Here is a 72089-nt window from a genome sequence, read left to right as displayed (position 1 = left end):
CAACCACTGGGACCTCATGAAATTCCAAAGCTTTTGTACAGAAAAAGACATTGTGAATAGAGCAAAGAGGCAACCTACAGAATGGGAGAGAACCTTTGCCAGCTCTACATCTGACAGAGGACTAATATCCAGAATACACAAAGAATTCAAAAAAATCAAATAATAAGAAATCAAACAACCCAATTAAAAATGAGCTATGGAGCTAAATAGAGAGTTCTCAAAAGAACTGTCTCTCGGCTCTGTATCTCTCTCTCCCTCTCTCTCTCCACTTGTAAATAAATAAGTAAAATATTTTTTAAATAATCTATGGGCTAGAGAGATGGCTTAATAGTTAAAGTGTTTGCCTGCAAAGCTAAAGGATCCCAGTTCAACTCTCTAGGACCCACATAAGCCAGATGCACAAGGGGGTGCATGTGTCTGGAGTTCATTTGCAGTGGCTGGAGGCCCTGGTTCACCCATCTTTTATCTCTCTCTCTTTCTCAAAATAAATAAATATAAATAATAATCTATACTTGAGTGTTACTCTGGCAGCTGATGACTAGGGGTTACAGAGAACCGGGGCCAGATCTGAAGAGAAATTGTCTCCAGCGGAACAGCTCCCTCGTGGAAAGGTCAGAAGAATACCTACAACAGATGGATAACCAATGCCCAAGAGCAGTTCTTGACTTGAGAGCTCAGACTAAATGTTCTGGAGGATTTGCAATCCCGAGACATCTCTTGGGGTGACTGCAAAACTTATATAACCACTCCCCCCATCTGTCAGCCCTCCTCAATGTGCCCAGCTAAGCCACAGTGGTTAACTCTATACTCTGTTCACATGATGAACTGGTTCAGGTGGCAACAACTGACCCAACAAGGATGCACTAGAAAGTCTACAAAGATGACCATCATCAAGTCCTTTGTTCTTCTATGTGTATGTTACTCCTCAAATCAAGCTTCTCCTACCTCTCTTTCCTTGTGTTATCATCTACCATCGGTGCCTTTCTGACCCTCAATGATTTCCCAAGGGAAGCATCCCACCCAGAGGTAGTGATGCTGGGAGAAACCAATATTCTAAACATTCTTTCTCCTCTCCTTCAAGTTCCCTTTCCTAAACACACCCTTTTCCAGTCCCAAACCCTTCTTCCCAGATCTCGCCAGTCTGTTGCCTCACCACTCTTTCCACAGCATTCACAGGAAATCACTGATGACTGTCCTTCATATTCCACTTCTGCAATTTCACAGGGACCTCCTAGAAGTGATCCAAGGAGACCAGCCACAAAGCTTCATCCACACTGGCAGTGATGGGAAGTTTTTACATTCTCCTCTCTCTAGCAGACATACTTCGATGCCCAAAGGAAGATCCTATACTGGGTACCTGAGAAGAATCAGATACTGAGAAGCAGAGAGTAATTCATCACCTAAGTATAAATGATAATCTGGATTTTAGAATAAAATGGTCTTCCCTGTAATTTGGTATCTATTCTTCTTCTGTGTAAATTAATACTTGGTTTTTTATCTAGCAAACAAAACTACCACCAAAATTAAATTGAAAATGATGTTATCCTTTCATATGGTTTCCAGCCATTTCTGGGGCATATTTGGGGAGGTAGTTTATATACAAGACACATTATAATCCTTGGCGTTGGCTCATTGTAGAAAAATTATTAGGTCAGCCTATCTGGCCAAAGCTGTTTTCTTAATAATCCCACCTTGATACTTGAGATAAAAAGAAATCTAGCCTAGAAATCAGAAGGCCTGAATTTGAACCAGGTTCTGCTTCTAACCATGGGGTCTTGACCATAGCAGGAAAATGAGAACCTTAAAATTTCTCTCCACACTAAAAGAACTAGGAGTCCAAGGTTGAATCTCTGTTAAAAATACAAACAAGTTCTCCTGCAGGAATGAAACATTAATTGACTATTACTCACTGCTCCTTGGCTCAAATATCCGACCAGATTCATTCGCCCAACTTCTCACAAAAGGCTAAAAGTTTAAGTGGGGTAATTGAGAAGGAAAAGATAGGATCTCTTGAGGGAGTGGAGGAATCCATAAGACCAACCTGGACCTTATGAAGCACAAGGCTGTGGAGCCCCAGTTTGAAGGCACCAAAAGCAAAGAGAAAGGGTCAGAGAGCCAGGTGCACTCCTGTGATCCAAGTACTTGGGAGGCTTAGGCAGGAGAATCTGCAGTTTGAGGTCTGACTCGGCATTGTTAAAGAGATGAAGAAGGAGAGATGGAAGGGAGAGAAAAGAGAGAAAGAGAAGAGAGGAAGGGAAAGGAGGAGAAGAGAGGAAAGGAGAGGAGGAATGGACAAGATCCGGTACATGTATGTTTCCTGTTTCCTACTTTTCCTGGGCTGGGTCTTAATGAAAGCTGTATGAGGGTCTGGCCTGATAGGAGCTTTCCAGACCTTTATGGATATTCAGTACTTGTTAAATTGTTGCAGTTACAAGGACCCTAAGGCACTCTGACCTCTGACATTAATTAACACAGCTACTTTCTTTCCTGTTCGAAACATTATACGCATAGATGTAAGGCCAGGAGAAGGTAGGAGGGAGAAAAAGAAGCAAAACTAACAGACACCTCTCCCCAGTGCCTGCTGTGAGCTAGGTGCTGTTTGGGGTGCATGTATAGGGGTTCTTGTTGGTTTCTTATGAGAGATTATAAAGACATTAACCACTCCCAATTATAGATGGAAGACGTTGAGATTTGAAGCACTTGCTCAACACACTCAGCCAGTGATGGTTTTAAATCCACCATGGATGACATCGATCCCATCCTCTTAACATAACATAACAGCCACCATTTCACTTCAGTGATAAGCAAAGTAAAGAATAATAGTTAAGGGCTGGGGGGGATGGCTTTGGTAAAGCCAAAGGACCCAGGTTCGATTCCCCAGGACCCACGTTAGCCAGATGCATAAGGGGGCGCATGCATCTGGACTTTGTTTGCAGTGGCTGGAGGCCCTGGTGCGTCCATTCTCTCCCTCCCTCTCTCCCTCTCCCCCCCCCCTTTCCCTCTCTCTCTCTCCCTCCATCTGCCTCTTTCTCTGTCAAATAAATCAAAATAGATGTCATAATAAAAAAGAATAATGGGGAGGGGATAAGATGGAGAATGGAATTTCAAAGGGGAAAGTATGGGGGGGAAGGGAGGGTATTACCATGGGATATTTTTTATAATCATGGAAAATGTTAATAAAATTGAGAAAAAAAAGAATAATAGTTAACATTCAGTGATGGGTTCTAACTTGTCATCCACTGCGCTAACTGCTAGCATTGATTGTGATATTTGATCCTCACTCCAACTCTATAAACAGCTCCTATTGTCCTCATTTCACTGCTGAGGAGGCTGAAGTTAAGCAATTTGCTCAGGGACGTGTGGTGAGATAGCAAAGACTTAAGCCAGACAATCTGACACCAAACATCAGAATCTTAACCTCCGCACATCGCAAACTTATTTTAGTTCAGTCATCCATAAATAAAAACTTGTTACTGCCCAGCGTATTCAGAGATATGAAGAGAGAGAGGATGGGAGTTATAATCCAGGCTGTTGATGGACACAGGACTTACTCTGGCAGCAGCCTAAGGTGACTGAGAGGTGAATGTTTCCAACAGGGCACACCAGCCTCCAGTTTGTTTTTTTTTTTTTAATGGCAAGTTCCTTCCCTGGCCCAAAAATGCAACCAATACTCAAGGACAGCACTTGTCAATCACTGTGCCCAAACTTTCTCCGAGTCTCTAAGGTTCTGAAAGAACACAGACTTGTTTTAATCCTTCCACAACACATGACGGTCACAGTACTTTCTCCTTGCAGTGTCTGAAAAATGTTTTTGGCATCTTTGTAGAGATGAGAAACTATAGCAGAGAGAAGCTGAGACAAGAGGAAAGGAGGGGAAAACCCCAATGTTTGTGGACAAAAAAAAAAAAAAAAAACCCAACACAGAGTGAGACTGAGCTCATGAAAGAAGATAATTCCAAAGTTGGAATCGAAGCATATTTTATACTCGCGTGTACTTGGGAAGGCTTAGCTGCTAAGGGCATGACTGTGGGTACCGTTCTCTGCTTACAAGCTTGCCCTGTGCCCTGCATGTGGACGTGACTTGCTGTGACCTCGGTGAGAGTCAGTTATCTTGTTACCTGGGCTGCAGAAACCCAAACAATTCCCAGAGTCTCTAGGACAAGACTTAAGAAACAAAGCACTGTCTGTGGACACATTTTGATTCTGATCAGATTGTGTGTTTATGTATACATGTTAGGGGGGTCCCCACAACAAATTGTTTGCTTATACTTTTCAAAAGCTAACATCAGGCCTGTAGAGATGCTTCGGCAATTAAAGGTGTTTCCTTTCAAAGCCTGCTGACTGGGGTTCAATGGGGTCCTCAGTACCCATATAAAGCCCAATACCTCAAGTGGCCCATACATTTGGAGTTTGTTTGCAGTGGCAAGAGGCCCTGGCATGCCCATTCTCACTTTTTTTTTTCTTTCTGCCTCTCCCCTTCTCTCTCAAATAAATACATAAAATATTTTTGAATAATGTTAATATCATGAGTTCAAGGACAGCCTAGGCTATACTGAGTTCCAGGAAGGACAGCCTAGGTGACAGTGTGGGACCCTGTCTCAAAAAATAAATGGCCATCATAAGGGCCCACCACAACCTGACAAGCTATTGGCAATAATAGTTGCTGGATGAGGAGGAGACATTTTCTTCTGTGGTATAGCCATGGGCAAGTTGCCTCTGCTTCGGTACAACTCATGCAAGTCACCCTAATTACAATTAGTGAGTAGGGCTGGAGAAATGGATTAGTGGTTAAGGTGCTTGCCTGTGAAGCCAAAGGACCCAGGTTCGATTCCCCAGTACCCACATAAAGCCAGATGCACAAGATGGCACATGTGCCTGGAGTTTGTTTGCAGTGACTGGAGGCCCTGGCATGCCCATTCTTTCTCTCTATTTGCCTCTCCATCTATCTCTGAAAGAAAGAAAGAGAGAGAGAGAGAGAGAGGAAGGAAGGAGGGAAGGAAGGAAGGAAGAAAGGAAGGAAGGAAAGAAAGAAAGAAGGGAGGGAGGGAAGAGGAGGGAAGGAAGGAAGGAAGGGAGGGAGGGAAGGAGGGAGGGAGGGAGGGAGGGAGGGAGGGAGGGAGGGAGGGAGGGAGGGAGGGAGGCAGAGGGAGGGAAGGAAGAAAATGTTAAAAAATATTAGTCACTGAAAAAAAATCTGAATGTAATAGGGGCCTAATTGAGAAGAAGGTTTAGTGGGACTAGAAGGGGAATAAGAGAAGGTAATGAGACTTGTATGATCAAAATACATTATATGCATGTAGAAAAAAATTTAAAATAAATAATTTTTAAAGTAAAGAAAAAAAGACAAAAGTGTTAATATCATGAAATTAAACAAAGGCAGAGGAGGAACCATTCCAGACTAAAGGAGATGAAAGAGGTGTGACCGGTGCACGCTGGTCCTCCACTGCACTGGGGCCGAGAAGGAAGGAAGGGAAAATGACAAACAGGATTTGACTGGGACAAGTAGCAAAATTGAATATGAAGTACGGTCAAGTCATACATAAAAATGAAAACTGAGGGCTGGAGAGATGGCTTAGTGGTTAAGCGCTTGCCTGTGAAGCCTAAGGACCCCGGTTCGAGGCTCAGTTCCCCAGGTCCCACGTTAGCCAGATGCACAAGGGGGCGCACGTGTCTGGAGTTCGTTTGCAGAGGCTGGAAGCCCTGGCGCGCCCATTCTCTCTCTCCCTCTATCTGTCTTTCTGTCTGTGTCTGTCGCTCTCAAATAAATTAATAAATAAATTTTTTTAAAAAATGAAAACTAAACCCACAACTTGCAATAGTCTGCCCAGAAAACCAGCTCCTTATTTATGACAACAGCCCAAGAGGTCAGCCTGGCATCATTCAAACTTGTAACGAGCCACGCTGCCATCTCTGATGACAACCCAGGAAGTGAAGCAATTACTCCTATAATCATAAACGCCAAAATGACCAAGGCACGAAGAACAACTGAGTGCATTCCTAAGTTCGAGCCCTGTCTTAATTTAGGATCAACCACAGAAAGGCAGACATGAACCCTCACCAACCACACATGGTGCCCAGCTTGCCACCTTCAGCTTCCCTAGGGCAACCGCCTCCAGCGAGGGTACACCTGAGCACGGCCCTCTTCCGCCAGGAAGCCTTGCCAGTCCCTTGTTGACTCTGAGTCTGCAGAAATGATGGTGTTTGAGTTCTTCCCTGCAGAAACTCAAAATAAATGCCCTTTCTTTTTCTCATTGACTGGTGTTCACAGCACCATAATTATATGAATGTCCCTGACAATTGGAAATATATATATATAAAGTATTTAGTTGTAAAGGATTTTCCCTTGCTCCCCAAATGATTCATAAACTACATATATATATATATATACACATATGTGCAAATATATATGTGTACATGTAGTGGCAATGAATTAACATAGGCTAAGGTGAATTGTACATGTAAAATTATTCCAGAATAATTTTTTTTGTTTGTTTTTGTTTTTGTTTTTGTTTTTTGGAGGTAGGGTCTCACTCTAGCCCAGGCTGACCTGGAATTCACTCTGTAGTCTCAGGGTGGCCTCGAACTCATGGCGATCCTCCTACCTCTGCCTCCCGCGGGCTGGGATTAAAGGCGTACGCCACCACGCCCAGCCAGAATAAGTTTTTTTCATATTTATTTACTTATTAGCATGAAAGAAGCAGAGAGAGAGAATACAAATGGGCACACCAGGGCTTCCAGCCACTGTAAACGAACTCCAGACACATGCACCCCCTTGTGCATCTGGCTTATATGGGTCCTGGGGAATCAAACCAAGGTCCTTTGGCTTTGCAGGTAAACGCCTTAACTGCTAAGCCATCTCTCCAACCCCAACTTTGTTTTTCACTTTAGAGAGAGAGAAGGAGAATATGGGTGCACCAGGGCCTTCAGCCACTGCAAACAAAGTCCAGATGCATGCACCCCATTGTGGTGCATGTGTGACATTGTGCCCTTGCATCTGGCTACGTGGGACCTGGAGATTTGCACATGAGTTCTTAGGCTTCACAGGCAAGTACCTTAACTGCTAAGCCATCTCTCCCGCCCCAGAATGAAAAGGTTTTAAGGCAGCTGACTGCTCACATACTGACTTGATGAACAACCCACACCTGTTTACCTAAGCTTTTGGGTGATGGCATGGTCTTCTGCGTTGACTTATCAGCGGAAGCATCGGGGTCTGCTCTCGTTATCAGCCTGTGTGTATAACCTGGTTCATGAGCTGAGGACTGTGAGGTTGTCTGGAGGTTGGCCATTGGCTTAAGGTTCAGCTGAGTTCTTGGAACAGGCTGGCTTGTCACACTCCAAAGCTGCTGCCTGGTACTAATCCCTAACCTCGCCTTCAGACCCTCCCTACTTCCTTGTATCATATTAGGGTACTCTCTTATCTTTAAGCCTCTCTTATCCCTTACCACAGCAGTTCTTAACCTTGGCTGTATGTGCAGATCATCTAAGAAGCTTGAAAAGATACCCATGCTAGGTCCCATGCCCCAGACACTTAATTGTTCCAAGGTACAGCCTAGGACTTCATGTTTGTTTTTTAGTTTTAGTTTCTTGAAAGATTCTATGTGCAAGTTGATTCTACTGGGTGAAAACAAGATTGAAAAACATGACCTTAAGCTGTGAGTGTTGGCGCACACCTTTAATCCCAGCACTCGGGAGGCTGAGGTAGGAGGATCGCCGTGAGTTCAAGGCCACCCTGAGACTCTATAGTTAATTCCAGATCAGCCTGGGCCAGAGTGAGACCCTACCTCAAAAAAAAGAAAAAATGAAAAGAAAGGAAAACATGACCTTAACACATTGTTTATAGGAGATATATATTTTTTTTTCTGGAGTCTTTACGGATAAAGGGGTAGATGTCTGTCCTTAACCCCTATATGATTCATATATTCATATCTATAGAATGAGGGAGGGAGGGACGGAGGGAAGGAAGGAGGATAGAGCATGTGTCCAGGGAGCTCTTCCCCACCCAGATTTTCCGTGTTCTTAATGTTTCTGAGGTATTTCTGATCACTCCCTCCAGGTCCAATCTCACAGAAGCCCTGACATAGAGACAACTGTTCTGAAGTGGTTAGGACTTACTTGGCCTTTACGACAGTGATTTATTTGGGAGTTATGCCCGACAACAAATTAAGGAAATGAGAGCCATGGGACAACTTGCTGTGGTCAATAACAATCAAAGGTAACCATTTCAATTTCTATAAATAAGCTCACCCGGCCTATACTTACAAGACACAGCCCCCAGGAACATCTCCTTGTGACTGTGCAAGTTGCCACAAGGAAGAAAACAACAGACTGTTCACCCAGATGTAGTTATGAGATTCTGCAAGTACACGGGGCAAAGATGATGCAAGCCAGCAGATTTACAGCAACAGGTGGTGGCCTGTGAGCGACATGGATGGGGTCATCTGGCCTCTCAGACACACGAAAGACAGAACAAGAAGACCCAGCCGAAGAAGGCTGCTGAAAGATCTGTGGCTAGCATTCAAAGTGAGGGGGGAACACAGCAATGCGGGACAAGCATGCCTCGCTCCTGCCAGGTCCTGGTCCAAATACTCCTGATCATCACAAGGGAGGATTCTAAACATCCCTCCTCTATCTTCAACCCCAAGCCTGGCCCAGTTAAACCAGTGACTTTAGATACCAGGTTTGTTGGTGTTTTTTTTTTTTTAATCTCCCCAGACTAGCGCACTGCCTGCCTGACTTTGAATATGACCTCCACAGAGAATTAATTCTCTTAGCCCCCCACACAGGCTGGACCCCGAGTTCTCGTGCCTTCGGAAGCAGGCCCTGAAGCTACGTCCCTACCACCCACCCCTTAACTTTTCTTTCTTCTTGTATCCATACAGAGCCGAGGCTAGCCTTGAACTCCTGATCCTTATAACACACGTATACATACATACTCACATCCACATGCTCTCTTACACTCTCTCACACACAGAGAAAAAACAACCCTCCCATGAGCCCATCTGAGTTGCTGGAGTTGCTTACACATGAGTCATTTTCCTTATCACACTGTGAATTCTGGGGAGCAAGTCCACTCGCCATAGTTAGATCTGAATCCTGGCTTCAACAGTTACATGCCACATTGTCTCTTTATTTGCTGTTTTGTTTCTGGTTTGTTCTGAGATGGGCTCTCATGTAGCCCATGTTGTTCTGGGACTTGTTATGTGGCCAAGGCTGGCCTTGAACTCTTAATCCCCCTGCCTCCACCTCCCACGTGCTGGGATTATAGGCATGTGCTGCCATTCTTGCCTCATATAAACCATTTGACTTTAAATAACTGAATAAACCTTTTCTCTGGGCCTCAGTTTCTTTACCAACCAAACAGGAATAATGTTAATATCCAACTCATAAAACCATTAAATAATATAGGACAAGCTCTCTGAAAATCAAAGTGCCCACAGACAGTGCACGTTCAGTCAGCAGCAGCCATTTCACTAGATACATCTACAGGCCAAAGTTTGCTTTGTCTGAAATGTCCCCTAAAATCCAACTTGATCATCTTTTTATTATTTTTTTTACTTTTTTATTTTTTTGGTTTTTCGAGGTAGGGTTTCACTCTAGCTCAGACTGACCTGGACTTATACTATGTAATCTCAGGGTGGCCTTGAACCCACAGTGATCCTCATACCTCTGCCTCCCAAGTGCTGGGATTAAAGGCGTGCACCACCACACCTGGCTTCCAACTTGATCATCTTTAACATTTTCTAAACAATGACCATGATTAGCAAAAAATAGTCTCCAGGGCTTTAAAGGAACTTGCATGCAAAGCCTGATGGCTCGGGTTCAATTCCCCAGTTCCCATGTAAAGCCAGATGCACAAAGTGCATCTGGAGTTTGTTTATAGTGGCAAGAAACCCTTATATGTCCATTATTTCTCTCTTCCTCTCTCTCTCTCTTTCTCTCCGCCTCCCTCTCTCTCTTTCCCTCCTTCTCTCCCTCTTCTCTTTTTCTCTCTTCTTGCAAATAATTAAATAATGTTTTAAAAATGGTCTCCAAAAGCCTAGGCATGGTGATGCATGCCTTTAATTCCAGCACTCAGGAGGCAGATGTAGGAGGATGACAGTGAGTTCAAAGCCCCCCTGAGACTACATAGTGAATTTCAGGTCAGCCTGAGCTAGAGTCAGACCCTACTTTGAAAGAAAAAGAAGATGAAGAAGAAGGAGAAGGAGAAGAAGAAGAGGAGGAAGAAGAGGAAAAAGAGGAAGAAGAAGAAGGAGAAGAATTCATCTTGGGCTGGGCATAGTGGTGCACGCCTTTAATCCCAGCACTTAGGAGGCAGAGGTAGGAGGATCCCTGTGAGTTCAAGGCCACCCTGAGAGTACGTAGTGACTTCCAGGTCAGCCTGAGCTAGAGTGAGACCCTATCTCAAAAAAAAAAAAAAAAAAAAAAAAAAAGGTCTCCAGATAGGACAGTACCCACCACTCTGTGGCTTCCTACTAAGATACCAGGATTCTATCTGGGTGACTGTGCAGCTCCAATTCTGAATTGGCTCATCTGTTGTAGTCTCCCCTTATAAAAGGAGCCAGAGGGCTGGAGAGATGGCGTAGTGGTTAAGTGCTTGCCTGTGAAGCCTTCGAGGCTCGATTCCCCAGGACCCACGTTAGCCAGATGCACAAGGGGACGCACGCGTCTGGATTTGTTTGCAGTGGTTGGAAGCCCCGGCGCACCCATTCTCTCTCTCTCTCTCTCTCTCTCTCTGTGCCTCTTTCTCTCTGTCTGTAGCTCTCAAATAAATAAATAAAATAAACAAAAAAAATTAAAAAAAAAAAAGGAGCCAGAGCAGTTGGCAAAAGTATTGAGATCAATTCTAGAAAGAAGACCAATTGCCAGTCTCTGCAGATTTTGGATTCCCCTACTGTCTTTGAGATGCCCATTGGCCATCCTGGAAGGGTTTTTTTTAATATTTTACTTATTTATTATTTATTTATTTATTTGACAGAGAGAAAGATCAAGGAGAGAGAGGGACAGAGGGAGAAAGAGAGGGAGAGAATGGGCAAGCCAGGGCCTCCAGTCACTGTAAATGGAACTGCAGAAGCATGTGCTACCTTGTGCATCTGGCTTACGTGGGTCATGGGGAATCCAACCTGGGTCCTTTGGCTTTGCAGGCAAGTTCCTTAACCACTAAGCCATCCCTCCAGCCCCCTGGAAGGTTTTAAGGCATGAATGACCTATGACATCTGCTGAGCTTGCCACAGAGGCAAACTGATTCCACAGATCCGGTCTGTGAGTCTTCTTAACAAGTAGCCGGGGAGTTGTAAAAGCATTTCTGGAGAAATGCTGTTCTTATAGGATGATAAATTCAGTAAGCACTAAGCAGCAGCATGGGGCTATAGAAGGAATGTGGCTTCTGGCATCAGACATAGCTTGAGTCTGAATCAGTGACTTCACCTCAGTTAGCTTTAGTTGCATCATTCACAAACCATGAGTCTCATTGCTTATAGAACAAGAATAGCAATACCCATTTCACATACCATTTTAAAAGATGGTATATGGGCCAGAGAGAGGGCTTAGCAGTTAAGGCACTTGCCTGTGAAGCCTAAGGACCCAGGTTCCATTCTCCAGGTCCCATGTAAGCCAGATGCACAAGGTGGCGCATGCATCTGAGTTCATTTGCAGCAGCTAGAGGCCCTGCCGTGCCCATTCTTTCACTCTCTCAATCTGTCTCGCCCTCCCCCTCTCTGTTTTTAATAAATAAATAATTTTTTTAAAAGATGGTATGCAAAAATATCTGAAATGCCCTCAATACAGTACCCAGTACAGTACAAATTTATGCACAATGGAAACGCACATCATAAAAGTGAGTTGACCTTCTAGCCTGGGATATCAAGAGATGGTGATGCTCTTGACCAAGTAGATATGGGAGGTCCCAGCCTTATTTGAGTTGCTTGAATGCTTTTTTTTTTTTAATTTGAGAGAAAGAAAGAGGCAGAGAGAGAGAAAAAAAAAATGGGCACACCAGGACTTTCAGCCGCTGCTAAAGAACTCCAGATGCATGTGCCACCTTGTGTATCTGTCTTACGTGGGACCTTGAGAATCGAACCTGGATCCTTAGGCTTCACAGGCATGCTCCTTAACCACTAAGCCATCTCTCCAGCCCAATTACCTTTGATTCTAACTGATGAAATGAGTTGTTCATCCTAAGATATATATTGACTATATATATGCACACTTATAACTATCTTCTTATTTTCTTCATTAGATTCATGCACCCAGCTAGATATGGTGTGTCTCCATCTGAGCCCCCAAAGCAAGGTAATTCAAACCTCCCTCCTTCTCTCCCCCTTTCTTCCTTTTCTCCTGTCTTCCTCTTTAGCCATCTCCCTCTGTTCTCTTTCTCTCAAATAAATTTTATATTTTGGAACATTTTTAGGTATATAGCAAAGTTGCAAAGGTAGGAAAGGATTTGCATATCTTGCTTGTTCATTTGTTTTGTCAGTGTTATCTTTCATTGCTGTGGTGGTTTTTCAGGCTTGAGGAATTAGGACCCTGCACAAGGACTATATTCTTTCTGGGGCATTTAGAAGCTGTGTTTGCTGAAAAGCACTTGGGTCTATAACGTAACGATGCTAGGATAGGACCTTGATATTTGGCCTGCATTTTGGATCTATTTTTGTGTTGGGACACACTCTGCTTAACTCTTCATGTAGGCATATAATCCCTCAAGGAGTTTCTGTCTAAACACTGGTGAGACCTTCCCCATGGCAACCCTCTTCCAGGCTGACAGCACAGAGATAAGAGTAATGGGCATTTTCCCATCACCTTTTACAATGTCCTGTTACAGAGCCCCCAGAGGCATCTGAAAGTCTTCCAGTTACTGTCTTAAACCTGCAACCATGGGCTGGAGAGATGGCTTAGCAGTTAAGGCACTTGCCAAAGGACCCAGGTTCGATTCCCCAGTACCCACATGAGCCAGATGCACAAGGTGGTGCATGTGTCTGGAGTTCATTTGCAGTGGCTGGAAGCTCTGGCACATGCATTCTCTCTCTCTCTCTCTCTCTCTCCCTCCCTCCCTCCCTCCCTCCCTCCCTCCCTCCCTCTTTCCTTCTCTCAAATAAATAAAAATAAAAATATTTTTAAAAGCCTGCAATGTCCTTGGATTCCCAGAACAACAGAGCTCCACGGACATCTCTCACTATGATGAGATCACACACCCCAAACAGGAGCAGTTACCTCATAGCAACAAGGCTTCTGCCCACCTTGCAGGCTAGAACAGACCACACCTTGACCATGCTTAATTATGCATACCTCTTGCCCACTGTCCCAAATACTTCTTTATTAAATGTAAAGCTGGGTTGGGGAGATTGCTCAGTGGTTATAGTTGCTTGCTTGCAAAAGCCTGACTACCTGGGCTCGATTCCCCAGTGCCCGTGTAAAGCCAGATGCACAATGTGGCACATGCATCTAGAGTACTTTTGCAGTGGCAGGCCCTGGCATGCCCTCTTCCCGTACATACACACTCTATCTCTCTTTGTTTTTCTCTCTTTATCTGCCTCGTTCTTAGTCTGTCTCTCTCAAATAAATAAAAACCCTAAAGCTCATATCAATTCCCCAAAGAAATGTTAACTTTCTGTCTTCTCTATAGCATAGCTATGTTGATGAAAATCTTTTCCTGGGCTGGAGAGATGGTTTAGCGGTTAAGCGCTTGCTTGTGAAGCCTAAGGACCCCGGTTCGAGGCTCGGTTCCCCAGGACCCACGTTAGCCAGATGCACAAGGGGGCGCACGCGTCTGGAGTTCGTTTGCAGAGGCTGGAAGCCCTGGCGCGCCCATTCTCTCTCTCTCCCTCTATCTGTCTTTCTCTCTGTGTCTGTCGCTCTCAAATAAATAAATAAATAAATAAATAAATAAATAAGAGAAAATCTTTTCCTGCTTTTTCATGATTACTCATGTTTGCTTTCTTTGGGGGAAGTGGCTGGACCTGATACACTAGAAGCTCTGGATTGGGCCTTTGGCACAGGACTCTGGTCCACCTCAGAGAACAATGGGGTGGAAGGTGTTTTATGTTGATAGTACACGTGCCTGGGCCTGTACGGCGGCTCATAAGGCCAATATTCTAAGAGACTGAGAGCAGGCGGAACTGAGCAATAGAATGGAGGTGGAGGAACCTACATTCTAAATTCTTGGTGCAAAGGCTAAGAGTTGGTATTGAAAGGAAGCAGGTCTTTGAATCCAGCAGGAAACATGTGTCTCAAAAAGTTTCTCCTCCTGTTTTTTGACCCAAAGAGAGTGTGGCTGTGTGACAGAGCCGGAGATAAACTCTGTCAGAAACAGATGAACATGCTTGTGCCTTTCCACAACGTCAGAATTTATTGCATAACAATAAATTCCCAAGGTACCAGTGGTTTCAATGAAGGCAATTTGCCAGATACTCCCACTTTCCTTGATGGCCCTGCTTGATGCAAACAAGGTTATTTTATTTCAATCGTAATCACTACCATTAACTCTCAAGTCACACATCACATAGTAAATCAATCTCTCTCTCTCTCTCTCTCTCTCTGCACACATATAGGTTACAGAGTGACTACAAAGGGTTAAAAAGGCAAAGAGTCTCAAGGAGGCCGAGGGACCAGAGCTGCGAAACTGAAAAAGTTGCCAAAGAGTCCTTATTGATAAGGAAACTTGCTGCGAGAGAGGCCGGAGGAGCTGCCAGGGCTGCAGAGGGTCAGAGCTTGGCTATGGGAGCCAGGTGAAGTGAAGGGCAAGACTGGGTCCAGACGAATGGACAGACACATGGATGGTAAGAACAGATGGACAGGGCTGGAGAGATGGCTTAGCGGTTAAGCGCTCGCCTGTGAAGCCTAAGGACCCCGGTTCGAGGCTCGGTTCCCCAGGTCCCACGTTAGCCAGATGCACAAGGGGGCGCACGCGTCTGGAGTTCGTTTGCAGAGGCTGGAAGCCCTGGCGTGCCCATTCTCTCTCTCCCTCTCCCTCTATCTGTCTTTCTCTCTGTGTCTGTCGCTCTCAAATAAATAAATGAATGAACAAAAAAATATTAACAAAAAAAAGAACAGATGGACAAACATGCATACAAGTGGATGACACTTGGGTAGACTGTGTTAACAGCAGGGACCACGCTGAGCTGAAGACCCTGGAACAGCTGGGGAGTTCCTTGGTATGCCTACATCAGGGTGGTCAGGTGACAGATTGCAAGGGGCTGTCACCATGGCTGTGCTGGGTGTTCACTTCTTGATGGTGTGCAGGTGAGGGAGTTCCACTCTTCGCTCGGCCTGGTGTGTCCAGTAATTTCTTGGGCAGTTTTTCTCATATGACTTTAATGACCTCATGTGCTCCAATAGTCCTTTCTCACCCTGATAAATTGACAGGGTGGCGCCCTTTCTAGTCCCAGGAATGTCATCATCAGTCTATGTCACGTGGGTGATGCTGGACGGATGGCCCTTTTCCAAAGTCCACCTGGGAGCAGAGTTATCTCCACCCTCAAAATGAAGCCAAAGGTGCTTGTAAAAGGAGTCCCTTGGGGCAAGGCACAGTCTGAAAAGCCACTGTTGTTTGACACAGAACATAGGGAGGAATTGAGAGCAGGGCACAGGGGGCCACGGGAACAAAGGACTAGTGAAGAGGGGCTGGCGTGAGGAGAGGGGTCACACACCTGAGACGGCGCAGCCCAGGGACACGGTGGCCTGAGTAGGGAGCCTGGCCAACTTGTTTCTGCATGGAGCAGAGCTCGGGAGCCATGGACATGAGGAGGAGGAGACAGTCTGTGTGAGCAAGAGCCCAAATGACAACATGCCAAGCACGTGACCATCTTCCTGGGACAGCCTGGGGAAAAGCTGAGTGGAGGAGGTACCATGAGAGGTCATGAGTTGCCCCTGAGTCCTGTGTTATTTCTGTTGTTAGGACCTTGTTGTATCCTCATGGTAGGTATGCTTGGGTAAATATGAATGACACTTGCGTATTGGGCCCTGGATACCCAATGAATATTACCTAGGCCTTGGGCCAAGCTTGCTTGGCTCTATATTATCTCCAAGTCTGGTCTAGCACTTCCCCCAACCAACTGTGTAAAGCCCAGGTTCAAATTAGGTTCCCATTTCCCAGAGGTGACTTCATTTCATGGGCCCTTACCTGGCATGTATGAGGCCCTAGGTTCAATCCCCAGTATAGGAAGGTGGGGAGGGAGGGAGAAGAGAGGGAAGGAAAGAAGGAAGGAAGGGAGGGAGGGAAAGAGGAAGGGAGAGAGGGAGGGGGGGGAAGGAAGGAGGCAGGGAAGAAAGAAAGAAAGAAAGAAAGAAAGAAAGAAAGAAAGAAAGAAAGAAAGAAGGGAGGGAGGGAGGGAGGGAGGGAGGGAGGGAGGGAGGGAGGAAGGAAGGAAGGAAGGAAAGAAAGAAGAAAGGAAGGAAAGACAGAAAGAAAGAAAGAAAGAAAGAAAGAAAGAAAGAAAGAAAGAAAGGAAGGAAGGAAGGAAGGAAGGAAGGAAGGAAGGAAGGAAGGAAGGAAGGAAGGAAGAACTAGCTACCTGGTCTAGGCAAACAGTCAAGGCCAGGTGAGGGATGTACTGGCCAGAGAGAGGCTTCACTGCCCCCTTTGGCCTGGTGCCTGGGCATAGTATACAAAATGCACTTGAGGTGCCCCTGGCCTTAAAGGATGAGGAGTAGAATAGAGAATGAGGGAAAGTCCCTACAGAAGGGAAAAGGTATTCCGTGCAGAGGGACTGAACCAAGAGCTGAGGCAGAATTTGATCCAAGACTTCCAAACCTCCTGTCTAGGCAAACTGCAGGCAGTCTATAATTGTAAGGGTAAAGCAACTGCTATTGAGAGGGAGAGCAGTTAGGGTGACTGGACCCCTGAAAGTAAGAAAGGCAGGGAAGTCTACACTTGGTAAAAATCAAAGATGATCTGACTTTTTTTCCATAAACAACCAGGACCCCTCCGGGGAGGGCGGTCCTTCCTAGGATTTAAACATTGTAGTTGGTCAAGTTTAGCCCCTGAAACTTGCTGAAACTAGCCTCTTCCTGAGGCAGCCCCTAGCCCTCACCAGCCAGCTGTCCCTCCGGTTCACCTGAGCCGGAAGACAGCCCACCACTGTATAATAAATATGGGCTGGAGAGATGGCTTAGCGGTTAAGCGCTTGCCTGTGAAGCCTAAGGACCCCGGTTCGAGGCTCAGTTCCCCAGGTCCCACGTTAGCCAGATGCACAAGGGGGCGCACGCGTCTGGAGCTCGTTTGCAGAGGCTGGAAGCCCTGGTGTGCCCATTCTCTCTCTCTCCCTCTATCTGTCTTTCTCTCTGTGTCTGTCGCTCTCAAATAAATAAATAAAAAATGAACAAAAAAAATATTTTAAATAAATAAATATAATTTATAATAAATTATAAATACCTCTGCATGGGAAGGGCAGGCACTCTGACCACTTGGGAACTTCCAACTGTGGGTGAGTTTTCCCTCATATGGGATCTCTAGCCATGTGAGTGCCTTTCCTGGGCTCTGTACTTCCCTCAATAAATATAATGATTTAATAATTCTCCTTCTCAGTCTTTTTTTTTTAATTCAATTCTTTGATTAAAATTAGAAATGAGCTAGATGTGGCGGTGCATGCCTTTAATCCCAGCACTCGGGAGGCAGAGGTAGGAGGATCGCTGTGAGTTCGAGGCCACCCTGAGACTGCATAGTGAATTCCAGGTCAGCCTGGGCTAGAGCGAGACCCTACCTCGAAAAAAAAAAAAGAAAAGAAAATTAGAAACGAATCTAAGGTTTGGGGTTTAAGGAGTTTCCTAGGCCCTGAGCACCCCATTGCACTATTAAATAGAGAGCACAGGAAAATGGTAACCTTCTGTGGGCGACAGGGTGACAGACACAGTCTTCAGTGAGCTTCCAAACTGTAGAGACCAGGGCTGGGGCAACAGCTCAGCCTCAAGCCTGCGGGACTGAGTTTAGATCTCACTCAAAAGCCCAGAGCAGGGCTGGAGAGATGGCTTAGCGGTTAAGCGCTTGCCTATGAAGCCTAAGGACCCCGGTTCGAGGCTCGATTCCCCAGGACCCACGTTAGCCAGATGCACAAGGGGGCATACACATCTAGAGTTTGCAGTGGCTGGAAGCCCTGGTGTGCCCATTCTCTCTCTCTCTCTCTCTCTCTCTCTCTCTCTCTCTCTCTCTCTCTCTCCCTCTTTCTCTGTCTGTCGCTCTCAAATAAATAAATAAAAATAAACCAAAAAAAATTTTTTTTAAAGACCAGAGTAGCAACATGTAATTCTAGCCCCAGGGAGGCTGGACTGGAGGATCCCTGGAGGTCACTGGCTAGTCTTGCTGAATTGGTGAACTCTAGATTCAGTGAAAAAAATAAGGTGAAGAGATATTGGGGAAGACACCTGACATGGACCATCTGACCTGCACAAACACACATGAACATGTAAACATGCCCCTGCACATCCGTACACATATGAACACAAATATGTACACACATAACACATGCAGAAAATAATTAAAACGTGGAAACCACCTGTGACTTATTCATCCGATTAAAAAAAAAATCTTTTTTCCTCTAATCTAAGATTCAGAGACTGAATCTCCCAAAAATAATTGTTCTTAGCTCTTCATTTCCCTTTGTGAGTTTGAAAAGGAACAAATGACTTCCTTGGCTGGACCTGACTTTGTCTGCGGTAGATATGCCCTGCCCCCCACCCAGGATGAGTCAAGGGGAAGAACACTTTATTCGGACCACCACCATCCAGACAATTCAGGGAGATAAAACACATGTGAGCCTGACTTTTAAAGCCAGTTCTTTGTGAAATAGACTGGGTCCTTAGCTTACTCTAGTTTTCCCAGGATTCACCAAGCAAAAATGTGGAGGAGGCCACCACACGCAACCGCGATCAGTGGTGTGATTTGAGGGCAGCAACCAGATTCCTCTCTGAACCTCAAAGCAGCCCCTCTCTCCAAGCTTAGCGTGCGTGGTATGTTCAAAATGCCTTTGAAAATAGCATTGTTAGACAGGTGTAGTAGCTGGTGCCTAAAATCCCAGCGCTAAGGAGGCTGAGGTAGGAGGATTAGCCATGAGTTCAAGACCAGCCTTAGCTAGAGCAAGACCCAACCACAAAAAAAATAAAAATAAAAAGGAAATAAGGAAGGAAGGAGGGAATGAAGGGAGGGAGGGAAGGAAGAAGGGGAATCTAGATTTCAGGTTTTCTCCTCTCACAATGAGTCTGTGTTTGCCTCTTAGTCTTACTTTAAATAAACTGTTGCTTGAGAAAGAAAGAAAGAAAGAAAGAAAGAAAGAAAGAAAGAAAGAAAGAAAGAAGAAGAAACGAAGGAAGGAAGGAAGGAAGGAAGGAAGGAAGGAAGGAAGGAAGGAAAGAAGGAAGAAGGAAAGAAGGAAAGAAAAAAAGAAAGAGGAAAGGGAAATAAAAAGAAGAAAAGAATAGAAAAAATAAGAAAGAAAATAGCATGTCTCCTCTCAGTATCTACTTGATAAGACCTGTGTACAAGCAGCCAGGACCCCTTCCTCTCCTCATGGTACCCAGTTTCCAGGGCCCCTCATATATGTGCTACAGGAAGCCAGGCCCAAGCCCAGCTCCAGCAGCCGAGTCAAGCTGGTCCAGGCAGGGCGTGAGAGCCTCACTCCCTTTGCAGGCTGAGTTTACAGTGGACATTTGATGCAATCTAGCTAATAAGGAGAAGCCTGCTGAGAAGGGAATGTCTTGTAGAAAAATCTTTTAGTTCTTTGAAAGACCAGGGTTACCCAGTGCATTTCTGCCTCTGCCATTGCTATGGATGCATGTGTTCTTTGGAACTGATGTCTATTTTGGGGGGGCCTGGCTGGCAGACAGATTGAGCAACATACAGAGTGGCAGAGCCAAAGGTCTATGATGACATATGTGAAATTTTCTTATTTCAAGACTTTTGCTACGTGAGGATTCTTTTGTTTTTTAAGGTAATATTTTGCTCTAGTCCAGACTGACCTGGAATTCACTATGTAGTCTAAGGTGACCTTGAACTCACAGTGATCCTCCTACCTCTGCCTCCGAAGTGCTGGGATTAAAGGCATGTGCCACCACGCCCAGCCAGGATTCTTATTGTAAAGACATTTAAAATTGAGTTTTCCACGCTAGAGAGATGGCTTAGCAGTTAAACGCTTGCCTGTGAAGCCTAAGGACCCCGGTTCAAGGCTCAGTTCCCAAGGACCCACGTTGGCCAGATGCACAAGGGGGCGCACACATCTGGAGTATGTTTGCAGTGGCCTGAGACCCTGGCGCACCCATTCTCTCTCTCTCTCTCTGCCTCTTTCTCTCTCTGTCTGTTGCTCTCAAATAAATAAGTAAAATAACAACAAAAAAAAAATTGAGTTTTCCACTACTTGTAGTCAAAAGAAATCCTGATACAGAAGTTTTATGTCTTCACTACCTTGACAATTATTTACCCCTAAACATGACCATAATCTGGACTCTACATGTACCAAACCCTTACAAAGGTGGCCTCCCCACAATTCCCAGTGGCCTCCTAAACATGAGAGCTGCTGGCCATCCTTCAGCCTTGTCTTAACCTCTCTCCCATGTTGGACTCTTACCCATTGTCTCCTTCTAGAACCTCTCTATCCCTCAGTCCTCATGACACTGAAATCTCCTAGCTCTCTTTCTACCTGTCTGAACACAGCATCTTTGCCTGTTTTGCAGAATTCTCTTCCTCCAATTATGTACACTGTATCTGGCCAAAAGATATATTTTGTTTGGCCTACACAGGATACCTGTTTTAAATCCACTGCCAACTTTAAAAGCAGAACATTTCACACAAACATTGGCTGTCCAGTTTGTTCATTAACTGGAGGAATGGGCAGCTCTGATCTGGCATGCCCACAAGGGGGGCCAGTGAGTTGGGAGCCCAGGTGACTTCCGGCTTCACCCACTGCTTCTTCAGTTTGGATGACCTGCTGGCCCTCGGTCTGCGGTGTGCTGGCGGGCTCTGAGGCTCGATGGGCAGGTCTGATGCCATCTGGCCTCTTCTGCCCTTGCAGCCTCACCTCTTGCCTTAACAGCCTGCCTCAAAGTGCACAGCACAGCCGCCCCAGTCTGCTTCAGTAGCTCCTAACTTCTGAAGTCCCAGGCCTGTGGTCCACCTCCCTGAATCCACCACTCAGTCCACCCTGACGTCTTTTAAGCCTGAGTCCTCTAGGAAAGTTTCCGTGATCCCCACTTCTCCAGACAAAATGTCCTGTGAGCATGCCTCCATCACAGCATTTATCACATGGACATAGATGCTAATACACACACACACACATGCACATTTGTGGGTCTGGTCCCCATTAGACCAACTATGTCCTTCTGTCTTTCTTGCAGGGCCTGTGTCTTGTTCATTGTGTTACAGCTAGCACATAAGGTTGAAGCTAGATCATTGACAGGTATCAATTAAATCTTATAAACAATTGAATGAATAAAACTGATATGGTATATGAAGGAAAGGACACAGAACTGAGAAGATTTTCATTTCTTTTTCTTTTTGTTTGTTTGTTTTGCTTTTTTAAGCTACAGTCTCTCGGGGCTGGAGAGATGGCTTAGTGGTTAAGTGCTTGCCTATGAAGCCTAAGGATCCCGGTTCAAGGCTCGATTCCCCAGGACCCACGTAAGCCAGATGCATAAGGGGGCGCATGCAACTGGGGTTCGTTTGCAGTGTCTAGAGGCCCTGATGCGCCCATTCTCTCTCTCTCTCTTTCTCTCTCTGTCTGTTTCTTTCTGTCTGTGTCTGTCTCTCTCAAATAAATAAATAAAAATAAACAACAACAACAAAAAAAGATAAAGTCTCTCTTCAGCCCATGCTGACCTGGAATTCACTTTGTAGTCTAAGGGTGGCCTCGAACTCACAGGGACCCTTCTACCTCGGCCTCCTGAGAGCTGGGATTAAAAGGCGTGCACCACCATGCTCAGCTCCAGATCTCATGTTGCAGTTTTGCTTTTTGCTTTTTTTTTTCTTTTTTCTTTTTATTTCTCTTTTTTTTTTTTTTTTTTTTTTTTGAGACAGGCTATTAAGTAGCCCAGTCTGGGCTCAAACTTACAGATATAGCTAAAGATAACCTTGAGCTCCAGATCTCCTGTTTCTGCCTGCAGAGCGCTAGGAATACACACATACGCCACCAGGCTTGGCAAGAACTGGGAAGTTTTGCTAGAAGGAAAAAAATAATCAATAAAAGACATCGGAGCTTTTGCTTAGCAACGTGTTTAAACTCTTAGTCAAGGTCGCTCCAAGGTTTAGTCAAGCCAGGCATAAGGCTGAGCGCCTTGCATGTGCAGTCTTGAGTAGCAGATGTTAAACACGTTACCTAAGATCACACCGTGATAAAGGTAGAATGACATAAAAAAAAAAAAGTCCAGTTCTGTCTGCCTTCAAGACCCAAAATTTTTACCACAGTCCAAGCTGTATCAGTTACCTGTGTGTCACTGTGACCACAATACCTAACAAAAACAACACAAGGGAGAAAGGATTGACGTTGGCTCGTGGTGTCAGAGGGATATGTCCATCACGACAGGGAAGCATGGCAGAACAGCTCAGTTATTGGCAGCAGGAAAGTGCAGCAAGGGCTGTTTCCCTCACATCAGACTAGGATGAGGAGATGAGGTTGCTCAGCACACAGGTGCAGACTGGACAGGAGCCACAGGGCAAGGTGGACGAGGGGGGAAGGCAAGAGCGCAGGAACGTTCACAGGGAAGGCTGTGGACTTGGTAGTAGAAACCAAAGGAAGTTCTCTTCTGACTTTTCTACCTTCTCAATGAGACTGAGCATAAGGGAAGAAAGAGCTGGAAGGACAGAAGAAATGAAATAAGGGGGCTCGAGAGATGGCTTAGCAGTTAAGGCACTCGCCTGAGAAACCTAAGGACCCAGATTGCATTCTCCAGAACTCACGTATGCCAGATGCACAAGGTGGCACATGTGTTTGGAGTTCATTTGCTGTGGCTGGAGGTCCTGACATGCCCATCCTCTCTCTCTCTCTCACACACACACACAAATAAACAAAGTATTTTTTTTAAAGAAGTAAAATAAGCTTCTAGGAAAGTGTAAGTAGTAAGAAATTGATTAGTGAAATGCACTATGCTTGACTGAGTGTCCTGGTATTAATCAGTGCCGCCTAAAAATACTGAATCAATAGGAGATAGATACAAAGCAATGGATGATGGATGGATGGATGGATGGATGGATGGATGGATGGATGGATGGATGGATGGATAGATAGATAGATAGATAGATAGATAGATAGATAGATAGATAGATAGAGATGATAAATGTACACACCTGTACAATAGTGGCATGCAGGCTATGAAGGTAGCAAACTGTCTCTGATTGGCTGAGGCCCACTCAGAGGGAGGGACTTCATACTTGGCCCTGAAAACTAGGTCAGAATGCTATGGCTTGAAAGATCATAGACCCAAAAAAATGAGAGGATACGCCCATCAAAAAGTATTCTAAATGCCTATGCTTATCTCCTCTGCTATTTAACTTCATTTTTTAATGTCCATAAAGATATGAAAGTCCTTGGGGAATTTGAACTTTTTGACTTTTTTAATATGGATGTCCAAATAAGCTTCTGGGTGTTTTCTTCTTCGTCTTTTTTTTTTTTTTTTTTGGACAAGCCAACTGATAAGACTCAAGAAATCCTGGGAATCATGGCCTGTGCAATTTTCACCCAAGAAAGGATATATTTCAGAGGATCCACAAGCTCTGCTGATTGTCAACATGGGCCAATGCAAGAGACACATCCAACTACCAACCCCATCTCCACCACTGACTGGTCTCATCCAGGATTCTCAGCCTCATTAACCTTAGTCTTCTCATCCTATGTAGTGTGGCAACAGTAGCCTCTGCCTCCTGGAGAAAATTCATGCAAGCCAGGCATGGTGGTGCCCACGTTTAATCCCAGCTCTCGGGAGGCAGAGGTAGGAGGATCATCGTGAGTTCGAGGCCACCCTGAGACTACATAGTGAATTCCAGGTCAGCTTGGGCTAGAGAAAAAAGAAGAAGAAGGAGGAAGAGGAGGAGGAGGAGGAGGAGGGAAGGAAGGAAGAAAAAGAGAAAAGAAAAAAATTCACACAAAATACATAACAAAGGTGCTAGGTACATATAAATAGCCAATAAAACCTAGCTGCAGTCTGGGGCTGGGCAGTGGCTCAGCAGGTAAGAGCACTCAGCATACAAGCAGGAAGACCTGAGTTCAATGCCCAGCACCCACATAAAAAGCTAGGCACGCCTGTAACCCTAGTCCTGACAGGAGCAAGACCATGAAGTGGCAAGTATGAAGGCAGGTAGTAAAAGATAAAGGGAAAGAAGCAGAAATGAAGAGTGGTTCTGGACTCTTGAGAAGCCTGGAGTTCAGGAACTACCTCAGGGTTCCCAAGAGTGTGCATGACTGACTGTCTAAGCCCTGTCCGTTAGGCCTCTGGATTCAATGACTCAATAGTGTCATCTATTGTTACCATTCACTCCACTCTCCCATCACTCCTTCCATGACCTGTAGCATGAAACCACACTACACCCACAAAAGAGCATTTCTGTGGGGCAGGGAGGTGTTCAATGTTCAAGGTAGGGTCTCACTCTATCCCAGGCCGGCCTAGAATTCACTCTGTAGTCTCAGGCTGGTCTCCAACTCTCAGTGATCCTCCCGCCTCTGCCTCCTGAGTGCTGAGATTAAAGGCATGTGCCACCAAGCCCAACAGAGAGAGAAAGAGAATGGGCACACCACCAGGTCCTTGAGCCACAGCAAATGAGCTACAGATGCATGCACCACTTTGTGCATCTGGTTTTCCACGGTTACTGGGTAATTAAGCTCAGGTCATTAGGCTTTATGGATAAGTACCTTAACTGCTGAGCCATCTCTCCAACTCCAAAAGAGTATTTTAAGGGTTATTATATGAACCTTGTTATACATGGTAAAGTCAAGTCCTTAGGTTATTTTCTATAAAGTTCTTTTGTACAGAGGACCCCAACAAAATAAGCCAACCACTCACAAAATGCTCCTCAGAGATTCTTCTAGAAAGACCACCACATCTGCAGCTTTCTTGGTCAATCCTACACCCTAACACATCTCATGTGTTATGTGAACAGCATTCTGGGAGAGGCCTGGGCATTCCACTCTGCCCTTGGTTTCCCATGAATAACAGATCACTGAAGACTTCACATGCATGGGCAACAAGATCACTGAAATATCAGGCTGGTGCTGAGCTGTAAACCTTCTCTGTGTAGACCAGCCAACTGTAAGCTGGAAAAAGCAGCACTGCATGCAGCCCTATGGGAGACAGAAGTCATCAGTGGTGAAAACAATGGACACTGGAAGCCTCAAGTTTGGCCAAACAGGCCAAATGACCAAATGGATGCAATAGTGGCATGTCTGCTCTGGGGGAAACCAACTGCTCTCTAATTGGACTGGAGGCCTGTCCTATGGGAGGGAATACATACCTGGTACTGAAAACATAATCAAAAGCCTATGGCAGGGAAAGTCATGAGCCTTAGCAGTATTAAGCCTGTTCTTGTCTGGCTAAAAACATATATTATTCTGCCCTGAAAGCACTACACTTAATGTTCATATTCATATATTAATGCTACTCTCACTTTCGGTTAGAGAAGCTTCTCTTTTCAGATGGCGGAGACTGCTGGGATGACCCAAAAGGCAACATAGTGCTGAGAAGTGACAGAGGAGAGCTCAGCACCGAAACATCTCTATCACATCCGCCAAGGCTCAGGGTCCATTGTGGAAGAGGTGGCGGAATTATGTAAGAGCCAAAGGAAGGGTACCACTCCTTACATACAACTGTCCGGACAGAAATTGGCCTCAATATCCATGATCTTGCAATGCCTAGCAATACCTTCACAAGGCCCTCATAATAGGAGAAAAAGAGGATGACATCAAAATAAAAGAGAGACTAATGAAGGGAGGGAAGAAGGGAGAGGAAATGATGGAGAGCAGAGTTGTGAAGGGGAAAATGGGGGAGGGGTGGGAAATGCCATGGTTTATTGTCTATAAGTACAGAAGTTGTCGATAAAATTTTTAATTAAAAAAATTAAAGTAAAAATAAAAAGAAATTTAAAAAGAAATAACTCCTTAAAAAGGTGGGGGTGGAGAGATGGTGTTGCAATTAATGTGCTTGCCTGTGAAGTCTAAGAATGCATGTTCGAATCTCCAAGTCCCATGTAGCCAGACACACAGTGACAAGCAAGCAATGTTGCACAAGGGGTCGCCCATATCTGGAGTTTGTCCACAGTGGCTAAAAGCCCCTGGCGTACCCATTATCTCTCTCTCTCTCTCTCTGTCTCTTTCTCTCTTTTCCCCCTTTCTTCCTCTCTCTCTCTCTCTAAAATAATAATAAAATAAAAAGCCAATTTGTTGGGCATGCCTCAAAAAAAAAAAAAGAAGGCAGTCTTGGGCTGGAGAGATGGCTTAGCAATTTAAGGTGACTGCCTGCGACGCCTAAGGACCCAGGTTCAATTCCCCAGAACCCACTTAAGCCAGATGCTCAAGGTAGTGCATGCACCTGGATTTCATTTGCAGTGGCTGGAGGCCCTGGTGCATCCATTCTATCTCTCTCATAAATAAATAAGTAAATATATATATATAAAGTCAGCCTCATGCATCTGAAGAGTGCTGTGGTAGGATCCACCTGCCTGGGTTGGTTGGGTCTCTGTCTCTGGGGAGCTTCTCAGTGGACAAGAGAGTACAGAGAACAAGGGGCAGCAGCCAGAAGACCTCCGTCTCCATCTCCCACCCCACTGAATGGCCACACAGCTCCATGGGGGTCATTAAGGCTCCCCAGACTCCATTTCCCTACCTGCCAAGTGGAGAGGTCTGGGATGATTAACTTCATGTCAACTTGGCAGGGTCATAGCACCCAGACAGGTTGTCCACTAAGATGCTGGATGTTTCCATGAAGGTGTTTTGTGGGTGAAATTTACTTTTAATTTCAGAATATGTATGTGTGTGGTATGCATGCATGTGCTTATGCATGTAGGCACACGTATGTTGTGGGTTCATGTACACATGCGTGTGCATGCGGAGACTAGAGGTTGACACTAGAATCTTCCTCAATCACTCTCCTCTTTATTTGCTGGAGCAGACTCTCACTCGAACCCGTGCCTCACCAATTCAGCTAATCTAGCTAGCCAGCTTGCCCTGGGGATGCCATGTCTCTGTCCCCAAATTGCTAGAAGGACTAGAGGTCGGTCACTATGCCTGGCCAACGTTGACGTGGGTTCTGGGCATCCAAACTCCTGTCCTCGAAGCATGAAGAACCTCATCCACTGAGCCATTTCCTCAGGCCTGGGGTTTACTTATAAATTGCCAAATTCAAGGAAAGCAAATGGGCCTATATAGGGAAGGTCTGAATTCAGCAAAGAATGACCTCTCTAAGCAAGAAGAAATTATGAAGCAAAAAGTCTTTGGAGTGGAGTTGAACTTGAGCTCTTCCCTGAACCTCCAATCTGCTGGCGTAGTCTACAGATGTTAGATGCTTTAAGCCACATTGATTTGTGTGTGTGTGTGTGTGTGTGTGTGTGTGTGTGTGTGTGTGTGTGTGTTTTCTCTACAAATCCCATGAGATCTGTTTCCCCCAGAGAATCCCAAAAACCCCCAACACCTTAGCACTTTTGAGCTGCAAGGAGTGTGATTCATGGCGGATGGGAAGGGGAGACCCGTTCCTCAGGTCTGCAGCTCCTCAGGGGTAGAGATGCGAAAGGGAGAAAGACAATATCCTCTCTCAGGAGGACTTGTGCAATGGGCCTCTTCAGCACAGCAATAAATACCAGCAGTTCCAGGGCTGGTACACCCAGTACTGTGGGGGTATGCAGTGAGATAAACTGGCACGAACGCAGCCAAGAAGAAATCCAAACGAGGAGGTGGTGAGACAGTTTTGCCTTCCGCCCAGTTTGCCGGGATGTTGGGGGGATCTCCCCAGCACCTTGCTCATGATGGAGGCAGGAAGTGGGGCTTTGGCTGCTGTTGATGGCACACTACTCCAGATCAGAGTGGCTGCCACAAAGGTGACAAAGACCCAATGTGGGCAGGGTGGGCAAAGAGGGAGTGCAGGGAACAGCCCGAAGTTCAAATCCACTCAAGAAGAGTGGGCTTCACCCCAGCTATTCCTTAGATGCCCCAGGCCCTCCACATGCCTCCCTTTGATTCATTATGTTGACTGTGAACATGAAAAGACCTAGAATTATCTAGGAAACTACCCTCTGGGCATGCCTGGGGGGTGTGTGGATTAGGTCAGTCTCTGTGATGAATTATCTTCATTAGGTTCTGAAGTGGGTAGACCCACCTTAACTATAGGCTAAATCATTCCATGGCCTGGAGGCTAGGACTGTATAAAAAGGGCAAAGGGAGCTGAAGAGCTTGCTCAGTATTCAAAGGCACTTGGCATGTAAAGCCTGGGACTTGATTCCCCAGAACCCACTTAAAACCAGATGCACAAAGAGCTGCATGTGTCTAGAATTCATTTGCAGCAACAGGATGCCCTGGTTCACCCATCCCCCCCTCCCCAGACACACAGAGAGAGAAAGAGAGAGAATGGGTGGGACAGGGCCTCCAGCCACTGCAAACGAACTCCAGACGCGTGCGCCCCCTTGTGTATCTGGCTAACGTGGGTCCTGGGGAACTGAGCCTCGAATCGAGGTTCTTAGGCTGCACAGGCAAGTGCTTAACCGCTAAGCCATCATCTCTCCAGCCCACTTGCCTTTAATCCAGCACTTGGGAGGCAGAGGTAGGAGGATCACCAGGCTTTCAAGGGCACCCTGCGACTACATAGTGAATTCCCAGTCAGACTGGGTCAGCGTGAAACCCTACCTCACAAAACCAAAACTAAAAAGTATAAACGGAGAAGGGAGCTCCGGAGTGGCACTCATCTTCCATGGCTGCCACAGTATGGGCGGAATGTGCCCAGCTGCCACAAGCCCCCGCCTCCACGCCCTCCCCTCCACCATGGACTGTGACCTCAAACTGTAAGCCGAAATGAACTCTTCCTTCCTTAAGTTGCTTCTTGTCAGGTGTTTGGTCGCAGCAACAAAAAAGTAACTAGTACCATTCCAAGCATAACTCAGCCAGATCTCCAGAACCAGAGAGGCCACCGCTGGGAAATGGTAGCTCATGCTAAGGCTTCTTGGCTGGCTTTTTTTTTTTTCCTCATTAAATTCTGCCGAGGCCCCTCTGCTCTTCCCCTTCCCTTTCACAGTCTTCCCAAGCACATGCCAGGCTTTCAGGTCCAGCCCTGCATCCGATGAGTCCCCCAATCTCAACGTCACCTCTGATGTTCTCTTGTGTGCCTGGTCTGAGCACCCCAGCACAGAAGCTGTCTGAGGAAGGGAGTGGTCACTTCTCAGTCTCCTCCACGCCGAGGCCTCCTCCTGTACTCCCCGCCTCCCTTTGCTCACTTCCTCCTGCTCACCTCCTTCTCTGTTCTGAAATCTGCGTGCTCCCTCTATGTCCGCTCTCCATCCTCTCGGACCTTCAAGGAGTCTCTGTTGACTTTCCTGTTTCTGCCACCAAACAATGAATCATGGGACAGATGAGACCTGAGGCGGTGACATTTGCCCATGAGGAGTGGCAGAAGGAGCCCCCTACAATCTAAATAGCCCTTCCTTCTTTGGGGGGAAGATTCCTTAGTGAGTGAAGTTGGAGAGGGGCAGAGCTTCCCCTTCCCCTACAAAAGCCTTGTCAGCCCAAAATTCCCTCCCCTACAGCCAAAAGACATGAGTTGTTGCCAAACATCCAATCACAGCTTCCACCCAGAATCTGAAAGCTGAGGGACAAAGTCAAGAGGCAGGTTCTGTAAAAGCCTGAGCAAATCCAGAGCTGCCTTCTAGACAGCCTGACATCCTGAACTCCTGCCCCAATGGCTTCTTCAGCCTACCGTCAACTTGAGGAATGACTGCCATCCTTTCATGAATGCATACGAGAACGCTTTCCGGGGCTGGAGAGATGGCTTAGCAGTTAAGCGCTTGCCCGAGAAGCCTAAGGACCCCGGTTCGAGGCTCGATTCCCCAGGACCCACATTAGCCAGATGCACAAGGGGGCGCACGCATCTGGAGTTCCTCTGCAGTGGCTGGTGTCCCTGGTGTGCCCATTCTCTCTCTCTCTCTGTCTCTATCTGCCTCTTTCTCTCTCAGTCTGTCATTCTCAAATAAATTTTAAAAAAATTTAAAAAAAAGAAAGCTTTTTGGACTTGGAACCAAAAATCTAAACTGGGGCTGGAGAGATGGCTTGGTGGTTCAGGTGCTTGCCTGTGAAGCCTAAGGACCCAGGTTCAACTCCTCAGAACCCACGTAAGCCAGACGCACAAGGGACACATGTGCACAAGGCAGCACATGCAAATGGAGTTCAATTGCAGTGGCTAAAGGCCCTGGCACACGAATTCTCTCTCCCTCCCTCTCTCTCTCTCTCTCATAAGAAAATAAAAATTAAATTTAAAAAAGTCTAAACTGATAATTCCTGTCTCTCAACCATAGCATCTGTCAGGGTGCCTGGTATCTAATAAGCAGTCAGGGTGTGGGTGAAGAATGAATGAAGAGAGGATGGAAGGGAGAGAAGGAGACACTTTCAAGCAACCAGAAATACAGGCAGGGATTTACATACAAAATAGTTATGCTAATGTTACTGATCAGCAAAAAGTAATAATAAAATAAAATTGAAAGCACTTAGACATCTAACAGTAATGAAATGGTTGGGTAAAGCATGTCTTAGCAATACAACAGACGATCAAGCAGCGGTGGAAAACACACCCACAAAAAAGCTTCGGGGAAACGCGGTGACACATTGTTATGTTGGAAAGACAAGCCGTGGTGCTGGAGAGATCACTTGGTGAAGTGCTTGCGTCACAAGCATGAGGATCTGAATTCAAGCCTCAGCTCCCATGTAAATGCCAGGCATGGTAGGATACGCCTGTAATCCCAGCACGGGGGAGGCAGAGACAGGTGGGTCTCTGGAGTCCATTGGCCATCCAGTCTAGCCTAATCAGTAAGCTCCAGGCCAATAAAGAGACTCTCAAAGGGAGGTAGCTCCGTGGTTAGAGGTGGTTACTCTGCAAACACGCTGACCCCAGCTTGTATCCCCTGCACCAAGTAAATCCACATGCAAAGTGACACGCATGTCTATTATCCCAGTGAGATTCCAGAGAGGGAGGCAGAGCCAGGAGAATCCGGAGGCTCACAGGACAGATAGACTAGCTTTTTCAGTGGCAAAAAGACAACAAGAGAGACCCTGACTCAAAGGAAAAAAAAAAAAGTGGAAAGAGGAGACCAACACTCTGAGGGTGTCCTCTGACTTCCACATGCACACTGTGGTATGCATGTACACACACACACACACACACACGCACGCACGCACGCACGCACGCATAAAGGAAACTTAAACAAAAAATGGTGGACAGCATATCTGAGGATAATGTCTGTAGCAGACAGCTTCAGGTTCACTGAGATGAACTTCCAGACCAGCACAGTTATGGAGAAAGGGATTTATTGAAGTTTACAGATCCAGGGGAAGCTCCATAAATGGCAGAAGAAGCTGGCCTGCCTTCACAGGACCAGACACAGACACAGAAGCACAATCCAAAAAGCCAAAAGCCACACAGCACAGCACACTTCAGGAACTCCAGCTAGGTGCACTTTGCATATCTTTAGATTGAAATCTGAAACCTGCCACCACACCTTAAGATCCGCCCAGTGACACCACCTCCAGCCAGGTGGCTGCAGATGCAAACTACAAACTAATAAAACATTGAATATATTGGGAGCGGTCTATTCAAACTACCACAACATCGGAGATTGTTCTCTGGCCTCCACATACCCACACATGCATGCACAAACACATACTCACACATATAAACATAAACACACACATGCAAAAAAAAAAAAAAGACAAGCTATATGAAAAACCATGTATGCTTGATCTCAAACAAAAAAAAATGTCTGCATTAGAACAATTATTGCTATTATCTACAACTATTGGAAACTATTGATCTTCAGAGAGGGGCTGTCTTTTCCTGGTGAAACTATGAACATTTTGTCTTAAGAAACTTTTCTATACTTTTTGGCTTTGGGGGTGAGTTTTGTTGTTATTGTTGTTTTGGGTTTTGGCTTTTGGTTTTTTGTTGTTGTTGTTTTGGTTTTTTGAGGTAGGGTCTCGATCTATCCCAAATTGACACAGAATTCACTCTGTAATCTGAAGCTGGCCTCAAACTAACAGAAATCCTCCTACCTCTGCCTCCCAAGTGGGCTTAAAGGTGTGCGCCACCACACCGAGCTTTCCCTATAGTTTTCTATACTGAGTCAAAATTATTTTGTTGATGAAGACAAAGAAAATATAAGATTAAGATGCAAGTGCAGGGCTGGAGAGATGGCTTAGCGGTTAAACGCTTGCCTGTGAAGCCTAAGGACCCCGGTTCGAGGCTCGGTTCCCCAGGTCCCACGTTAGCCCGATGCACAAGGGGGCACACGCGTCTGAAGTTCGTTTGCAGAGGCTGGAAGCCCTGGCGCGCCCATTCTCTCTCTCCCTCTATCTGTCCTTCTCTCTGTGTCTGTCACTCTCAAATAAATAAAAAAAAAAAAAAATTAAAAAAAAAAAAAGATGCAAGTGCAAAAATTAAAACCGGGATACCAATGCCAACACACGTAAGGAGTCATCCTTTGGGTCTGAACCCTCAGGGTTCTTGGTTGATCCTGGGAGAAGCTTCCCTTTCTACCTCAGCCATTTTGTCCTTTCTCTTTCCACCTCAGGGAAACTGAGGCTGAGACTCTGCCACTCTCTAGTCTCACACGCTTTATGTCCCCTTTTACCCATGGTGCCAGTCCCTTTCTCTCACCCTGGCCTGGCCACCAGTCTTCCAGCACCCTAGCCTGAGTCTGTCCTCTGTGACCCATGGACATGACTTCCAAGGAGCTAGTCTCTCAGGAAGGTGTGTCACCTGAACAGATGTCACAAGTGAATTCATAGTCTTCCCAAATAGGATGTCCCGGATGTGATTGGACCACCCACCCCTTGAAGACTCTGGGATGATAATTCCAGATAATTACCAAGACCCTCTCTCTTCACCCAGACTCCGTCTGAACTCTGAAGAGTTCCTTCAGGTAGGCGTGTTTGTTAATAGATCCAGCATTTTAGCATGGGCAACACAGAAAAGCAGGTACGTACCTCCTGATGCTGAATTAGCTTCCTAACCAAATATAGCGCTGTTCTTTACTCAGTAAATAATGCGACCTTTTTATGAATCCTGGTTTCTTCTTGCAACAACATAATAAATGTTAAGACAAATCTCACGCAACTTAACTACTCTTGTCACTAAACAGTTATCCGGCCAAATTCAACTAATCCTTAGTTCTGCTCCAGCTGGTTTTGAGTTGTACAGAAGAGACTGGTGTTAAATGCTTCAATAAGAAGATTTATAACCATCATGGTTCAGTATGCACCAAGCACCATACTAAATTCATTATTTCCTTTCATACTCACAAGAGCCTCTGCAGAAACAAACCAAGATGCACTGAAGGCTAAATGCTTTTTAACTCAGAACTCACAACTAAGAATGGTAAAGCCCGTCTTGGAGCCCGCTGCATATTGCCTCTGTGTCTTGCGCTGTGTAGCTCATAGCTTCAGCTAGGATAGCAGAGAGCCATAGCTCTCAACATTCCCCACGAGGTACCACTCACACTTCTAAGATTCTGTTCTGTGACTCATAAAAGGAATTTCTCCAAAAACCTTAAACTTTTCTATACCTGATCTCAATGCTGCTATTTTAATATTTTATATTTGTTTATTTATGAAAGAGAGAGAGAGAATGAAAATGAGAATAGGCATACCAGGGCGACTAGCCTCTGCAAACAAACTCCAGACACATGCACCACCATGTGCATCTGGCTTATGCAGGTACTGGGGAGTCAAACCTGAGTCCTTAGGCTTTGCGGGCAACTGCCTTAACCGCTAAGCCATCTCTTCAGCCGTCAATGCCGATTTTTATCAGCCAGCATATCTGTCCCATTGCCTAATACGAACCTTCGTTATTATTTTTACAGTCTTTTAGAAATTTTCAAAGTGCCAAGTCTCCTTCCCTAAAAATATTTTTAATGGGCCTCCCTGGAATGAAGTCATCTCTAGAAGCTAAGTAATGATCAAGAAAAAGATATTATTTTAATAAAGGGAAATTTTAGTCATGCATGCCTACTAGTAGAAATTTTTATTGGCAATAGCCAGATGAAGATATTTTGGATTAGACTGCGTCTGGAAGGAAGCACAAACAACAACCACATGGACAGTCCCTGTCACTTTTTCAGAGCTGAGAACTGGAAGCCCGTTGAAATGTCTAATAACCTGGCCTGCCAAGAATTTGTGTGGCTTGGGGACGGAGAAGGTGGTGACCACCTAGAAACAGCACTGAGAACTCCAGTGGAAGCTCCTTCCAGTGTATATGAAAAGAGAGAAATTTCCCTGTTTTCTTCATTGAATATCAGCACCTCCAAGATCTCACCATAAGCCTTAGCAAGGTGCCGGAATGCGTAACTCCAGAGCTTCTGGTTAAGATAGAGGCAAAATGCAAGTTGCTGTATATATTACAATGCACACACAATAAGTGACATCAAGGAAAAATTCACAAGGCTGACGACCTGAGATCGGGTCCTCGGAAACCACATAAAGCCAGAACTGTAGTGCTTGTCTGGAGTCCCAGGGCGTCTAGCATGAGAAGGGGGCAGAGACGAGAGACCTGCGAACCTGCCAGCCCGACAAAGACGGTGTTGACCAAGAGACCTGCCTCAAACAAAGTGGACACTGAGGACTGAGAGCCGAAGTTGTTCTTCAACCTCCACACACGCATCACGGCACACAGATGCCCACATTCATACGCACATGCACCAACTAAAGCAGATTGAATTAAAAAAAGAGGGGGGAGGAGGGAGGAAAGAAGAAAGAAGAAGGGAGGGAGAGAGAGAGGGAGGAAGGAAGGAAGGGGAAGGGAAGGGAAGGGAAGGGAAGGGAAGGGAAGGGAAGGGAAGGGAAGGGAAGGGAAGGGAAGGGAAGGGAAGGGAAGGGAAGGGAGGGGAAGGGAGGGGAAGGGAGGGGAAGGGAAGGGGAGGGAAGGGGAGGGAAGGGGAGGGAAGGGAAGGGAAGGGAAGGGAAGGGAAGGGAAGGGAAGGGAAGGGAAGGGAAGGGAAGGGAAGGGAGGGGAAGGGAGGGGAAGGGAGGGGAAGGGAAGGGGAGGGAAGGGGAGGGAAGGGGAGGGAAGGGGAGGGAAGGGGAGGGAAGGGGAGGGAAGGGGAGGGAAGGGGAGGGAAGGGGAGGGAAGGGGAGGGAAGGGGAGGGAAGGGGAGGGAAAGGGAGGGAAAGGGAGGGAAAGGGAGGGAAAGGGAGGGAAAGGGAGGGAAAGGGAGGGAAAGGGAGGGAAAGGAAGGGAAAGGAAGAGAGAGGAGAGAAATAGAGAGAGAGAAAAAAAGGAAGGAAGGAAGGAAAGAAGGAAGGAAGGAAGGAAGGAAGGAAGGAAGGAAGGAAGGAAGGAAGGAGAGAAGGAAGGAAGGAGGGAAAAATACACGCAAGCACAGGGCTGGGGAGGTGGCTTACTCATAAAGCACTTACAATGTGTTGCAGTCCGGTTCGCGTTGCTGGTAGAAATCACCCAACCAAGAGCAGCTTTTGGGAAAAAGAGATTTATTTTGGCTTACAGGCTCGAGGGGAAGCTCCACGATGGCAGGGGAAAACGATGGCATGAGCAGAAGGTGGACATCACCCTCTGGCCAACATAAGGTGGACCACAGCAACAGGAGGGTATGCCAAACACTGGCAAGGGGAAACTGGCTATAAAGCCCATAAGCCCGCCCCAATAATACACTGCCTCCAGGAGGCATTAATTCCCAAATCTCCATCAGCTGGGAACCTAGCATTCACAACACCTAAGTTTATGGGGGACACCTGAATCAAGCCACCACACCATGTAACTCTAAATTCAGATCCCCAGACCCCAGATAAAAGCCAGAAACTGTGGCAGATTACTGTAATCCCAGCAATTTTAGAACAAGATGAGAGGCTAATACAGGAGAATTTCCCATAAGCTCTCAGAACAGCTAGTCTATAGGACTGTGTAGGCCATGAGCAAGAGACCCTACCTCAAAGGAGCTGACAGGCAAGGACTGACCTTAAGGTTGTCCCCTGACATCCACATGCACACACCATGGTTCACACACACACTAATAAATAAATGAACAGGTCTTTTTTTTTAAGAGAAAAACACAAATGGAAGTTATAATCTCTTCCTTTGCAAGATTAATTTGAGGTCTGGAAGGCACAGAATTTGAGGTTTCTTCCTTTTATCCAAAGGGTTGGGACTGATACGATGCCCCTCAGTCCTATCCTTCTAAGATCCCTCTCCAGCCAAATCAAGACAGAGCTGTGAAAAACCTAGGGGTCCAAACCCAAGGAGAAGCCCATGCCTGTCTGTTTTACTTACCTCTGCATTATTTGAAGAGGCAGAAGATTAGAGAACGGTTCTAGTGAGTCCTATTCTTTCTCAAATGCTAATAACTGAGAATGGGTTTTTGAAAACAAGAGGAGAGCAAGTGGCCGTAAGTATATAAGAATTAAAGAAATGTCTCTGTTGACCGGTAGAATGACAATATTGTATGTCTATTGTTTTACTTCATCAGACTAACAGCATTGTTAAAGCCTGAGGCAACCCATTGTTAAGGATGTGAGTCAGCCGGGCATGGTGGCACACGCCTTTAATCCCAGCACTCAGGAGGCAGAGGTAGGAGGATCGCCATGAGTTCAAGGCCACCCTGAGACACCATAGTGAATTCCAGGTCAGCCTGGGCTAGAGTGAGACCCTACCTCGAAAAAGAAAAGAAAAAAAAAAAAAAAGGATGTGAGTCTATGTACAGTCAATCACTGCTGGTTGGAGTATAAAATGGCTCTCCTCTTGAAAGGGCAGCAGGAAGTATCTAGAAGAATTCAAATCCTTTAGTCCACAACTCCCCCTTGGGAACACAGTAGCATGCATATGCAAGAACACGGAGACAGAGATGCTCTTGCGTGTGTCTGCAATAGCGGGTAATCATAGATAGCCCAAAGGCTATCTCTAAAGAGACTCTCAGATCAACATCAGCACATCAGCATGAGGGAAAGCTATGGGCAGAGCGTGACAAGAGTGGGGCAAATGTATTCGCTTTGTCGTGGGTATATTAATGGGAATGCAAGTATCTTAATAACACAGGCTATGGACTTGTTTATGTTTGTTTGCTTATTTATTTATGTATTGGAGAGAGAGAGAGAGGCAGAGAGAGAGAGAATGGAGAATGGGTGTGTCAGGGTTTCCAGCCACTGCAAACAAACTCCAGACACGTGTGCCACCTTATGCATCTGGCTTCAGTGGGTCTTGGAGAGTTGAACCTGAGTCCTTTGGCTTTGCAGACAAGCTCCATGACCACCAAGCCATCTCTCAGTCCTGTATTTATTTTTTATTTGAGTGAGAGGGGATTATGGCCATCCCAGGGCCTCTTGCCGCTGCTTTGTACATCTGGCTTTGGTGAATCCTGGGGAAACTGGCCCCCAGCTGGCATACTTTGCAATGTTTTTATGTGTGGGCGAATGCAAATAAGAGAGTTGTTATTTGTCTTTTATTATCTAAAACTTTAGAACATGTGTTTGTTTCACTTACTGAATTTATTTAAGCAAAAAAAAAAAATCAAAGCATCTTTAAAAATAGCTGGGAATTTGAAAGAATTTTCAAGTCAAGGGGAGAAACTGGCTACCACACAGAGCTCGTATGTGCAGATTAAGCATGGTCGTCAATGTCTTCACTCCAATGGACTGAAACTGGATTACATCACACCCAAAAGTAGTTTAGTCTCTCAGCAGCACATCCAAACTAACTGAACTCACAAGAGACTGATAGGCAAACCAGAATATCAGCTTGTTCCATCACTGGAGGCTGATATGACAGGGGCTGGCTAACTCTTTGCTGGACATGGTGTAAGGAACGGGAGTCCTCTGCATGTATGCCCTGCAAACTGCTTAGATATTTAGTAATCTTTCTTGCCTCTACCCACCAGAAGCCCCTCCTTCAGTTCGGACAACCAAAACTGTCCTGAGCACTGCCAGAAATTGTCTGTAGAAATACTATCAATTCTCCCTGCAATTGAGAACTACTCGGTTCACAGGGACAAATGCAACTGCCAAGCAGATCAGATGTTACCACTGCCCAAAAGCTAAGTGGATGGGCACGTAACCATAGCTCACTAGGAAAGAAAGCAGTTTGGACTGGGGAGATGGCTCAGCAGATTAAGTGCTTGCCACTCAAGTGTGGGTTCAGATCCCCAGAACACAAGCAAAAAAAAAAAACCTGGATGCCAGCTGGGGAGATGGTTCAATAGCTAAAGGCACATGCTTGCCAATACTGCCAGCCTGGGTTTGATTCCACAGTCCACATGGAAAGCCAGATGCACAAAGTGGTGCATACATTGGAGTTCTGGCCACTCACACTCAAGAACACACAGAGAGAAATAAAATTTAAAAATAAAAATTTTTAAAAGGCCAGAGAGGGCTGGAGGGATGGCTTGGCAGTTAAAAGTATTTGCCTACTAAGACAAAGGACCCATGTTAGATTCCCCAGGACCCACGTTAGCCAGATGCACAAAGGGGTGCACACATCTGGAGTTCGTTTGCAGTGGCTGAAGGCCCTGGCGCACCCATTCTTTCTCACTTTCTCTCTCTTTCTCTGTCAAATAAATAAATAAGCAAATAAATAAATAAATAATATTTAAGGGCTGGAGAGATGGCTTAGCAGTTAAGCGCTTGCCTGTGAAGCCTAAGTACCAGGTTCAATTCTCCAGGTCCCATGTTAGCTAGATGCATGAGGTGGCACATGTGTCTGGGGTTCCTTTGCAGTGGCTAGAGGCTCTGATGCAACCATTCTCTCTCTCTCTCTCTCCCTTTTAAAAAAAAGGGGGGCGTGGAGAGATGGCTTAGCAGTTAAGGTGCTCACCTCAAAGACTAAGGACCCAGGTTCAACTCCCCAGAACCCAAGTAAGCCAGATGCACAAGGTGACGTATGAGCCCAAGATGGCGCATGTGCAGACGGTGGCATAGGTGTCTGGAGTTTGTTTGCGGTGGTTAAGGCCCTAGTGCACCCATTCTCTCCCCCCACCCCACCCTCCCTCTCTCTCTCCCTCTCTGTCTCTCTCTCTCTCATAAATAAAAAAAGTAGGCAGTCTTCTTCAAAACTGTGATTTGGGGCTCACTTTGGCAGCACGTGTACTAAAACTGGAAGGATACAGAGACCTGCGCAAGGATGACACAGAATTTTGTGAAACATTCCCTATTGTTATCTCCTTGAAGAGTATGTCAAATGCAAGAAATGAACAAATAAAAATACGGTTCATTTTTTTCCTTAAAAAAAAATGATCTCACGCTAGGCCTGTGCGCCGCTGTCCACATGCGTTATGTCTCCTCCTACCTGCTGGCGGCCCTCGGGGGCACCTCCTCCCCCAGCACCAAGGACATCAAGGAGATCCTGGACAGCGTGGGCATCGAGGCTGATGATGACCGGCTTAACAAGGTCATCAGTGAGCCGAACGGGAAAAATATTGAAGATGTCATCGCCCAAGGTATTGGCAAGCTCGCCAGCGGGCCTGCTGGTGAGGCTGTGTGTGGCTGGCTCGGCTGCCCCTGACTCCTGCTGCTGGTTCTGCCCCTGCTGCAGCCGAGGAGAAGGATGAGAAGAAAGAAGAGTCTGAGGAGTCAGATGACGATATGGGATTTGGCTTGTTTGATTAAATTCCTGCTCCCCTGCAAATACAGCCTGTTTATGTAAAAAAAAAAAAAAAAAAAAAAAACTGATTTGAAGAGTTGATGGCTTTGAGCCGTGACCATCAAAGGTACCTCGCTACTCCATGAATCCTTTGTTCCTGAATAGCAACTCCTGGGACGCGCCCAGTCCTCGCCAGGGCCCACACTGGTGGGTTCTTCCCCTTCCAATGAACACTTTCTCCTGGAGTCCCCAGTGTTGCCAATGGAGTTGATGCAAGCGGTCTTGAATGGCAGGGGCGTGAGCCCCACAGGAGCTGGCGACCCGGAGGGAGGCAGACTCCCACTGTCATAAGCCCATCATCTCTTTGAATTTATGTGTTGCTTTAGTCAAAAAGCAAGTAAACGGGCTGGTGGGAGGGCTTAGTGGGTAAGGCGTTTGTCTGCAAAGCCAAAGGACCCAGGTTCGATTCCCCAGGACCCACGTTAGCCAGATGCAAAAGGCAGGGTACATGCATCTGGAGTTCATTTGTAGTGGCTGGTGTCCCTGGTGTGCCCGTTCTCTCTCTCTGTCTCTCTCCCTCTTTCTCTGTCAAATAATAATTTTTCAAAAGCAAGTCAATTTTCCACCTCCTACATAGTGACCTTTGAGAAGGCACCCAAATTGATCCGGTGGCTTGCTTCGTGTACTCCCAGACACACCCCCAAGTACAAAGAAGGGACAGCCTTCTGCTCCTCCCCCGCCCCACCAGAAGAGAATATTTCCAAGAGATTGACAAAGATTGAAGGAAACAAGTTGCTCAGGGGATAGTCTGACTCCGTGAGCACCTTGCTGCCTAGCTGCCCTGTTGTTGTAAGTAGTTTGCTTATGTACAGTCTATGCACTTGTGTGTGTAGATGTGTGCAGCTCGTATGTACATGAGCAAACAGAGGCCTCCGTTGCTCCCCCATGTTGTTTCCTTAGACAGTCCCTTGCTGAACTTGGAGCTGCCATTGCTAGTCACACTGGCTGACCAGCGAGCCCAAGTAATTCTCCTGTCTCTGTCTTCCCCAGGACTAACGTTTCAGGCCTGCATGGACAATTTATCTTTTGACTTGTGCGCCGGGAATCAAACTCAGGCCCTCTGAGGCTTTCTCGGACCTTTATTGCTTAAATGACAAGCTTCCCGGCTTAGTCCTCTCCCATGCCCTTCCTGACCTTTTGGGTGTACTAGGCACACCCCTCAGATGAAGCAAAGCCCCTGCACAGAGCTCCCGCCACACTTTTCCCAACTAACTCCACCAGGAACATTCCCGGCTGCTGAGCTGTAGGGAAGAGAGCTAAACTGCCTGCTCTGTTTTCCAGCCGTAGAACCTTCTGAAATATGATTTTTTTTTTTAAGACATTTCTCTTAGCAAGAAAGAAACAAGGAGAGACAAAAGCGTGGGAGCCTCTATTTCTGATTCAGACTTCCTTGGGATGTTATCGTCTCGTATTTAAAGGAGTTCATGTTTCAATGTGGGAGACAGTTTTAAATTTAGAAGTCTATTTCAATAATGACTCATTTAAATGATCAAGACTGACTTCTGCAAAGGACAGAGGACTTACGGACATATAAGATGAAGGGGAAACTTGGACAGTGGGAGGGGAGACTCTCAGAAATGTCCAGCTTCACTTTGACAATCTTCTGAAGTTATAGTGTTGAATCCTGCATTTCTGAGATTAGTCTAGAAGCTTCTGAGACATGAACATTCTGATGAATTTTATACATCATATCTCAGATATTTTGAGGAAGCTAAGATTTTTTTTCTCCCATCTTTCATTTCCTTCTTTATTTATATACCATAAATGTAAAATCTGAGAAAGGACAAAACGAGACACATATGTCCCTTTTCCTCTGACTCTTCCCAGAACTGGGATGGAATTTCATATTTTGCCCAATTCTATACATGATTCTGTTGTACATCCATTCTTAGAGAGTTTCTCAGTTAAACAAGACTTTCTATTTTTATATTTCCCTTTAAAAATGACCACCAGAAATGGACTGCAGATTTTCATTTCTTCTCCCTGGCATTTTTTTCTACTTTTTTCTGAGAAATTAAATCCCCATGCTCTTACTCACCCTCCACCCTCAGTGCCATGATGTCTATAGAGGACAATCCAGAGTGACAGTAAATTTAGAGCCCTCATCAGAATCAGGTTGTCAGGAAAGAAGTGTGCTTTTTGCTGCCGTGGCTTCTAGATCCGTGAGAAATTAAATGCTCAACCAAGGAACTATTTTCACAGAAGGGAGGCAAGGAAGGATGAGGAGCACTGTTCTGAGAACTCATGTTCCATGACAAGAAAATCAAGGGCTGGAGAGATGGCTTAGTGGTTAAAGTGCTTGCCTACAAAGCCAAAGGACCCAGGTTCAATTCCCCAGGACCCACATAAGCCAGATATACAAGGTGGCACATATGTTTGGAATTCACTTGCAGCAGCAAGAGGCATTGGCATATCCATCCCCCCCCCTTTCTCTCTCTGTCCCGAATAAATAAATAGAAAATATTAAAGGAAAGCAAAGCCAAACACCAGTTAGATGACCTATCAGAGCAGACAGCAATCCAGCCCACTTCAGACTAGCAAGAGAAACCAGACAAGAGAAGGTTACACCACTATTAAACCTAGCCCAGGACCAAAGGTGCTAGAGACATGCAACTTGGGTTTAAACACCAATTTTGCTAACATAAGAACTGCAAATAATTTGTGCTCTCTTCTCTCTCTCTCTCTCTCTCTCTCTGCTTGGATGTTTTCATAGCTGATATCATGACTCATTGATCCATTGAGAACATGTTTCTCAACACCTAGTGTATGCAGTGCCTTTTTCTAGGTCTTAAGGGCAGAGCTGGGGGTCTGGAAGACCAATGTGCTCATAACAAACAAGGTCTGAGCTTTGGAACCTTATATTCTAGGAAATAATGACAATCCGTTAAGAAATAAGCAAAAATCTGGGCACGGTGGTGCAGGTCTTTAATCCCAGCACTCACTTGTAGGAGGATAACCATGATTTTGAGGCCAGCCTGGACTAAGGCAGGTGTAGGGGTCTAGGCCAATGTGATCATAAAAAACAAGGTCTGTGCTTCAGAGAAGCTTATATTCTAGGGAATAATGACAATCCATTAAGAAATAAGCAAAAAGCCAGGTATGAACTGGGCATGTGGCACATGCCTTTAATCCCAGCACTCAGGAGGCAGAAGGAGGAGGATCACCATGAGTTCAAGGCCACCCTGAGATTACATAGGGAATTCCATGTCAACCTGGGCTAGAGTGAGACCCTACCTTGAACCCCCCCCCAAAAAAAAAAGAGGAAAAAAAGCCAGGTGTGGTGGCTCACGCCTTTAGTACCAACACTCAGGAGCCAGAGGTAGGAGGATCGCCATGAGGCCACCCTGAGACTACATAGTGAATTCCAGGTCAGTCTGGGCTGAAGCAAGACCCTACCTCAAAAAAAAAAAAAAACAAAAAAAATAGATAGAAGCAAAAATCTGGGTATGGTGGTGCAGGCCTGTAATCCCAGCACTCACTTGTAGGAGGGTAGCCATGATTTTGAAGCCAGCCTGGGCTACAGAGTTCCAACTAATCTGGCCTAGAATGTGACCCTCCCTCAAGAAAAAAACAAAAGGAAAGAAAGCATCAGGATAACTTCTATCACAAGTACTATAAGGAAAATAACACAGGATTATGTGACAAAGCAATGAGGGGAAGGGGATAATGAAACTCTAGCACAAACAATGGGGCTAATGAATGAATTGCAGGAACAATACAGCCATGTGAAGAGGAGGGCGGGCATGCTGCAGGCAGAACCTGTTTCCAAGGGCGTTTCATGAGGACTCTGTGAGATACAGTGTGGAAACCCTTAACACAGGACCAGACACAACAGATGGAAGTTACTCAACAGGTGTGGGCAGCCACGATGATTCAGTATGTGGAACAGTCTCTGAGTCAGGTCCTGGGGAAGCTGGGAGAGGGGATGTGGAAGGCATTCAAGAGTTGAATGCATAACCTTGACTACAGAGGCCCAGATGGAACAAAAGATTGGAGGAGGGTGCTATGGAAGGAGTCCTGGTAAACTAGAGAGTTTGTGTTCTATGGAGAAAGAGTGGCTGGGTAGAATATACTTCTCACCCTAAATCAGCTAGGTCCTTATGAGTGTGCCATCCTTGCTTGCCAGGGCACTCCTCTGTTCACTCAACCCATGTGTCACCCACCCTCTGCCCAGGTGTCCTAGATTCCTAGGTAGCATGTGGGTAAGCAAGTCAAAGAACATCTGCCTAGCCTCCCGTCACTTCAGATAAGGAACCAAGTCCAGACAAGTTTTGAGGTTCTACCAACCACTCACACAGCCTTGATGGAAGACTGTGCCTGTTCTAGCCCAAAAGGTTGTCTTTTCCCATTTTGGTCCCCTTTACACTATACCTGCCTCACAGGTTAAGAGATGGCACGTACACAATGGTATGAGAGAGAGGAGACACCTACCCAGCCTCCCACTTTGGTAATTCATGGGATGACAGGTGTCCCAGCGGGAATGTCCTCAACCCGGAGAAAGTAGGCTCCAGTGCACACAGGCTCTCAGACTGTCAGAAGTATTTTTGGCAAGTGGTGGAGATGAAGATAAAGAAGGCCACTATTGTCCCCGGTGGAGCAGGGCACGGATGCCGCAGAGCAGGACGTCATAGTGCAGCCCTAGAAAGCAGCTCTGGTCAGATCAAGGTTCACTGAGCCAGTGTTGGTGGTACAGCCTCAACCACAGCAGAAGCCAGGAAAAGGTGGTGGCTCTGCCACCGGCCAGCTGCTTCCACAGCCCTTGTCCTTGTTCGCACAGAGGTGATTGCTGCTGGCTCAGAAGGGCTGAGATGTCATGATGCCCTCCTGCCCTGCTCTCATAGTAGCCAAAGCCTGTGAGATCTTGAAATACCTTCCATTTGTGGAAAACACAGTCCCCAACCATAAAACAGTAAAAATTTAAAAAAAAAAAATCACATACAATATGCAGCAGCATCACAAGTCCCTGATGCTCAATATTTAGCCAGGGTTCTGGAGAACTTGTATTTCTGGAAAATATCATGTTTTTTAAATATTTTATTTATTTATTTATTTATTTATTAAGAGAGAAAGGCAAATAGGGAGAGGAAGAGAGCATGGGCACACCAGGGCCTCTAGCCACTGCATATGAACCCCAGATGCATGTGCCACCTTGTACATCTGGCTTACATGGGTACTGGGGAATCAAACCTGGGTCCTTACGCTTTGCAAACAAATGCCTTAGCCACTAAACCATCTCTCCAGCACGAAATGCCATTTTTTTTTCCTCCTACAGGCTTTTTTTTTTTAAATTTTTTATTTATTTATTTGAGAGCAACAGACACAGAGAGAAAGACAGATAGAGGGAGAGAGAGAGAATGGGCGCGCCAGGGCTTCCAGCCTCTGCAAACGAACTCCAGACGCGTGCGCCCCCTTGTGCATCTGGCTAATGTGGGACCTGGGGAACCAAGCCTCGAACCGGGGTCCTTAGGCTTCACAGACAAGCACTTAACCGCTAAGCCATCTCTCCAGCCCTTTTTTTTTTTTTTTTTAATAAATTGCCCCGGCCTAAAACCCTGCACCACACCCTTCTCTCCACCATGATCCTCTGTTGAGATCAGGCTCTAAGTTACTCCACATACTGGAAAAAATAACAGTGACATTTCAGACTGTGCCTTGCCCCGACAAACTCCATTTGACCAGCAGCTTTTAATTCCATGTGGAGAGCGGAAGATCACTCTGCTCTTGAGTGATCATATGAGAGGTGCCATCTGCCAGGCACCAACCCTGTGGCACAGACTGAAAAATGACTTCGCCTTGAGAGCAGAAAGGATGGCCTCAAATAAATTTATCCAGATGAATTGGAACTATTGGACTATTGGAGCACATGGGTATATTAAAATCATATCAGGAAAAGCAGGGTCAATAACTTATCAGGCATATCAGGCCTAGGAAAGGGTGTCATCCCTTCATCAGGACACCAAAAAGAAGACACCTGGGCTGAAATGGTGGCAGGTTGGTGTTATTTGATAAATTCTGATATTGTTGAAAGATACAAGCATGTTTGTTTATGTTTCTAACATAACTTGCTCATGACACCCTCATATGCCTGACTAATCCTATGCTTTCTTTTTTTTTTTTTTTTTTTTTTGAGTCATGGTCTATTAGTCTAGGCTGTCCTGAAATTCACTGGGTAGCCCATGCTGGCCTCAAGCTCACAGCAATCCTCCTACCTCAGCCTCCCACACAGTGAGATTATAGGCATGAGCCTATTCATTTTGTCCCAGTTTAAATACCATTTCCCTACGGCTTCTCCGACATTCATGAATCTCCATCCCATCCGTGTAACCCCTGATGCCTCACCAGCCACATCTCATTATTGCTTGTCACTGTGTTCCATTAGGACACAAACTAGGCCTTACTCGCTATTATATCCTCTGGCCTCAATAGCACCAATAAGTTGTTAATTATCTGGTTGGGGCAGGAGCATCTCTGAGCTCACACAGTAGGAGAGATCTTACTTCCAAGGATATTTATTGCATAGCAATGCTCCTGAGAGGAGTTCCTCTCTCCTCTCTGTCTCTCTTTCTCCCTCTCTCTCTCTCTCTCTCTCTCTCTGTGTGTGTGTGTGTGTGTGTGTGTGTGTGTGCGTGTGTGTGTGTGTGTCCCCTATCCTCCCCTCTCTCATTGTGAACAGCTTCATAGGAGCCCAGAGGTCTGGATAACACCAGCCCATTCCAGAACCAGCTAGCTCCTCTCTGCAGACTGGGCACAGGTCCATCTCGTTTTCTCCCTCCACTGGCATGAGAGTCCCAAAGCAGCCAGGAAAACAGTCTGGGGAATATTTGCCCTTTCCAGGATCCTGGGACTGGAGCCTGAAACCCTGATCTGGGGAGACAAACCAACAGCTCACTCCCCTGTGGACTGAGGAGTATATTCCCTCTCTCTCTGAACCCACTTGTCTCTAGTCTCTTATTCATCTGGCTCCTTATCACCATTCAAAGGCCAGTTACTACCTTTGACAGTGAGTCTGTACAGGTGACAGTGAATGTCTTTTGGAGTATTTTTCCAGTTTACTAGGATCCACAGGGTATACCACTTACCTGCAAAGGCTCCTGGGATCTATGTTTTTTACCTTATTTCCTGTCCCATGACCAGTATTTTTTTAAAAAAATATTTATTTACATGCAGAGAGAGGCAAAGGAAAGAGAGAGAGAATGAATGGGCACACCAGAGCCCCCAGCCACTGCAAATGAACTTCAGACATGTGTGCTACTTTGTACATCTGGCTTTACATGGGTGCTGGGACATCGAACCTGGGTCTTTAGGCTTTGTACGCAAGCGCTTTAACCACTAGTCAATCAGCGCCCCACTGCATCAGTACTGACTGGACTACTGTGGAACACCCCAACCATTTGAACCAATCATATTCTCTCACCTAGGAACTGGGACCAAGAAAGTCTTGTTCAGCCTAAGTTGATCCTTCAGGTAAGGGGTGTAACTAAGGAGCTGGGAGATGGTTCTGTCACCTACTACATTCCCTCGGGGGTCAGGAAAGACTCCTGAGTAGAAAGTAGAAAGAACTGTCAACATCACACACAGGGAGGGTTTGTTCTTTCTTCTGAAACCCCACCTCATTGCTTCCCGTTGCCATCCCCTCAACTTTCAGCAGTTATTCACTGAAGCCCGCTCCAGTGCCCAGTCTAATGTAATAAAGAAATAAATAAATCTCTTTCTTGTCAAACACACCACATCAACTAATTACAAAAACAACAATAGGGCTGAAAAGATATCCCAGTCAGTAAAAGTACTTGCCTCACAACCACGAAGATCTGAGTTCAATTTGTAGAATCATGTTGCTTTAAAAAAAAGAAAAAAGAAGCCGGGCATGGTGGCGCACGCCTTTAATCCCAGCACTCAGGAGGCAGAGGTAGGAGGATTGCCGTGAGTTCAAGGCCACCCTGAGACTACAGAGTTAATTCCAGGTCAGCCTGGACCAGAGTGAGACCCTACCTCAAAAAACAAAAAAGAAAAGAAAAGAAAAGAAAAAAGGGCTGGAGAGATGGCTTAGCAGTTAAGCGCTTGCCCATGAAGCCTAAGGACCCCGGTTCGAGGCTCGATTCCCCAGGACCCACGTTAGCCAGATGCACAAGGGGGCGCACACATCTGGAGTTCGTTTGCAGTGGCTGGAAGCCCTGGCACGCCCATTCTCTCTCTCTCTCTGCCTCTTCTCTCTCTCTTTCACTCTCAAATAAATAAATAAAAATAAACAAAAAAAAGCTGAGAACTAGAGATGTGGCTTAGTAGTTAAGACACTTGCCTGAGAAGCCTAAGGACCCAGGTTTGATTCCCCAGGACCCACATAACGCCAAATGTACAATGTGGCGCATGCATCTGGATTTCATTTGCAGTGGCTAGAGGCCCTGACACACCCATTCTCTCTCTATTTCCTCTTTCTCTCTCCCAAATAAATGAAACACTTTATTACTTTTTTTATTTTAATTTATTTATTTGAGAGTGACAGACAGATAGAAAGAGAGAGAATAGGCACACCAGGGCCTCCAGCCACTGCAAATAAACTCTAAATGCATGTGTCCCCTTGTGCATCTGGCTAACGTGTGTCCTGAGGAATCAAGCCTCGAACTGGGGTCCTTAAGCTTCACGGGCAAGCACTTAACCACTAAGCCATCTCTCCAGCCCATGAAACACTTTTTAAAAAATTAAGCTTGATATGATGATATACACCCTTAATCCAAGCCCTGGAGGGGTAGAGACAGGTCACTGGTCAGTTAGGCTATCTGAGGAGTTTCAAGCAGCCCATGTAGCATACTTGGTGAGGCTAGTGAGAGATCTTGTCTCCAAAAAGGTGGGCAGCACCTGAGAAACAACACCTGAGATTATCTGGTGAACCCCTCCCATGAACATGCACATGCACGTGCACGCACATGCACACACACTCAACGATGTATTCCAAGCAGAGCTGGCATAGTCTAGAGAGAGGATGGCCTCCTAATGGAGCGGTAGGTATATGATTTCATGAAAGGAGAAGCGTCCGCAGGATGGGCTGCTGATTCTTACACTAAACCAAGGCAACAGGCTCAGCATCTCAGAAGCCAGGGTGATGCCAAAATATAAGCATGGAAGCCCTGAGCCTCCCACAAATGGGGGAGCCTGAGGTGATATTCAAGGCTGCCTGATACCGACTCTCTTGTTAAGAGTTCAGCTGGAGGACAGGAGACTTAACTCATCGGGGATTTTAACAGCCACAGGGGAGAACCACCAAAGTACCCAGTATCAGGCATAGTAAAGGGTGTAATCCCTTCATCAGAATACCAAAAAGAAGATACCTGGGCTGAAATGGTGGCAGGTTGGTGTTATTTAATAAATTCTGATATTGTTGAAAGATACAAGCGTATTTGTTTATGTTTCTAACATAACCTGCTCATGACACCCTCATATGCTTGACTAATCCTATGCTTTTTGTTTTGTTTGTTTGAGTCAGGGTCTATTAGTCTAGGCTGTCCTGAAATTCACTGTGTAGCCCATGTTAGCCTCAATCTCACAGCAACCCTCCTACCTCAGCCTCCCACACAGTGAGATCATAAGCATGAGCTTATTCATTTTGTCCCAATTTAAATATCTCCCTACGGCTTCTCCCACATTCATGAATCTCCATCCCATCCGTGTAACCCCTGATGCCTCACCAGCCACATCTCATTATTGCTTGTCACTGTGTTCCACTGGGACACAAACTAGGCCTTACTCACTATTATATCCTCTGGCCTCAATAGCACCAATAAGTTGTTAATTACCTGGTTGGGGCAGGAGCCTCTCTGAGCTCACACAATAGGAGAGATCTTACTTCCAAGGATATTTACTGCCCAGCAATGCCCCTGAGAGGACCCAGCTGACAGAAGAGACCACAGCTTTAGAGCAGCGCCAGCTCTCACTGCACATCAGCTGGCACGTTCCTGCCATCAGGTCTTGCGCTGTCTATGTCCTAGCCGATGAGGCCTTCTCCACGTACTCAAAAAAAAAGAGCATGACCCTAAGCCAGCTTCAGGTTTGGTCTAGAACCAGCCAGCAAACAGCTCAGATGCTAGGAGAAGCAAGCAGTGGTACAGCCAAGCAAGAGGAAGAGAGATGGCCACTGTGCCGGGGTGGAGCTTGAAGGATGGAGAGCACTTCTCGTTTCCCTGTCTTGCTCAGTGCCTGCTACAGGATACCATGAGTGTGACAGACAGAAAGCCAGGCTGTACACTTCTGACCGCTTGCACCACAGCCAGAGAAAGGCATAGTGTTGGTGGTGTGTTGGTAAATGCTTTACAATCCACTCTCTAAGGTAAGGAAAACCCTGGCATGTAGCTTTTACTAATTGCAGTGGTATGAATGCTCCCATGGTGGCCGAGTTCAAGTCACTAACATGCTGTCACTGAGGGAGCTCACATGAACTGGTTTCAGCACACCACTGAGAGACTTTGGTAGATTGGGGCCACCCAGGAATCTGACACATCATTCACACTTAATTTCTGACATATGAATGAATAGTATTTTCTGTTAATTAACATTCTAAATGTGAGAGAAGAAAGAGTGTTTGTACTCATTAATTCTCCCTACCTTCCAAGATCCACGAGGAAGGGCCTGGAGCACTGGAGAAGATGTCACTGGGACTGGGAGGATGTCATGGGGGACGGGTGGTGGGGGATACAGTGGAGGAAGCTTGGTGCTGAGAAAGGAGCTCTGGAGGATGAGAAGTTCCATTAAAGGGGAAGTTCTTACAAGTTGGTGTTGTGTGATATGGAATGTTTTTCTCCAGACTTCCCTAAGAAATCTCCACTCTGCTTTTCTTGCTTTACAAGTTCAATTGGCTTCAAGTGCATGCAGGGATACGCTGAGCTCAGTGCCCAAGGGGATCCAGGGCAGAGAAAAGATTTGCAGCAAAACTCATCAGTTCAAATCAGAACCCGGTCTGGCTGGTTCCGGAAGCCAAGCTTCATGAATTACACATATACATGCCCTTTAAGGGCCCAGGGCAGTGCGTGGAGTCGGGAACACATTGTGCCTTTTCCTGGGCAAGCAGCACAACGAATTTCCAGCTCCACTGCCTTTGTGCTTAGGGTGCTTAATGTGGAATCCAGATATTCCCCAGAGGCTGTGACATGCACCTCACAGCCCTGTCTCCCAAGCCCTCCCTGTGAGGGGAAATAGAAACCTTGAACAGGCAGGCATCCTTCGGACATCCTGATATTTTCTTTCTGGGGCTCTGGATCGCCACAAAACGTATCATATACAAGCTGCTGCCAATCAGTTCTATACACATTGTAATGTGCTCTTTGAGGGGGGTGGTACAGGGATCAGGAAGACACCCACACCTGCCTCACCTGGAGGATCTGGTGGACAGGGAAGGACAATGCATGCAGAGCCTCAAGTGTGGAGGTGTGAGAGAGGGCAATAAATAAGAGCTGCGTGGAACGTGGCACAGAAATCACGAGACACTCGCAGGATGGCAGAGGTGGCTGGGCCTGGAAGAATTCAAGCGGGCACAGTTAGGGAGGGAGGGCATCCCAGCGAGAGGAGACGGCCCAGGGAAAAGTGCAGGGGTGACATGGAGTAGCCCCCTGGTCCCCGGAAGGAGCTCTGGGTAGAGAAAGCCCAGGGGACTGTCTCAGGCTTCACAGTTGCCCCCATAGTGTCTTATGACAAGGAAACCAGGGTGAAATTATGACTTTTTAAAAATATTGTTATTACTTTTTAAAGAATATGTTGTTTATTTATTTATTTATGTATTAAGAGGCAGAGAGAGAGAGAATGGGCATGCTAGGGCCTCTAGTCACTGCAAACAAACTCCAGACACATGTGCCACCCTGTGCATCTGGCTTACGTGGGACCTGGAGAATCAAACCTCAGTCCTTAGGTTTCACAGGCAAGCGTTTGAACCGCTAAGCCATCTCTCTGGCCAAATATTTTATTTACTTACAAGAAGACAAAGAGAAAGGGCAGTGGGAATGGGCACACTCGGGCCTCTTGCCACTGCAAATGAACTTCAGACACACGTGCCACTTTGTGCATCTGGCTTACATGGGTACTGGGGAATTGAACCCAGGTCCGTCCTTGGGTTTCACAGGCAAACACCTTAACCACTAAGCCATCTCTCATAAGCAATCACAGCTAACTCCTGAGTTCCAAAGTACTTTACCTCTGGTTGCAAAGAACAAGGGCAGAAAAGGGATCATTCTGAGAGCACATACACTATTGAGGAAGTCTCTTGAAATGACATTGTGGAAGGGGGTCCACGGTACGTGAGGCCATACAGAAGGTACCTTAGAACTGAACCTGGTGGGGAGGATAGAAACCTTGACAGGAAAGTGGGCAAAAGTGGGGAGAGGGGCTGGAGAGATGGCTTAGCGGTTAAGCGCTTGCCTGTGAAGCCTAAGGACCCCGGTTCGAGGCTCGGTTCCCCAGGTCCCACGTTAGCCAGATGCACAAGGGGGCGCACGCGTCTGGAGTTCGTTTGCAGAGGCTGGAAGCCCTGGCGCGCCCATTCTCTCTCTCTCCCTCTACCTGTCTTTCTCTCTGTGTCTGTCGCTCTCAAATAAATAAATAAATAACTTTTTAAAAAAAAGTGGGGAGAGGCCTTATCAAGTAAACTGATGGCATCATAGACCTGTGCAGAGTAACTGGTCCGCCTTTCAATTTTGAACGCAAATAGCTGAGTCATCATTTACTGAACATGAAGGGAAGCATAATCTCTTTCATTTAAATTTTCAAGGTGCTTGTCATTGTGTCCAAATTAAAATAGTCCTGTTCATTAATCAGATTAATTTTTGTAATAATGTAAATATAGAGGAGGTGGCTCAGTTGGAAAAGTGCTTGCTGTGCAAAACCCTGAGCACCTGTGTTTGGATCCCCAGGACCCACTTAAAAGCAAGGCTTGGAAGAGAGTGCCTCTAATCCCTTTAAAACAGGACTGGAGAGGCTGAAACAGGAGATCCCAAGTCTCACTAGCTAGCTGGTCTTGCAAAATTGGTGAGAGAGCCTGCGTTAAAAAATAAGGTGGGGGTGGGGGACTGGAGAGATGGTTTAGTGGTTAAGGCACTTGCCTGCGAAGCCAAAGAACCCCAGTTTGATTCCCCAGGACCCACATAAGCCAGATGCACAAGGTGGCACATGCTTCCGGAGTTTGTTTGCAGTGGCTGGGCGCCCTGGCATGCCCATTCTCTCTCTCTTTCTCCCTCTCTCTGCCTCTTTCTCTCTCGCTCTCTCAAATAAAGAAAGAAAAACAAAATATTAAAATAAGTAAATAAGGTTAAAGCTGGGTGTGGTGGTGGATGCCTTCAGTCCCAGCACTCAGAGGCAGAGATAGTAACACCACCGTGAGTTCAAAGCCAGCCTGTGACTTCATAGTGGATTCCAGGTCAGCCTGGGCTACAGTGAGACCTGATCTCAAAATGAGAGAGAGAGATACTGAAGGTAACACTGACATTGACCACATGCCTGCAAACACATGTACATGAGTATCCACACATATACACATGTGCACACACACACTCACAATCATGCACATGCACACCTCCACACACTTACACACTAAAAAAGTCATGCCAGTGGGTGCAGAGATAGCTCAGCTATCAAAGATGCTTGCTTGCAAAGCCTGCCAGCCTGGGTACCTGCTACAGGCCCGAAAATGCCCATTCTCTCCCTCTCCCTCCCTTAAATAAATAAATAAATAAAAATTCAGAAAACAAAAGCTCAGGTGATGGGAGAATCTCAGGCTAATAAGGGAAATTGGTGCAGGATCTTTATTCCCCTCTAATCCTTCCTAGTGAGCGATCCTCATTTGGCCAGGCGTGGTGGCACACACCTTTAAACCCAGCACTCAAGGAGGCTTGAACTCACCGTGAGTTCAAGGCCACCCTGAGACCACACAGTGAATTCCATGTCAGCCTGGGCTAGAGTGAAACCCTACCTCGAAAAACCAAAACAAAAGAGAGAGAGAACCTCATTTGACCTACAGGGCTCCACCGACTGCAGAAAATTCTTCAGGAAACCACAGGCCAAGTTGTTCGAAGGAAAGACTGGAAAGTGCCTCGCACATCCTCTGTGCCCTTCAGTGCCCTGGTCCTTGTTTTGCCTCCTCCCCTGAAAGAAAGAATGTAGCGATGCCCTGGGGATGTAATTCTAGATAACTCAGGCTATCAAGTTGCGTTTTGTCTGGCACGTGGTTCTGGCTGAATGAGCCAGTATAAAAGGATGCAGGAGGAGGGGAGGGAGGAGGCAGAAGACGGTGATGACAACAGGAGCTTGGGGAGGCAAAGACCTGGCATTCAGGTTCAGCTTCTGAGCTCAATGCCCATCCGAAGGGCAAGGACACTACCAATAGCCCTATGGGGATCCCCAGCCTTTCCTAATTGCCCTGGCAAGACTCCACCTTGACACTCATCTCTGGGCATGCCACTGTTAGCAGAGCTCTTCCCTGGACAAGGACTACTGCTGTGGATGTTCCCAATTCACGGGTGAATAAACTGAGTCGGGCTGAGAAGTCTAGTGATTTGCCTAAGGTTGTGCAATAAGTGAGAAGGAGCCTAGGACTTCACAGTAGATCAACTCATATCCAAGTTCACCTGCCTTTCCTTCCTCTCCACCTCAAGGTCAAGTGCTTCCCATTTATGGGTGGCCTCTCTCATGGAATGTGAGCAAGCACCTATTGCTGAGGGATGTCGAGAGAAATAAAGAGATGGGGAGCGGGGGTTGAAGCATCCCCTGTCCTGGAGTTATTTGCAGCTTGAGGAATAGAAGAATCATGATGCACCACCTCTAATCTGTGTGGTTTCAGTCACAACCATGAACTCCAGCCTCCTTCAGAACTTCCCACCAGTCACTCAACAAGTGTGTATCGAGCACCTGTTCTGCGCCAGGCGCTGGCCTGGATGCTGAGGTTTCTATGGTGACAGGAGAGTGATGGTCCATGCTCCCAGGAAGCCAGCATCCTAAAGGAAGAATATGTGTGAGAAAGCAGTGGAATAAACAGAAGTGCTTTTGGGCAGCACCAGACTCTGGTCACGTAAACACCAGGCTGGGCTCCACAACCAGCTCACAACCTCCTAAATCAACACAAAGAGTTGCTTCTCCGGCTAGAGAGATTGTTCAGTGGTTAAAGACACTCATCTGCAAAGCCTGATGGCCTGGGTTTGATTCCCCAGGGCCCATGTAAAGCCAGATGCACCAGTGGCACATGCATCTGGAGTTCATTTGTAGTTGCAGGACGCCCTGAAGTGCAATTCTCCCTCCCTCCCTCCTTCTCTCCCTCTCTCTCTTCCTCTCTCTCTCTCTCTCTCTCTTTCTCTCTCTCTCTTCCTCCCTCCCTCTCGCTCTCTCCAGAGTTTGATCTACAGCAGGCACATAAAAAACCAGGCATGGCCATGCATACTTATAACCCCAGTACTGAGGGAGGCAGAGATGAGAAGATTGCTGGAGCTCGCTGGTCAATCAGTGCCAGGTTCAGTGAGAGATTGTTTCAAGGAAATAAAGTGGACGAGTAATAGAGGAGACCAGACATTCTCCTCTGGCCTCTGCACGCATGCAGACATCTGTACACATGTATACACCATACAGACACCATACACATACCATACACACACATTTAAAACATGGCATGCTGGGAAGGACTGATGCAAGACCTAGGGAATGCTAATCTCGGTTTCATCTCCGAAGGAGAAAGGGGGGCAGAGCCTGAGAAAGGGCAGATCCCATGCACGTTGCAATGAACTGAGGAGATGGCATTATCCTCATGACCTCAGGGTCCAAATGGAGACTCTCATAAATCAAAATTAAATTAGGCTTTCCGTATCAGAAGCAAGGATTTCAGCTTCCAGACATCAACATGTGTCTGTTCACATATGGCTTTTATATTTCAAAAGATGATACATCTGAAGACAGCCCAGTCCACCCCCCAAAGAGTGTTCTGTCTTTGAACCTGATGCATTTGACATTCCCTGTGCTTGTTTAGCAACTAACCATGAACTGGGGTTGTTTCCCTGCATTGCTCCTTATCTCTTCCAGTGTTGAACTTCTCATGGCAATGGTGATTCATCCACCAACTGGTTTCCAGGGATCACATCTTACCGCAGCACTGCAAAAGCCTTGAGCTATAATATAGCCTTTACTTAGTCCACAAATTTGTTGAATGTCTATTAACCTTCCAAGTACTTCATGGACAGTGGGAAGTTATCCCTCTTAGAGATGATAATCAGAGGAAAGGAGGAACATTAACCATCACTAAATCAATCTGCTTTGACAGATTAAGTCAAGAGTAAATGAAGGAAAATAATTCAATTCGTTAAGAATGGGTCACTAGGAAACCCAAATTGGATTGGAAAAAAAGCAAAGTGTTCCCTGAGTGGCTTTGTAGACAAATGGACGGAGGTCCTGGGCAGAAGCAAATGTGGGTTAATATGTGAGCTGGCACAACTTTGCCCTGTGAGCTAGCACAAGGAGTCACAGAGAAGAAAGCAAGGCGGGAATGGAGCCATAGACTTAGGTGGGTCCTTGCAAAAGGCTCCTCAAAAACAACACAGAGGGCTGGAGTGATGGCTTATCGGTTAAGGTGCTTTCTTTCAAAGCCAAAAGACCCAGGTTCAATTCCCCAGTACCCACATAAAGCCAGATACACAAGGTGGCAATTATGTCTGGAGTTCATTTGCACTGGCTAGAGGCCCTGGCATGTCCATTCTCTATATATATCTGCTTCTCTTTCTATCTATCTATCTATCTATCTATCTATCTATCTATCTATCTATCTATCTACCTGCCTACCTGCCTGCTTATATTTCTATCTCCCTCTGTCTCAAATAAATAAATAAAATATTTAAAAAAAAAAAAACACAGAGGCAAGCCATGTTGGTGCATGCATTTAATCCCAGGACTCAGGAGGCAGAGGTAGGAGAATCGCCTTGAGCTCAAGGCCACCCTGAGACTACATAATGAATTCCAAGTCAGCCTGGGCTAGAGTGAGATCCTACCTTGAAAAACTGAAAACACACACACACAGAAAAAGGATCCATTTGCCCCTGGAAGCAGCCCATAAAGGCAGGGTGAATCCATCTCTGAACTTTTGATTGCACATCCTGTGAGTGAACATGTTTTGTGTGCATACCTTTGATTTCTGGTCATTTGTGTTGTATATTTATATATACTAGATAGCTAGCTCACTGTGCTAACTTTCATTGCTGTGACCAAAGTACACGGCAGAAACGACTTGAGAAAAGGTTTATTCCATTCAATTTCAGAGGATTCAGCCCCTCATAGGAGGGAAGGCATGGCAGAGCAGAACAATTCAGGTTATGGTGGCCACGAAGCAGAGAAAGTGGGGATGCCTGCACTCCCCTGGCTTTCTCCCTTATTTTCTTTTATTCTATCCAGCCCCCCTGCCCATGGGATGGTGCCACCCCCATTCAGGATGAGTCTTCCCAAATCCATTAATCCTCTGAAAGTACCGACAGAGACACCTCCAGAGGTTTTCCTAAGTCTCCCAGGCCATTCTAAATCCAGCCAACAGTGATGATTAACTTCACGTTCCCGTACATTATAAAGCATATGTGTCTGGAAAAGGGTTGGGAGAATCTCGTGGTGTATAGTTTGAAAACATCTCCGATGGAAAGGTTTTCTTTAGGACTTACAAATTATGATGACAGTTAAGAACCAAAAGTATAACACAGAGTGAAGCTTGTAATTAATAACTTGTAGTAGAACCTTGTGTGGGCTTCATTCATCATTTTTTGATGCCTTTTTAAAAAAATATTTTGTTTATTTTATTTATTTATTTGAGAGCTACAGAGAGAGAGAGAGAATGGGCACACCAGGGCCTCCAGCCACTGCAAGCGAACAACCGACACATGCGCCCCCTTGTGCATCTGGCTAACGTGGGTCCTGGGGAATCGAGCCTTGAACCGGCATCCTTAGGCTTCACAGGCAAGCACTTAACTGCTAAGCCATCTCTCCAGCCCTTCATTCAGCCTTTCGAAATCTTTCGAACATGGCTGTCAACTTGCCCTGAGAATTGATTAGATCAAGACAAGATAATGAACTCCCGCCAGGAGGTGTGCCTGCTTGGCCATTAGCCTCTTGCTCCTTTTTGCTGGCCTTCAATTTACAAATACGGGGCCTCACTTCTTTTATTCTGCTTGTCTATTTTGTTGAAAATATATTTAATTAGAACTACTTAATATAATCCATGAACCTACTCATCCTGGATAAGGTGTAACCCACAACACATTGCAACACACTGACAGCAGGCAAAGCCACAGGACACCCCCAAGAACCCCAACATGTTCTGGAGCCCCTAGCATATACTTCTTGAACCAAAAATGACGTGTTACTCACTGGCATGAGGATTCAATTAGTACCTTGTCAACTCATTGGCTGAATATCAGTAAAGCTTTATTTCTTTCTTAATTTTATTCAAAATAAATACACATTAAAAAGTCTGGGGGTGGAGAGATGGACTGGCGGTTAGGGCACTTACCTGCAAAGCCTAATGACCCAAGTTGGATTCTCTAGTACTCCCGTAAAGCCAGATGCATGAAGTGGCGCATGCATGTGAAGTCTGTTCGCAGGGGCTAAAAGCCCCAGTGCACACATTCTCCGCCCCCACCCCTTCCTGGGCATGGTGGTGCACACCTTTAATCTCAGCACTTGGGAGGCCAAGGAAGAAGGATCTCTTTGAGTTTGAGGCCGACTTGAGACTAATTGGTGAGCTCCAAGACAATGACAGACTGTGTCTCAAAAAAAAAAAAGTGGGGGGGGTTGCTGGAGGGATGGCTGAGTGGTTAAGACATTTGTCTGCAAGGCCAAAGGACCCAGGTTCAAGTCCCCAGGACCCACGTTAGCCAGATGCACAAGGGGGCGCACGTATCTGGAGTTCGTTTGCAGTGGCTGGAGGCCCTGGAGTGCCCATTCTCTCACTCTCTCTCCCTCTTTCTCTGTCAAATAAATAAATAAATAAAAATAAAATATTTTACAAAAAAAGGTGATAAAATGTCTGAGGAACAACACCCAAAGGTGTTCTCAAAAATAAAAGTTTTGGGCCCAGTGTGGTGGTGCACACCTTTAATCCCAGCACTCGGGAGGCAGAGGTAGGAGGATCGCCGTGAGTTCGAGGCCACCCTGAGACTCCATAGTGAATTCCAGGTCAGCCTGGGCTACAGTGAGACCCTACCTTGAAAAAAAAAAAAAAAAGGTTTTTTTCAAGTCACACAGTGAATGATGGAGCCAAAATTGTGTTGCAAATGAAAGAAAACTGTACTATAAATAACCAAGAGACTTGGGTTTAAAACCCAAAGCCCAGCGTTAGTAATAATAGTTGTGTGACCTTGGGTGTCTTCACACCCTTGTTTTCCTTCCCTGCAGCAGAGCAGACCGGCCTCCCGGCTCCGACACAACCCTAGTAAGACATAATATCCTAAAGTACCAGACACTCTCTTCACAAAGTACCAGTAGCCACACTCCCCTGGCTCAAAGGAATAGACACTGTGACGCAGTGTGCAGGAGACAAGCAAGTTTGGTGACAGTTGTCTCTTTTTAATTCTCAACTGAAACCGAAAAACATTACTGTAGTACTGGTGTGGTTCATGGCAGGTTATTCCAAGAGCTCAGACCCACAGTGTGGTGTGGTGACACAGCGTTCTGTCACCAAGGCCTGGAAAGCTTAGCACCTCAGCAGGTTATCAGCTGGGGACAGCTCGTGGCTGTCATTTCCAAAGGGCTGTGCCTTCAGTAGAATTATTTTCCACAAAGTCATGATAAGCCAGGCATGGTGACTCAGACCTTTAATCCCAGCTCTGAGGAGGCTGTGGCAAGAGGATTACTAGTTCAAGACCAGCTGGTGGCGCGAAGTATTGGAAGGTTACGCAACCTTTGGTGGTTGGAGATTTGCTGGAGGAAGTGTTACACTGGGGGTGGGCGTGGAGGTTTTATAGCCTGGCCCCACTTCCTGTCTGCTCTTTTCTTCCTGACTATGAAAACAATGTGACCAGCTGTTTCACAGTGCTTCCACCAATCATTCCATGCCTAACTGTGAGCCAAAGTAAACCCTTCCTTAAGTTGCTTCTTTTTTTTAAGTATTTTATGTATTTATTTGAGAGAGAGAGAGAGGCAGATAGAGAATGGGTGCACCAGGGGCTCCAGCCTCTGCAAACAAACTCCTGACGCATGAGCCACCTTGTGCATCTGGCTTACGTGGGTCCTGAGGAATCAAATATGGGCCCTTGGCTTTGCAGGCAAGTGCCTTAACCACTAAGCCATCTCTCCAGCCCTTTTCTCGGGTCTTTTTTAAAGTTCTTTTTTTTTTAACTTGCTTTTGATCAGATATCTGGTCCCAGCAACAAGGAAAGTAACTAATACACTTCTCCTTTTCTCTGTAACCACCAACTCTCAGGACAGTGACAGCAGGAAAGCCCAAGAAGCTATCTCCGTCATACTGAGAAAGCCTCCTGGAGTGGAAGCCAGGGTCAAGGTGAGCAAGGATGTGAAGTGGAAAGAGAGAGACCGACACAGGAGCCAGGATGCCCCCAGCCCAGATCCAGCCGGGACTGCTCAAGGACTTGGGCCATTAACTCCACTCCGCTCCTCTGTTTCTCCTTAACTAGCATATGCGTCTCTCACTGGAAGCCAAGTGACTTCACTAATATCCTTATAATGTACCTGTTGGAGCAAGTCACAGCTTCCCAGAGCCCTGGAGTATTCTGTGAAATCCCAGAACTACACTGTTATAATTCCAAATCAATGGACAGGATTGTTGAGCGATGGGTTGATACGCCCTGACAGATATTCAACTGCCTTTGGCCTCATTGCTTGGATCAGCCTATACAACATCCCGAGTCTATTACTTTGCAGGGAAGTGTCTCATATAACCTCCTGGCAGCTCACCTTCTCCAGTCCTTAGGCACCTACTTGGGACACTAGCAAATGTCCCTGGGTAACAGCAGACATCCAAAGCTGTGATAAGACACCCAGCTAGAAACCTGTGGTGGTAGGAGAAAAGAGGACTTGAACGAAAACAGCTTGCCTACTTTGAGCCCAGCTGGACGAGGAAGAAGCTATTTCCTGTCTCCCCCAGCCCCATCCATGCACTGGGTTTCCTGGCTCAAGTCCCTCCTGTGGTCCAGCTCTTAGCTCTGTTCCAAGTGAAAGACACCCTTGAAATGCAGTCCAAAGCCGGAATACTACCCTTGGGAAATTTAGCCTCTGAGAAAAGGAATTTAGGGGAAAAAAATAATTATTACCTAGCCACCTGTCCAGGGTCATGTGAGAATCAGTGTCCCACTGTGGAATTCCTGCTGGAAGCGGGCCTGGCCCAGGACAGCAGCTGAGCACAGCTCTCTCCAGACTTACCCATTTCCCAGAAGCCTCTGTGCTCTCCTAAGAATGGAGCCTCTCTACCATGCACGACTGGAGGGCCTGGAATCTTCCATGATTCAGCTGTCTGTCTTTAGAGAAAATGATACCTGCTAGGTTCATTGATTATATGAGAGATTGGTCACTGTGGCCTTGGGACAGCGACTGAAATCAAGCATGAAAACACAGGAACCACTGTCACTCCCACAGCACCTCGATGCACCCCCACGGCCTCCTTTGAGCCTAACTATCCCTTCCAAGGAGGCTCCATCATTCACGCCTTACAGAACCAAGAGCAGGTGTTAGTTGCCCAGGGTCTTGTTTATACCACGAAGGCATGTGCTCAAAAACAGCTCAACCCCACCGAATCAGTTATTAAGTAAAATCTACCTAGTAGCTCCTATCAGGAGCATGTGATGAATGCCCCTGCCCCAGGGCCACCTTTGTCTATCTCTGATGTGACTTTATTCTAAGAAAAGTCCTTTGATCACCCCAAATTTGAAGAGTACAGGCTTGATCCCAGTTCCTGCAGAGGGAAGGAGCATAAGATTTAGTTCTGGCTCCACTGATCACCAGTTATGTGACTCTAGACAAATCAAGTCTATGGTTTGAGTCTCCTCCAAATCACATTGAAACTTAACTCTCAATGCAACGCTATCAAGAAGGAGGTCTTCCTACTACTGAAGACACCATACAGAACATGGAGTGACCTGGCGGGAATCTAAAAGAGAGTCAGTCCCCAGACAGTTAGCTCATCTAGTGCCAGAAGGTGCTACATGAGTAACTGGGGGAAAATGACCAACATCTGTCCAAGCACCTCATGCTCTAAGCTACTCAGCAGCAAACAACCTGATGTGATGCCCACACGAGTGCAATAGTGGCACACAGCCATGGTGGGAAACCAACTGCTCTTGATTTGGCTAACTGATCTGCTCATAGCTGGATCTGGGAAACAAGTTGGAACCATATCCAAAAATGAGCTCACTCTCCATTATCAAGCTCCCATCATCGTGGTCTACAAGAGGGCCACTAAATTCTCTCTCTCTAAAAAAAAAAAAAACACAATGGACAATGGTTATCCCATTCATCTGGTGCTAACTTCACTCTCTGTTGGAGAATTTGCTTCTCATTTTCAGATGGACGCAGATCACACCTCAAAAAGGCCCCAGATGAAACAAAGAATAATTGGAGAAATGAGCAAGAGTGCTGCTTTCTTGCTGAACCTGGTACCAGCACAAGGGTGAAGGAGATCGACACAGAGAACAATCAACTCCTACCAAACCAGAGATCCAGAGACACAGAGGCTCCCAAGACCTCATCACTGAAGCAGACCTAAAACAAACCCAACATGGCTCAGGGAAATTTACAGAAGAGGGGGCAAAATGAATGTTAGAGCCACACACGTTGGGTCATTATACACAGAGACATTGCCTCTTCCCCATAACTGCTGGCTAACCCCACAACGCATGACCCGTATTCCCCAACGAGGAGAGTCCTTGCAGAGGAGAGAGGGTAGGGAATGGGCTACCAACATGACTGTATACACTGTGTATGAGCATAACTAATAAAAAAAGAAGAGGTCTTTATAAGAGGACTAGCTACTGGGGGCTCCGTTCTTATGATAGGGTTATTGCTTTTATAAAAAAAAAAAAAAAAAGACTAAAGGGAGTAAGTAGCTTTGGTCCTCCTTCCCCTTCCACAGTGTGAGGACATGTCTCTCCTAGGAGCTCAGGGGGTACCAGACAGTGCCAGGTAATGAGTATCCATGCTCTGATCGAATCCATCTTAGAAGCAGAAGGCAGCCTACACCAGTCACTGAAGCTGCTGCCTCCTCTATTTGAACTTATCAAACCCTAAGACTGTGAGAAATAAATTGTTCATTCTTTCCAAATTACCCAGTCTAAGGCATTTTGTTATGGCAGCACAAACAGACTAAAATATCACATAACCAGACACCCTCATTTGAAAAACCATGGAGCTACAAGTACATATCTCTGGGGTTTCGTGAGGATTTTAGATAACACTTGTAAAGTAGCAATGAGTGCATAAAGAACTCAATTCATGGTACTATTAATGCCGAGGTAACTATTATTAGGTGGCAGCGTGACGGGCTTGATGAAGGATGGTGAGGGCAGAGAAGCCACTGAAGGAAGGCCTGGGAGAAGGTGCTGCTAAGGAAATGAGTGGGCTACAAGGATGGAACTCACCAGACAGGAAGATTTCAGGGCCGGAGGACCATGAGAGACAAATGGTTCCATTACCAACATGCCAAGGGCTCCACGGCTAGAGCCCAAGAGCCAGCCTGGGGTAGGACCACTCGAACACCCTCTTACAGAAGGACCACCTGTTCAGACGATGACCAACACCAGGACCCTGGAGTCAACATCCTGGGGGATGATGGGATAAGGCTCTTGAACACATTCTCTTGGTCACCTGCTCTGCTGTCACCAGATAAACAGCCCTTCTGCCTCCTTCCACCTCGTCTTCCAGGAGTCCAAATGGAACATTCTCTAGAGCTGTCTTCCCTTTGCCAAGCCATGGGAAGCAGGCTTTTTTTAAAATGCATATTTGCCGCATAAACATGTCATAAATCCAAAGCCAAGTTCTCCACGTTCTTTGTGTTTTTATGTGGTGCGTGTAATACCGTTCCACCCGTGACTTTGACCCTCATTTTCTAGGTCCAGGTTACTATGAAGTGGCTGTTCACAGAAGATTTTATTACTGGTTATTTTCTCATTGGGTGGGGCACTCCTCTTTTTATTTGTCTCCAAGAAAAACATGTTCCCTGATGCACCCAGACAAGGAGGGATGCAGGTATATTTTCCCTTTTCTGAGAAAGTCACTTCTACTTCTAACCAATATTATCTGACCTGGATCTCCCAGAACGCAGCTTGCCTGGTGGTCAGAGAAATCTCATGAGTTCCTTCCCTCAGAGCCCAAATGCTGCTTGCAAATTCTGTCCCTGAACGTACATGGATGGCAAAGTGTGAGGAAAGCCAACTCTTTTTTTTTTTTTTAAGATTTTTTTTTTAATTTTTATTTATTTATGTGAGATAGACAGACACAGAGAGAAAGGCAGATAGAGGGAGAGAGAGAGAATGGGCGCGCCAGGGCTTCCAGCCTCTGCAAACGAACTCCAGACGTGTGCGCCCCCTTGTGCATCTGGCTAACGTGGGACCTGGGGAACCGAGCCTCGAACCGGGGTCCTTAGGCTTCACAGGCAAGCGCTTAACCACTAAGCCATCTCTCCAGCCCGAGAGCCAACTCTTGATTGACGGTCATTCAACCCACCAGAATGGGCAATTATCCGAAACTGTGTGCTTGACTCCAGAGAAAAAGGCAACAGTAGAAAGAAGCTGATATTGGGAAAACAGGGGGACACTTTAGAAGAGAAAACTCTCCCATGCATGTTATGACAGGCAGTCTCTAGTAGGAGCTCAGAGGGTACCAGACAGTGCCAAGTAAAGTATGTCTACTATCTGCTTGAATACTCATATCAATCCACTAACAGGTGAAAACTGAGGCTGGAAATCAACCAGCCAGACGAGAAGTACACACTTGTGCAATAGTGGCACACAGCCTCTGTGGGTAACCAACTGCTCTCTGATTGGACCTGAGGCCCGCTCAGTGGGCGAGAACTTATACCTGGTATAGGAAACCAAGTCAGATTCCCCTAGTCAGGAAACTCATTCTCATAGGGGAGCACCAGTAACGACCCACCCTCCAGGAGGTGAGTCATCTTCCACGCATCATCAACTCTTGCCTAAGCCGACTTGTGGTTGCCACTCTAGGATTCTCTACCCAGGAATCCTCACCCCCAGACTACATCCTTTTCTCTCGGGAGAGCTGGGACTTTGAAAACAGCCTGGCCCAATTTTACCCCGTAGAAGCTGGGTCCTGAAAGCCATCCTGATCCTTGGAGCAATCACCTGATTCTTGAAGGTTCCCAGCTGCTTAATATCACAAGCACAGTAAATACCATTTCATGCCGGGTGTTCCAGCCCTCTTCCCACATAAAAGATTACAAGCAGATATTTTAATAGCCCTTGCTTTCATCTAGGTGGAACTGCACTACAGGACGATAAGATCAGCCCCAGCTCTTTGCTTGTGTCTTGGAACACTCTGCACAGCCGACTTGCTCTTTTCTTCTTCATCTTTTTTTTTTTTTCTTTTAATGACAAAAGGGGAGATGGGGAGGTTGCAAGACTTGCCAGATACAGATGCACAGCCCTTCTGGGACTGGAATAGAATATTAAATATAATTCAGCCATTCATTTTGAAGGATCAAAACCTCAAGAACTGACCGGAAGGCCAGTCTGATGTTCCTATTCCTTGAACTGCACATCGGTGTGTTACTCAAGACCCAATCTGTTGCAGAGAGCAGAAACCACTGGAAAGAACTCAAGCGGGGCTCTATGGGGATGGGATGATGCTACCGGGACACACTCTCACTCTCTAGTCCAGGTTGCCAACTGTCAATCAGCCCCAGACTGAGGACTTCCTAGAATGAGCCCAGGCACAGCGAGGAGCTGATCATAGTCTGTGCTGTTCACTGAGTCAGCTCTAGCGGGTTCTTGGTAACCCCACAGCCTAGTGCGCATCCTATCCTCTCCTGGCGACTCCTGATGAAGTGGCATTCCCACTCTCACCAGCAGGGGGCGAGGGAGAGCTGCAATTGGCTCTGATTGGCTGGATTTGGGTCACATGCCTTGAATGCCTCTCTACCATGAAAATGATTGGTCAGGCTTGTTCTTAGCATGTCCGGCTACAGAAGCTGCTCTGGAATGTCTCTTGCAGGCGCATGGTTTAAGTCCTTGGTTTTCAGTTTGTGGTACTATTCTAGAAGGCCATGGAGCCTTGAGGAGGTGGGGCCAGGGAGAGGCTTTTGAAGGCTAGAGCCTGGCCCTGGTTCTCAGCCTGCTTTCTCTGCTTGCTTCCTGATCCTTGAACAGCCACGGTTTCATATTGCTGCCACTCCACCCTGTCTTATCCACCAGGGTGGCCTGAAATCCTGCTGAAACTGGGAGCCAAAAGAAGCCTCTCCTCCCTGAAGTTGTTTCTGTTAGGTATTTTGGTCATAGCAACAAGACACTAACAGAAGTTCCCCCTTACTCTTCCCTCACTGGCATTGGATGCCCATGGGCAATGTCTGGAATGATGGCACTAAAACCATATACCACTATACCTATAGGTAACTACATATAGGTAACCGTACGTTAGGATGGCACTACTGGCCCAGTAATAAATTGTCCCCAGAACACAGAGATCAGGTCCAGATTGGCCCAGCTGACAAAGACAGTTTTTGCAATCCCATAAAATGACATTGCGTTGGTTTCCACAGCACTCACTTACTCTGGATAGACAGAATCCTATCCCCACAATCTCAAATCTGTCTCCTAGGATGAAATAGGGTGGCCTAAAGTAACCTTCCCAAGACACCCTCCACCCTCTGGTGCCCTTGGCTGAGAACGGACCCTCTAGGCAGGCCACAAGAAACTGTGACACCTGGGCTGGTGACCCGGTTAAGCGCTTGCCTGTGAAACCTAAGGACCCCAGTTCGAGGCTCGGTTCCCCAGGACCCACGTTAGCCAGATGCACAAGGGGGCGCACGTGTCTGGAGTTCGTTTGCACAGGCTGGAAGCCCTGGCGCGCCCATTCTCTCTCTCTCTCTCTCTCTCTCTCTCTCTCTCTCTCTCTCTCTGTGTGTGTGTGTGTGTCTGTGTGTGTGTGTGTGTGTGTTGCTCTCAAATAAATAAATAAAAATAATAAATAAAGGGCTGGAGAGATGGCTTAGCGGTTAAGCGCTTGCCTGTGAAGCCTAAGGACCCCGGTTCGAGGCTCGGTTCCCCAGGTCCCACGTTAGCCAGATGCACAAGGGGGCGCACGCGTCTGGAGTTCGTTTGCAGTGGCTGGAAGCCCTGGCGCGCCCATTCTCTCTCTCCCTCTACCTGTCTTTCTCTATGTCTGTCGCTCTCAAATAAATAAATAAAATTTAAAAAAAAAACTTTAAAAAATAATAAATAAAAAAAAAGAAACTGTGACACCTGTAAGAGTCAGGGTGAACCTGGCCACCCTGTCAATGCTGACCTGTGGAGAGCTACCTGGACTAGAAATCACCCTGCCACCCACAGGCAGAGCAGTCTAATAGCTGCAGCTTGACTGTAACCTGTCCCCCACGGGCTCATGTCACTTGGTCCCCAGCTGGTGATACTGTTTGGGAAGGTTGTGGAACCTTGCTAGAGAAAGCCAGTCACTGGGGACGGACCTTGAGGTTTTTATCTTTTTTTTTAATTTTTTTTATTTTTTATTTATTTGAGAGCAACAGACACAGAGAGAAAGACAGATAGAGGGAGAGAGAGAATGGGCGCGCCAGGGCTTCCAGCCTCTGCAAACGAACTCCAGACGCGTGCGCCCCCTTGTGCATCTGGCTAACGTGGGACCTGGGGAACCGAGCCTCGAACCGGGGTCCTTAGGCTTCACAGGCAAGCGCTTAACCGCTAAGCCATCTCTCCAGCCCAACCTTGAGGTTTTTAGCCTGACCCGGCTTCCTGTTGCAGCCTCTGCTCCCTGGCTATGGATGCAGTGTGACCAGCTGGCCTCCTGCCCTGCTGCCACGCCTTTTCTGCCCTGATGGACGGCATCCCCTCAGAGCTGTAAACCAGAATAAATCCCTTCCTTCTGTAATCCGCTTCCTGTCAGGTATTTGGTGACATAAACTGGAAAGGTAACCAATACCCCTACTCAATGCATGTGCCTCTAGAAGGTGTGGTGCACCTGGGAAAATGACAAAGGCAAGGGGAAGGTGAGTGTCAGGGTGTTCAGAAACAGCTCAGGTCCGCCCTGCCACCACGCTGCCCGGACCTGCTGACTCCTCACATTACTGTACTTGTGTGCGGGCTGATGGGAGAGCAAGGGGCTGCTGCTTTCGCATGGAAGAGTAGAAAAGGCAGGAGAATGGAGCCAGAGCAAACCAAGTAGGTAAAACCCAGCTTCAGGGCTGGAGAGATGGCTTAGCAGTTAAGCGCTTGCCTGTGAAGCCTAAGGACCCCGGTTCGAGGCTCGGTTCCCCAGATCCCACGTTAGCCAGATGCACAAGGGGGCACATGCGTCTGGAGTTCGTTTGCAGTGGCTGGAGGCCCTGGCGCGCCCATTCTCTCTCTCTCCCTCTATCTGTCTTTCTCTCTGTGTCTGTCGCTCTCAAATAAATAAATAAAAAATTTAAAAAAAGAAAAAACCCAGCTTCATCTCCGACTGGCTGGCGTTTCACCTTCTAGACCCAGTGTGGCCCTTCTTCACCTCCCCGTGGTGTGAGGCCAAGATATCGGTCCACCCCCATCGGCTCCTTCCAGCTGAGTCACTAGGATGTCACTGCATCCTTCCAAGGACCACAGCTCCTATCTGGAGATCCTCCCCTGCAATCAGAGCCATGGCTCTGGGTCCCTGGAGCCCCTCTCTCCGTTTACCCTTCAGCTGCAGGCACGGTAGCACCCACCCCACCGTAGTCCCTGGGACACACCATCACCCTCCCTTCATCTCCCTTGGCACACCCACGCTGGGATGCTGCTCTCTGCCGCCCCTCCTGTGGGTGCCATCTCTTTCCTGCAGGGACCCTGATTGACATCCCAGTGAGGAATCCTCAGCCAAAGAGTTCTGCTTTGGGGAAGGTTGGTGTTGCAGTCAACTTATGTCACGGGCGTGAACCTCCAGACCAGACACAGTTTATGGGAGGAAGGGAGTTTATTTAAAGCTTACAGATGGAGGGAAAGTTCTATAATGGGAGAAGAAACCGGGCCACTTTCACAGGCCCACTCAGAGAGAAAAGAAACCACCACCAACACAAGCAAGCACACCCCAGGAACCCCAAAGCTCTAGCACTGTGCATATCTTTAGACTGGAATTACAAATCCATCCCCCACCCACCTTAGACCTGGACCCTAGGATCCCAGCCCCCATAGTGATACCTGGCTAGAGACCCAAGAAGCTTGAATAAAACTGAATCTCTTGGGGGACATCCAACCTAACTGCCACAGTTGGTTTTCACGAGAAGGTGTGGGGATGACTGTACTTACTTCTCGGGGCTGTTAGCAGACACCATGTAAAGAGTCTGGAACCTTCCTGAGATAAAGCCGCACTCTGCCTGTGGAGACAGCTATGTCTTTTACGAGGCTGTGAGCTCACTTCATGCATTGGTGAATCTGCAACACCTGCACCTGGCCACCAGCGTGGCACATGCTGTGTGCTCAGTAAATGTGACTTCACTTCATATAACATCAATCTCTGGTTGGTCCTTCTTTTTTTTTTTTTTTTTTAATTTTTTATTTATTTATTTGAGAGTGACAGACACAGAGAGAAAGACAAGTAGAGGGAGAGAGAGAGAATGGGCGCGCCAGGGCTTCCAGCCTCTGCAAACGAACTCCAGACACGTGCACCCCCTTGTGCATCTGGCTAACGTGGGTCCTGGGGAACCAAGCCTCGAACCGGGGTCCTGAGGCTTCACAGGCAAGCGCTTAACCGCTAAGCCATCTCTCCAGCCCCGGTCCTTCTTTTTGATTCAAGAAAATAAGAAAAATAAAATAGCACTTGACATTGAACTCTTAGCATGTGCTGACCCCCAACGCTAGCAGGCTCCCCTCCCTTTGACCTGTACATACACCCCAAGTTGGAGCATCCCAACCACAAGGATAGCCACACGCTGGCTTCTACGTGTTGCTGGTACTCTGGGGCTAAACACTGTAGAAGTGGCCCGTTTGGCCCCCAGAGCTGTCTGCCATTGCCCACAATGGACAGGTCACACGGCAGCAGGAAGTTTTCACAATGGTCCCTTCCCACTCAGTCTCAGCATCTGCCCCAGCTAAGCTGAACACAACACCTCTTCCTAGACTCCAAGGAATCAGGCTCATCTTTCCACTGTCTCCTCTTCCATGAGCCCCTCCATGATTTCCCAACACCACAACAAACCTTCATTCCCCAGGCTCCTCTGTGCCCACCAAGGCCCTGCGTGACGTTTGATTGCAAAGGGTCTGTCTCCCTGGAGATGATCAAGCTGCCGCGCATTTCAGAGACAGCTGCTGCGTGCCCACTCCCTCACCAACATCACATCCTCATCTCCCAACAAAACTACTGCGAATAAGATCTCTAGACCCACAATAACCCAGTTACAGCTGCCACATGCTCAGTGGGTTTGTTTGAGATAGGTCTTGTTTGTTTTCCTTTTAACTTTGCTTTCTAGGATTTTGTTTTGGTTTGAGATTTTTACTTTCTTATCTTTTTTAAAAAAATCTTGTTTTTTTCTTTTGAGGTAGGGTATCACTTTAGCTCAGGCTGACCTGGAATTCTCTATGTAGTCTCAGGGTGGCCTCAAACTCACGGTGATCCTCCTACCTCTGCCTCCCGAGTGCTGGGATTAAAGGCGTGCGCCACCATGCCAGGCTTTCCCTCTCATTGTTCTACCTCCAACATCCCACATTAACCCATAGCAATCAATCAGTAAGTATTGGTTGGACAAATGAATGAAAGGTAATATTATTTTTAATATTTTGTTTATTTATTTGAGAGAGAAAGAGACATCTAGAGAAAGAGACAGAGAGAGAGAGAATGGGCATGCCAAGGCCTCTAGCTACTGTAAAGAACTCCAGACACGTGTGCTACCTTGTGCGTCTGGCTTTCCATGGGTACTGGGGAATTGAAGCTGGGTCCTTAAGCTTTGCAGACAAGCACCTTAGCCACTGATCCATATCTCCAGTCCAATAATATTATTTTTTGCAAATGTGAACACTCAAAAGCAGGGACTCAATTGAACTTGCACATGCATAGGTAATTAGTGACAGTCAGGAGTCACATGTAGGCCTATCAATGGTAAGGGCCATGCCTCACTCATCTTCCACTCAGGGGCAGGGACTTTATGTGGCCTCAATAAAAGCTTAGAGAAGGGCAAAAGAGATGGTTTAGCAGCTAAGTTGCTTGCCTGAGAAGCCTAAGGACCCATGTTCAACTCTCCAGGTCTCACATAAGCCAGACACATTAAAAAAAAAAATGTTTAGCCAGGTGTGGTGGCGCACGCCTTTAATCCCAGCACTCAGGAGGCAGAGGTAGAATTGCCATGAGTTTGAGGCTACTGTGAGATTACAGAATGAATTCCAGGTCAGCCTGGGCTAACGCAAGAACCTACCTCGAAAAAAATAAAACAAAACAAAGTTTAAAGAAGAGGCTGGGAAGATGGTACACATACCACGCATACGCACACCTGAGTGTGCATACCTGAGTCCCGACCCCCAGCACCCACATAAAGACAGATGTCTCTACTCTCAGTGTTCCCGCTGCAGAATGGGTAGAAATAGAAAACCCCCATAAAGTCACAGGCCAGCTAGCCTGGCATTTTCTGTGATGAATAACAGACCATGTCTTCAAACAAGGTGGAAAAAAGGACTGACACCCCATGTTATCCTTTGACCTCCACATGCACCCACACTCACACAAACATGCACATACACACATGCTATACACACACACACAAAGATTTAAAACCCAAAAGCTTAGAGAACAAAAGTGGGTAAACTCTTGACTTCTGCACATCCCTGAGGATTATAATATAGCTGTCATGGTGGCGCACACCTTTAATCCTGGCACTTGGGAGGCAGAGGTAGGAGGATCGCTGTGAGCTCAAGACCAGCCTGAGACTACAAAGTGCATTCCAAGTCAGCCTGGGCTAGAGTAAGACCTTGCCTCAAAAAATAAAAAAGGAGGTTTCCAGGCATGGTGGCGTACACCTTTAATCCCAGCACTCGGGAGGCAGAGGTAGGAGGATCACCAGGAGTTCAAGGCCAACCAGACACTACATAGGGAATTCCAGGTCAGCCTGAGCTAAAGTGAGACCCTACCTCGAAAAACCCAAAAATAAAAAATAAATTAAAAAGGATTATAATATGATGAAAACTAATAAAACT

The 72089-nt window shown here is 46.5% G+C and overlaps 2 pseudogenes; both read left to right on the top strand.

The window, feature by feature from the left end:
* The first annotated feature begins 39203 nt into the window (after nt 1-39203).
* LOC123459084 lies at nt 39204-39296 on the top strand (annotated as a pseudogene).
* A 109-nt stretch (nt 39297-39405) lies between these two features.
* On the top strand, nt 39406-39768 carry LOC101602516 (annotated as a pseudogene).
* The last annotated feature ends 32321 nt before the right edge of the window (nt 39769-72089 follow it).

The sequence above is a fragment of the Jaculus jaculus genome, chromosome 2 (genome assembly GCF_020740685.1).
Source record: "Jaculus jaculus isolate mJacJac1 chromosome 2, mJacJac1.mat.Y.cur, whole genome shotgun sequence".
Lineage (NCBI taxonomy): Eukaryota > Metazoa > Chordata > Mammalia > Rodentia > Dipodidae > Jaculus > Jaculus jaculus.
The sequence above is the reverse complement of the archived record's forward strand: the minus strand, read 5'-3'. Positions and strand labels throughout refer to the sequence as shown.